General features: G+C 39.6%; 3 protein-coding genes across 3 annotated transcripts in view; 1 reads left to right on the top strand and 2 right to left on the bottom strand.

Annotated features, from left to right (window-relative positions):
- Positions 1 to 1696, bottom strand: part of LOC133636160 (ammonium transporter Rh type A-like) — a 14907-nt gene extending 13211 nt beyond the window's left edge. The window contains exon 1 of the mRNA XM_062029891.1: positions 1386 to 1696. Within this exon, the coding sequence (XP_061885875.1) occupies positions 1386 to 1563 (178 nt within the window). The 5' untranslated portion in view covers positions 1564 to 1696. The remainder of the gene's footprint in view (positions 1 to 1385) is intronic.
- A 51579-nt stretch (positions 1697 to 53275) lies between these two features.
- LOC133635648 (serotriflin-like) lies at positions 53276 to 57003 on the bottom strand. Its single transcript, XM_062028882.1, has 7 exons — positions 56846 to 57003; positions 56575 to 56675; positions 56411 to 56501; positions 56055 to 56197; positions 55895 to 55989; positions 53606 to 53688; positions 53276 to 53465 (listed from the first exon to the last, which is right to left on the bottom strand). The coding sequence occupies exons 1-7, from the start codon at positions 56943 to 56945 to the stop codon at positions 53338 to 53340; spliced, it is 741 nt and encodes a 246-aa protein (XP_061884866.1). The 5' UTR covers positions 56946 to 57003; the 3' UTR covers positions 53276 to 53337.
- Positions 56850 to 63101, top strand: LOC133635649 (multidrug and toxin extrusion protein 1-like). Its single transcript, XM_062028883.1, has 5 exons — positions 56850 to 56982; positions 61052 to 61119; positions 61197 to 61305; positions 61383 to 61458; positions 62352 to 63101. Exons 2-5 carry the CDS (start codon positions 61054 to 61056, stop codon positions 62374 to 62376), a joined length of 276 nt encoding a protein of 91 aa, XP_061884867.1. The 5' UTR covers positions 56850 to 56982; positions 61052 to 61053; the 3' UTR covers positions 62377 to 63101.
- Positions 63102 to 72089: the final 8988 nt, after the last annotated feature.

Raw genomic sequence — 72089 nt, 5'->3', positions numbered from 1 at the left:
TGTAAAAGCGCTTGCAGTTATGGCAGTATGTGTAAAAGGCTGAGGTGAATGAATGAATGAATGAGTGAGTGAATTTATGAGTGTTAATCCTGAGAGGTTCCATTTTCATTTACTGTAGTGCTGTTAAATGTGGTATCGTTCTTTAAAAAACAAACCAAATAGTACGAACGGTATCATTTGCCTTACACCTGCAGTGATGCATTGTGTGTAAAGTATTTGATGCTTTCGCTTCCATTTTGACACCCCATTTTTGTGGTGACTAAAGAACATGGTTTTAAACGGCGCGCTGAATATGAGGAGATAAAATTGGGACGCAGCCACAGTGTCTTCATCATGCCCAGACGTTAGGCAACGCTCACTAGGAGATACCCTTGGGGTGGAAATGTTTATGTGAAGGAGTGATGTTTGAAATAATTTTGCACCATAAAATATCCATAATTTGCCTTATGTACACACTGCACATATACGTAGACTTCCCAGTATCCAGTAACATGCATATTCCAAAACATGTAAATGTATTTAAAGCCTACGACCACAATCCTTAACATCCCTTGAAGGTAACTTTGGAATACCTTACTTTCCTCATTATCTTCATGACATCAATTACTGTCCACTCTGCACCCCTCAGGGGTTTTGATATGGTCATTCTGCAACAATATAGCAAAAAATGGCACTGTGCAAAAAACTATGCCATTTGAAGAAGCGATGAGCTTATCTCTGTAGGCCACACCTGCCACACCCAACTGTGATCAGGCACTTGAACGCAGCAGAAAACTGCAAGAAAGTTGCAGATGCGTATTCTTTATTTATATTAAAAATTTTCCATGATAGGATGCCACCCGACACATACTCTGGGGGTACTTTTTTGGATGATTAGACATGTGGGATGGAGGAGAGCATAACCCCCTTGACTCCTGTTACTGCCTTCAGTAACAACATTAACATTAAACTCACAATATTCCAACTGAAAAAAGAAACGTCTTTTGCCATCATAATTTAACCTAAAAAACTCGACAGCTTGTAAAGTTTGCAAGAGTTATTGTAATCACTTCGAAAGAAAGTTGCATCCATTCATTTAAGTTAGCTGGAAGCCAAACTGGTTAAATTGATGTCATATGAAAGAGATTTGACTCATGCTAAAATAATTTGTGTATCACAGGACCTTTTTTCAACAGCCTGAAAATATGACTCGTTATCATTGCATCTATAACAGCTCTGCAAATTCAACTCATGTTTAGGTACCAAATATGCTTTCAATAAAGGACTAAACATGTTATAATTGGAGCAGAATCAATACAAAAACACCAATCATATGTTTGACCTTTGGACTAATATAGATATCCCACTCAGCGCATCTTTTATACAGCAGCACCAGTCAGACTTACTAGGATAGAGCTCCATAGGCGATTTGTGTTCACTCGTGCCGTTGGAGTGCGTGCCATGGCCGTGACCTTTGCCGTCATCATACACCACAAAGACCGCAAACAGGATGATGGTGATAATCTCCAAAGCCAAGGCCACGATGGGGAACTTGAGCCTCATGTTGGTGGCGTACGCAGGCATCCTGAGACACTATAGTTATCTGTCTGTGGCGCTCGCACACACACACACACACATTCATGCAACAATGTGCGCTCACACACACATACGCACGAACACACACAGTAAGCCTGACTTACTAACAGTAAATTGAGGGAAGAAATTGACATCTGCTTTTAAACTGATGCAGGTTTTTGTTATGGCCAATGACAGAGCAGAAGTCTTGGGCCTGCATAATGAACACCCCCTCTTTTTGACCCCCCCTCCTGCACTTTGCCTTAAAGGGATGGGTTTCCTCTGTGGATGACTGAAGGGACAAAGCCAAACACTTGTTTAGTACACACTTTATACCCAGTTTAACTTCTTAGGCTTGAATTTGTCACTGTCAAAGTTTGTTGACTTATTTAAGAGGCAGGTTTGCATTGCACGAGTGTTCAGTTTCAGTTCAGTTTTTAAACCGTTTAACGCTGCAATGAAATAATGCAAACCTTTTTTTTTTGTAAAAATGTAAAGTAAAATAGCTGATAAAAGTTGCATTGTTGTGCTGAATGGCACCTTTTAGTGTTTTCTTCTTACTTTTGCTTCAACACGTACACCTTTTCAGTAAACATTTTTTTCTTTTCTACTAGGAAATTTTCCAATTTTTTTTTCTTTCTGCAAAATACATTGGCATTTGAAGCTGCAAGACTTTAAAAAAAAAAAAAAAAAGAAAAAAAGAAAGGAAATATATCCATATCATAAATAATACACTTTGGTTATGTAGACCCACAGAGAAAAATAGAACTAAAATGTTCATACATAATTATGCAGTGAATACAAATGGAACAACAAAAAAATTAGTCCACAAGGAACAATTAACTGTATAGCTTTTTTTAAAAAAACAATGTGACACACGACCTCTAAAATTAATAACCCAAGCAAATGTATTTAAATTAAAAGATAACGTAAATCAAGTAATAGACTTTGTTAAAGATGCGTCTTTATTTTACTTTTTTAAGTAGGGTTGGGTGGGCATTGCTATTCAACTGGCGGCCCGGAAATAGGGCCATATACCTGCCCCCGAGTTCAGTTCAAAATTTAAAAACACTGGGGTGCTCATTTTGTATTGAGGAACTTGGACGATTGTAAACAGTTTGGCAGATTCTTGCATTGACATTTTAACCGTACTAGCAAATATAGAACACTGGGGCCAAACTTAACCTTCATTTTTTTTCGTAATATGATTTATGTAACTAATGTGTAGCTGTTGTATGTTTACTTCAGATACAGTCAGTAGTAATTTGTTCAACTTTAGATATACTCATAGTGTTCCTCAAGGTTACATTTTAGGCCCTCTCTTTTTTTCTCGCAGGCTCTTTGACTGGTGACCTGCGAGTTCAGTTAAAAAAACTTGTGAGAAACTCCCATTTTTGCAGTAGATTTTAAAAACATTGGAGTGCTGTCATAAAGACGATCTTTGACTAGGTTTTTTGGAGAATGTCCGTAAACGCACAAAAAAAATTCTAAGTAGAGGATGTTGGTTCTCCAGAACAGTGTTTTTCAACCTTTTTCGAGGCAAGGCACAAAATCCCGATGCACACCACTAGCGGAAAACATAAAAAAATTAAACTCAGCAGCCAATATTGACAATAAAAAGTAGTTCTCGCAATTGTTGGATATAAATTCAAACCATAACCAACCATGCATCACTATAGCCGTCTCAAAGTAGGTGTACTGTCACGACCTGTCACATCACGCTGTGACTTATTTTGAGTTTTTTGGTGTTTTCCTGTGTGTAGTGTTTCCTATGTTGTTGATTGTCATGTACGGATGTACTTTGTGGACGCCGTCTGCTGCTCCACACGCTGTAAGTCTTTGCTGTCGTCCAGCATTCTGTTTCTGTTTACTTTGCAGCTAGTTCAGTTTTAGTTTCTTTTTGCATAGCCTTTCCTAAGCTTCAATGCCTTTTCTTAGCGGCACTCGCCTTTTGTTTATTTTTGGTTTTAGCGTTAGATACCTTTTTACCTGCACACTGCCTCCCGCTGTCGTCTGCATATTGTGATCACGACAAACCGTGTTCCCGACCTCCACAAAGCAATTAGCTACCTGCTGCCACCTACTGATACGGAAGAGTATTACACGGTTACTCTGCCGCGCTCTAGACAGCACAGGCACTCAACAAGGGCACATTATTTGCGGATTATAACTACTGGTTTGCAAAAAATATTTTTAACCCAATTAGGTGAAATGACATCATCTCCCACGGCACACCAAACTGTATCTCACGGCACACTAGTGTGCCGCGGCACAGTGGTTGAAAAACTCTGCTCTAGAATATACAAAATAGGAGTAATAGTGAAGGGAAAATCTGGCGCCCCCGGTCCTTGGCTTTCTGGAAATGTAGTAGTAGTGGAAGTAGGGGGAGTAGTTTATTTCGAAAGTGCTTACTCAAAACTAAAAATGTTTACAGTTCACAGTTCAACATGTCCGAAAGGGGTAAGGGTCGCAGTTTGGCACATATTGACACTCCTTTTTTTTGCACTGAGGTGCTCAAAATCTGCAAGGGCATCTATTTTGCTTTCAGGTCACCACATTGATTTTTAGATTTGGACCATTGCAAAACTGAAATTGTTGTCTAAAGTTGCGATTCTTGTCAATTCATAGTCATCTTCCTTTCCAAAATATAAACTCCCTCTTCATGTTCAGCTTGCTAGCACAGATCTAAGGAGGCTACGATCACACTGTAGGGTCGGATGTCTAATTCAGATCTTTTTAGTGGCCGTTCACATTACAAGAAAACAAATTGCAATTTCTAATGTGAAATGCAATCTGACCCGCATGCGGACATGATGTCATGACCTCACACGCACTGCAGATTTTACTCGATCTCAGCACTGGCGCATTTTTGGCAATTTCAAGGATTTTGTGCAATCAAAGTCAACATTTTCTGAACCAAATTATTGCGTGTAGTAGGGTTGGGCAAAATGGCCTTTTTTTAATATCTTGATATTTTTAGGCCATGTCACGATACACGATATATATCTGGATATTTTGCCTTAGCCTTGAATAAACACTTGATGCATATAATCACAGCAGTATGATGATTCTATGTGTCTACATTAAAACATTTTTCTTCATACTGCATTAATATATGCTCATTTTAAACTTTCATGCAGAGAGGAAAATCAGAACTACCGTAAGTCAATTGACCAAAAGTGTATTTATTAAACAGTGGCAAAACATTCATGTCATTTCAAAACAGAAAGTGTAAGATTGTCAGAGACATTTTAAAACAAGCTATTAGTGCACTTTTGTGCATGATGTCACTAAGATGACATATCAAAACAACACTAAATTAAAGTGCACTTTTTGTACAGAACGCCACTACAATAGTTTAAAACATATAAAGTGCACTTTTGTGCATGATGTCACACAAGATATTTCAATAAGTGTCAAATAAAAATGAGCTGCATAATAGGAAATCAAATAGTGTATGTCCTTCACTATGTGGTAGGTTCCTGCGGACGTTATCTCCTTCTGTTTTTGACTATTTGTTTCATACGGTGTTGATGTGGAAATGGTTGCCTCTGCATTTTGTTGGTGTGGCACCGAACGGAGATGTTGACATGCGGAGTTTCAAACACTCTTCATTCTCTAGCAGGTGACTTTTCAAATGATGCTACATATTATTAGCACTATTGCTACTTTTTGTAGCAATGCTTTTGCCCCACACTTGACATATTACGGTTGTCTGTTCGACATATTCCCGCTTGAAGCCAAACCACCGCCAGACGATGGACCCCCTGCTGTTTTTCTTGGGAATTAATTCTTCCTTCATTTGTGACCAGATTCGCACCTTCTTTCTCTCGTATTACCACTCGCACCACAGCTAACGTTACCCATGCCGCTACCTCTCTGCTCCGCGAGGGCGTATACGTATGTGACGTACAAACCCCGTTTCCATATGAGTTGGGAAATTGTGTTAGATGTAAATATAAACGGAATACAATGATTTGCAAATCATTTTCAACCCATATTCAGTTGAATATGCTACAAAGACAACATATTTGATGTTCAAACTGATAAACTTTTTTTATTTTGCAAATAATCATTAACTTTAGAATTTGATGCCAGCAACACGTGACAAAGAAGTTGGGAAAGGTGGCAATAAATACTTATAAAGTTGAGGAATGCTCATCAAACACTTATTTGGAACATCCCACAGGTGAACAGGCTAATTGGGAACAGGTGGGTGCCATGATTGGGTATAAAAGTAGATTCCATGAAATGCTCAGTCATTCACAAAAAAGGATGGGGCGAGGGTCACCACTTTGTCAACAAATGCGTGAGCATATTGTTGAACAGTTTAAGAAAAACCTTTCTCAAGCAGCTATTGCAAGGAATTTAGGGATTTCACCATCTACGCTCCGTAATATCATCAAAGGGTTCAGAGAATCTGGAGAAATCACTGCACGTAAGCAGCTAAGCCCGTGACCTTCGGTCCCTCAGGCTGTACTGCATCAACAAGCGACATCAGTGTGTAAAGGATATCACCACATGGGCTCAGGAACACTTCAGAAACCCACTGTCAGTAACTACAGTTGGTCGCTACATCTGTAAGTGCAAGTTAAAACTCTCCTATGCAAGGTGAAAACCGTTTATCATCAACACCCAGAAACGCTGTCGGCTTCGCTGGGCCTGAGCTCATCTAAGATGGACTGATGCAAAGTGGAAAAGTGTTCTGTGGTCTGACGAGTCCACATTTCAAATTGTTTTTGGAAACTGTGGACGTCGTGTCCTCCGGACCAAAGAGGAAAAGAACCAATCCGGATTGTTAAAGGCGCAAAGTTGAAAAGCCAGCATGTGTGATGGTATGGGAGTGTATTAGTGCCCAAGACATGGGTAACTTACACATCTGGGAAGGCACCATTAATGCTGAAAGGTACATACAGCTTTTGGAGCAACATATGTTGCCATCCAAGTAACATTACCATGGACGCCCCTGCTTATTTCAGCAAAACAATGCCAAACCACGTGTTACATCAACGTGGCTTCATAGTAAAAGAGTGCGGGTACTAGACTGGCCTGCCTGTAGTCCAGACCTGTCTCCCATTGAAAATGTGTGGTGCATTATGAAGCCTAAAATAGCACAAGGGAGACCCCCGGACTGTTGAACAACTTAAGCTGTACATCAAGCAAGAATGGGAAAGAATTCCACCTGAGAAGCTTCAAAAATGTGTCTCCTCAGTTCCCAAACGTTTACTGAGTGTTGTTAAAAGGAAAGGCAATGTAACACAGTGGTGAACATGCCCTTTCCCAACTACTTTGGCACGTGTTGCAGCCATGAAATTCTAAGTTAATTATTATTTGCAAAAAAAAAAAAAGTTTATGAGTTTGAACATCAAATATGTTGTCTTTGTAGTGCATTCAATTGAATATGGGTTGAAAAGGATTTGCAAATCATTGTATTCCGTTTATATTTACATCTAACACCATTTCCCAACTCATATGGAAACGGGGTTTGTATGTAAGGAAGTGCGCTTGCTTTACGTCTCTGTGAGAAGGAGAGACAACAAATAGTGAGAAACACCTGTAGTGTAATGCCCGCAGCTAAAAGCAACTGCATGAGAACGTATACTCGAATATCACGATATAGTCATTTTCTATATCGCACAGAGACAAACCCGCGATATATCGAGTATATCGATATATCGCCCAGCCCTAGAGTGTAGAAAATTAAGAAGGAAGAGAACAAGTATTTTCGCTCTGGCATTTTTACAGGATATTTTACTTGGATGTCTGGTTGTCTGCTTAAAGAGCATGTCTGTGGGCAAGTAGTCGGAGACAGGAGTAGTGAAACCTTCACTTTAGTTCCTAAAACATATTATTTTTACCTGTTTACTGCTCCGTTGTCAACTATTTATTTTGTAATTGTCTATTTTGGCGAACAATTATTGCTTTTTGATTATGTTCTGGTGAGATGGATGCGACCTGAGCGTGGGAGCGTTCACATTGAGGACGCATCACACATAATGTATATCTCATTTGTATCCACATACGAAAGAGGCCTGGGTCGAATATGAAAAATTCCGATACAGGTCGCATATGGGCAAAAGAAATCTCATTTTGACCTCCAGTTTGAACACGGTCTCAATGTTTCGGGTCAAATGTTGTGCTTGTTCTGATTTGCACATTATAGCCTAACACTTCAAGTGAGCAGCACATGATCTAACAAACTTGCTAATGCCAGCAATGTTTGCTCACATCTTTGAAACAAGCCACCATGCAATGAGGCAATCAATCACTGCAAGGCATGTGAGTAAATAGTTGAACTTCTATTTGTAAGACTGCTGGCACAACAGCCAAGATGCGAAAGCTGAGGTGGAGTCTAAAATAAAAAACATAGTTTGTCGAATAGAGTTGTGTTTTTCTTGTCCTGTTGAAGTGACTGCACATTAGGGCTCCAGTGTTGTTCTTGGGGCATCATTACTACATTACTACATACTATACATGCCTGTGCTTCCTTTCCCACTGTAAACTATCCAGGCTGACAGCTCTGATTGGACCCTCAGGTTCTGATCTGCAGCTCCCCCAATGTGAAAATAGGAGTTCAAATTGGCCTTACTATTAGCCTTTTGGGCTTAGAGACTTTGTGAATGAGCAAGAGTAGTTAATCAATGCCAGCAATACATTCATGTTTGTTTTGGAGCGATTTTCTTGGAGCTTTTGGAAATGGCTTCCAAATGTTGAGAGATAGCATAAACTCATTACGACATCAATGTAGGCCGCATAGTTTTTGCTCTGATATTTGGCAGCGGCCATATGTATTGTTTTGTTTCAAGACATGCTTGAACAGCAGGATTTATGCTCCGCTGAACAGTCATTCATCCTTGACCGCAACAATTATATGCTGCTTTCATCGCAGCTCACTCTATTAATAACTAAGTAAACACTCTCTTTTCTTCTTTTTTGACCACTACGCAACTGACACTGTAGAGCAGGGGTCACCAACGCGGTGCCCGCGGGCACCAGGTCGCCCGTAAGGACCAAATGAGTAGCCCGCTGGCCTGTTCTAAAAATAGCTCAAATAACAGCACTTACCAGTGAGCTGCCTCTATTTTTTAAATTTTATTTATTTACTAGACAGCTTTGCTCGACATTTTTAATTCCAAGGGAGACAAAACTAAAACAGAATTTGAAAATCCAAGAAAATATTTTAAAGACTTGGTCTTCACTAACTGACAAAGAAACCGATAACAGATTTGGTGTCCAGTTCAAAGTGTGACATGATTTATTTAAAAATTGGAGAGTTGACTTTTGTATTTTACATGAGTTATTATTTGTACAAACATGGTGCAAAGTAATTCATGATTTGTTAAAAAATGTTAGTGGCTAGCTAGTTAAAATGGGATATTGTGATTTCACAAGACTGTCTTAGAAGTGATCATTTGAAAATGTTCAATTTGAAAAATGTGCACTTAGAGAAAACATAAAAATAAAGTGTTGCATATTGATATTTATCTGTTTCTATATATATTTATTGTGAGAAATCATTAAGATGATCAGTGTTTCCACAAAGATAAATATAATTAATTATTAATAATAACATAGAGTTAAAGGTAAATTGAGCAAATTGGCTATTTCTGGCAGTTTATTTAAGTGTGTATCAAACTGGTAGCCCTTTGCATTAATCAGTACCCAAGAAGTAGCTCTCGGTTTCAAAAAGGTTGGTGACCCCTGCTGTAGAGCGTCAAATATACCGTGACATTCTTCACAGACTGTAGAATACTTGTTGTTAATGCTGGAGTATTAGTATGTCCGGAAAATCGGTTGTTTAGTAACTTCTTTGTCTCCCACCAGGTTCTTCTACTGTAATTGCACAGAGAAGTCAAAGGAAAAGCAAAATGATTCCATAGTTAATCTTTGGATGCTGGTAAAATAATGCTCCTGTGAGTTACGCTAAAATATTCATATTTTACGTCTTTTTGAATGCATTTTCTGTAGTGTGGGTTTAAATGATAAGACCTCAAGGAATGTTTGACAAAATACATTCTACTCTTATCAGTCAGGGTTTTGAGCCCTTAGTCTCGCACTGAACACAGTTTAAACGAAAGGGGACCTATTATGCAAAACCATCTTTTTTATCGATTGGTAGCTGTTTTTGTTTATTTGAGATCTGCATAAGTTCTGATATTTTGAAATCTACCATTGAGGCATGGCGAACGAGATATTTATAAAAAAATATTTCCTTCCTTCATACTTCCGCCAAACGAGTTGTTTGGAATTTGCCCATTGGGACGTTTTTCCCAAGTGTGATGTCAGCGGATATCTCCATTTATGGTATTGTATCGTAGAGATTTTCCCAAAGAGCTTTGCAAGTCCGCCATTATAGTCTGACGTTGTAGTCAATGAGTTCCCTATTTTCTCTATCCTCTTGTTGTGGAGCAGACTGGTTCGTTCATGCACATGCATCGTTCGCTGTTGCCATTTTTGATACAAATTACCGTATAACTTATAGCCGTCAGTAGACTCAATATGGAAGCGTTAAAAACTACCCCACAGAGAGAAGATTCAGTCGAAGTGGAGGCACGTAAATAAGACAGCCCAAGAAGCGGCGCATTCTGAATAGATGGCCAAAAAGCGGGTTGAAGATGGTCTGTAAAACATAATCTATGCAAAATTTAGACCAAAGAACCACAATTACATGTAATGTAGACCAGTGTTTTTTAACTATAACCATTGTTGAGCCACGATAGAAGGCCGCCAAAAAATATCTGTTCATGTGTGGTCAATATCTGCCGCAGTGGTACTCAGTTGTCATACACTTTTCCAGCACTTGTGACAGTAATAACAATATCAAACAGAAGAAGTCAGAAAGTGATAGAAAAGTTTCTTAAGCACAAAAATTATGACTAAAGTTGTGAATCTGTTTTTTTATTTGCACTTTAATTTATGACAGGTTATTTAGGAAACATAGTCCTTATTAATTTATTTATTTTAGCACAACATAATTGTATGTTGTATTTATGATTGTGCTGAAAATTAAAATTTCCCCTCAGGGATTAATAAAGTACCGTATTTTTCGGAGTATAAATCGCACCGGAGTATAAGTCGCACCGGCCGAAAATGCATAATAAAGAAGGAAAAAAACATAAGTCGCACTGGAGTATAAATCGCATTTTTGGGGGACATTTTTTTGATAAAAGCCAACACCAAGAATAGACATTTGAAAGGTAATTTAAAATAAATAAAGAATAGTGAACAACAGGCTGAATAAGTGTACGTTATATGAGGCATAAATAACCAACTGAGAACGTGCCTGGTATGTTAACGTAACATATTATGGTAAGAGTCATTCAAATAACTATAACATATAGAACATGTTATACGTTTACTAGGGGTGTGGGAAAAAATCGATTCGAATTCGAATCGCGATTCTCACGTTGTGCGATTTTTAAAAAATCGATTTTTTTTTATTTTTAAATTTATAATTTTTTTTTTTTTTTTTTTTTTCAATTAATCAATCCAACAAAACAATACACAGCAATACCATAACAATGCAGTCCAATTCTAAAACCAAACCCGACCCAGCAACACTCAGAACTGCAATAAACAGAGCAGTTGAGAGGAGACACAAACACGACACAGAACAAACCAAAAGTAGTGAAACAAAAATGAATATTATCAACAACATTATCAATATTAGTTACAATTTCAACATAGCAGTGGTTAAAAATCCCTCATTGACATTATCATTTAGACATTTATAAAAAAAAAGAAAAAAAAGAATAGTGTCACAGTGGCTTACACTTGCATCGCTTCTCATAAGCTTGACAACACACTGTGTCCAATATTTTCACAAAGAAAAAATAAGTCATATTTTTGGTTCATTTAATAGTTAAAACAAACTTACATTTTTGCAATCAGTTGATAAAACATTGTCCTTTACAATTATAAAAGCTTTTTACAAAAATCTACTACTCTGCTTGCATGTCAGCAGACTGGGGTAGATCCTGCTGAAATCTATGTATTGAATGAATAGAGAATCCTTTTGAATCTTGGCAAAAATCTTAGCCACACAATTATCAAATGTAATAGGAAAACTAATTCATACTGACCAAACTGGCTTCATAGAAGGTCGACAATCTTCAGACACTATTAAATTAACCTAAAATATGACTTATTATATCATTGTGGAAAATATTGGACACAGTGTGTTGTCAAGTTTATGAGATGTGATGGAAGTGTAAGCCACTCTGACATTATTGTTCTTTTTTTTTTAAATATTTTTTTTTTATTAATGTTTCTAATGATAATATCAATGAGGGATTTTAATCACTGCTATGTTGAAATTGTTACTAATATTGATACTGTTGTTGATAATATTAATTTTTGTCTCACTACTTTTAGATTGTTCCTTGTCATGTTTGTGTCTCCTCAATTGCTCTCAATTGCTCTGTTTATTGCTATTCTGAATGTTGCTGGGTCGGGTTTGGTTTTGAAATTGTATTGCATTATTATGGTATTGTTGTGTATTGTTTTCATAAAACTCCCCCCCAAAAAAATAAATAAATAAATAAATAAATAAATCGTTTTTTAATCAAGAATCGTGTTGAATTGAAAAAAATCGATTTTGAATCGAATTGTGACCCCCAGAATCGATTTTGAATCGAATCGTGGGACACCCAAACATTCACAGCCCTAACGTTTACCAAACAATCTGTCACTCCTAAACGCTAAATCCGATGAAATCTTATACGTCTAGTCTATTACGTGAATGAGCTAAATAATATTATTTGATATTTTATGGTAATGTGTTAATAATTTCACACATAAATCGCTCCTGAGTATAAGTCGCACTATGAAAAAAAACTGCGACTTATAGTCCGAAAAATACTGTGTTTCTGATTCTGATGTACATTTTTTTTCGTCAGTTATTTATGAGTCTTTTCTTATGCAGTATATGTAGTGGAAAAGTTAGGCCCTGAGGTAAAAAAGGTTAAGAACCCCTTATGTATACCACAAAGAAGTGTTTTAAATATAGAACAAAACCCATAATATGATCCCTTCAAGTGAATGCTTGGGTGGGTTTGTTGTAAAAGAACTTGCATTTATGGAATGAACTAGTCTGAACTAGTGTGGTCAGTGTAAAGGCTGACAACACAACTGATCAGTGCATAGCGAGCTTGTTGACACCGCTGCTTGCTGTCCTGCCAGCTGCTCAAACAGTCAAGACCCTTTCAACTGCAGAGGCGGTGCTGTTTCCCACGTGGTACACCAATCTGTTTCTAGTAACTTTCCGCTATACGTGCCATTTAGGAGACCTGCAGCTTAAAGGCCTACTGAAAGCCACTACTAGCGACCACGCAGTCTGATAGTTTATATATCAATGATGAAATCTTAACATTGCAACACATGCCAATACGGCGGGGTTAACTTATAAAGTGCAATTCTCCTTTGGATATGATTTATGCGCGTGACGTCACAAAAGCGACTGAAGTGGTTGGACCCCATGGACCCGATAGAAAAGCCTCTTGTTTTCTTCGACAAAATTCCACAGTATTCTGGACATCTGTGTTGGTGAATCTTTTGCAATTTGTTTAATGAACAATGGAGGCTGCAAAGAAGAACGTTGTAGGTGGGATCGATCGGTGTATTAGCGGCTAAGTACAATACTTACAGCAACACAACAAGGACTACTTACTACGCCTAGCCGATGCTTGCCGCCAAACCCACGGATGAAGTCCTTCGTCGCGCCGTTGATCGCTGGAACGCAGGTGAGCACGGCTGTTGATGGGAAGATGAGGGCTGGCTGGCGTAGGTGGAGCGCTAATGTTTTATCATAGTTCTGTGAGGTCCGGTTGCTAAGTTGCTAAATTAGCCTTAGCGTCGTTAGCAACAGCATTTTTAAGCCTTACCAGGCTGAGAATTTTTAACCGTGTAGTTACATGTACATGGTTTAATAGCATTGTTGGTCTTCTGTCTATCCTTCCAGTCAGGGGTTTATTTATTTTGTTTCTATCTTCATTTGAGAACGATGCTAGCACGATAGCTCAGTAGCTAAGTGTGTCACCGATGTATTGTCTTGGAGATAAAAGTCACTTTAAATGTCCATTTCGTGTGCTCGACTCTCATTTTCAAGAGGATATAGTATCCGAGGTGGTTTAAAATACAAATCCGTGATCCACAATAGAAAAAGGAGAGAGTACGTAGTTCTGTGAGGTCCGGTTGCTAAGTTGCTAAATTAGCCTTAGCGTCGTTAGCAACAGCATAGTTAAGCCTTACCAGGCTGAGAATTTTTAACTGTGTAGTTACATGTACATGGTTTAATAGCATTGTTGGTCTCCTGTCTATCCTTCCAGTCAGGGGTTTATTTATTTTGTTTCTATCTTCATTTGAGAACGATGCTATCACGTTAGCTCAGTAGCTAAGTGTGTCACCGATGTATTGTCTTGGAGATAAAAGTCACTTTAAATGTCCATTTCGCGTGCTCGACTCTCATTTTCAAGAGGATATAGTATCCGAGGTGGTTTAAAATACAAATCCGTGATCCACAATAGAAAAAGGAGAGTGTGGAATCAAATGAGCCAGCTTGTACCTAAGTTACAGTCAGAGCGAAAAAAGATACGTCCATCACTGCCTCTCAAGTCCTTCACTGTAACGTTCCTCATCTACGAATCTTTCATCCTCGCTCAAATTAATGGGGTAATCGTCACTTTCTCGGTCCAAATCTCTCTCGCTCCATTGTAAACAATGGGGAATTGTGAGGAATACTAGCTCCTGTGACGTCACGCTACTTCCGGTACAGGCAAGGCTTTTTTTTATCAGCAAGCAAAAGTTGCGAACTTTATTGTCGATTTTCTCTACTAAATCCTTTCAGCAAAAATATGGCAATATCGCGAAATGATCAAGTATGACACATAGAATGGATCTGCTATTCCCGTTTAAATTTTAAAAAATCATTTCAGTAGGCCTTTAAGAACTGAAAACGGAAGACACCCAACAGACATGCAACAGACGACTGCTTTACATCATTGATTAATGATGAGACCAGACCTGGAATGTGTCTGTCACAACAACAGCCTCTGGTTCTTATCAGGAACATACATTGTATCTATACCATGCCATCCCTTCTAAGTGAAGGAATGCGGTGTTGATCCCTTGAGGATCACTGCTTGGGGCCTTATCAAACAAGGAGGCTCCCCTAATAATGCCTTCCCAGTAGTAGCGAGAGTTTTGCACTTTATGGTTATGGCGGGAATCAATCTGCCTTTGCTATTTTGAGGAAAATATCTGTTTTTTAAAAAGAAACAATTGTTAGACTAACGTATGGCGCCCTAAACCTCTATTTGACCTATACATCTGGTTGTAAAAAGCCTTTGTGGAATGGTCCTGATGAGAAAAAAAAAGTGATCATCCATCATCCGACTTACTCCCTACACTATCACCAGATGGGCAAACAATCACGTGTCCTACTGTATGTTGCGTAATGGCACGTGGTAAATGGAGACAAAGGGATGGGGAGCGCCTTTGGGTCTAATGACTTGTTTATTTTCCACCCATGTAGGCTACATTGTCGAAATTTGGAGTGAGCAGAGATAAATAGTTTAATGGCTTTCTTGGAATGACGAGATTGGAGTATGATAAAACAGTATTTAGGTGTCTTTACTACAGTGTTTTCCATGATATTGCGTCCAAACACATTAAAAAAAATTAGCATTATACTAGATAATTACATACTTTTTGTTCCTTAAAGGCCACTGTGCTCGGATGCCCCAAGTGCTCTGTTAATCTTTCTGGCATACTGGTCTACATGGTCTATATTCAGTGTTTCCCATAAACTGCCAAGATACCTGTGGTGGTGGGGGCGTGGCTATGGGCGTGGTCACCATGACATCATCGAGTAATTTGCATAATTTACTACAATGATATGATTTTCTCTAAAAAGGCTAAAAAAATTTATACTTACTAATTAATAATAACAGTTTTGTTTTAAACATCCATCCATCCATCCATCCATCCATCCATCCATCCATCCATCCATTTTACAATATAATTACAACACTTTATGTACATATTTATATACAGATTTGAACAATAAGTTATTCACTGAAATATATTTATTAATCGTGGTTCTTACAAAAAATATATCTTATAAAATATAAAAGCTAAAATGTCTCTTAAAGCTCTGCCCCTTTAATTAGTGCATACTAAATAATTTAACTTTAGCCTACTACTACAACCATATTATTTACCAGCAACATAAAGTGAAACAGAGGCAGAGGTGTCCTGCCACAGTCAGTAACAAATACACAGAAAACAGTAGTGGTCAAATACAAATAAGGCAACAAGAGAAGTATCCTACACTTCTCTTTTGTAAAGTAAATCTGAACAGCCTATATGGGCATCTACATCAACTATATGACTTGCCTGAGAAGCTGGACAGGACAAAAAATAAAATAAATAAATAAATCAATTTTTTTTATTTCTTTTATTTTTTTATTTGTGGCGGACGTAATTCTTTCGTGGCGGGCCGCCACAAATAAATTAATGTGTGGGAAACACTGATATTGCCCTGGCTGGTATATGATTATGGGTTTATTTTATTTTGAACATGCATACAGTTACAATATAGTACATCACATATTTCCAGTTTTTTAATTACAGTATGTCCGAAAAAGGAGTAGGAAGAAGCGGAGTTTATGTAATCCTACCCCTTTTCCATTTAATAGCAGTTTCTTACACATTTGTTTAACTTCCTGTGCTCAATTTGTAACACATACATATTTACCAAATACATAAATAATCAATAAGATTGTCAAGAATAGATAATGAGATGAAGAAGATTGTTTTATTTTCAACAAGGTTCAGGATTCTTCTTCGTTGTACTTGGTAAACACTTTTGAGTTTGAACAGTTTCTTAAACTTGATCATATTGGTACTTTGGCTTATTTGCTTAATCCTATCTATAATTCAATTCCACACACTAATACACTAAATGTTTTTAAGTGTTGTGTGTACATACAAATGTTTCAAGTTAAGCTCTTTTGTTGAGAAGAATTGTTGTACATTCTTGGGGAGCAGGTTATAAATTGCTTTGTGCATAATTTTAGCACAAATGCATTAAATCATTGAATTTCAACATGTTTGATTCAATAAATAAAGGGTTTGAATGTTCTCTATAGCCAACATTATGTATTATTCTAATTTACCTTTTTTTTTTGGTTGTAAAACGTTTTTCTCCAAGTACAACTTCTGAAAACACTTGGCTCTGCAAGTATCACCATAATGACCAACATTAAAATACAGTAGCGTAGTAGGTCTACGTTTTCATTAAAAACAAGGCAGAAGTTTTATTTAACAAGTATATTTAATATTTTGGACACTATAACGTTACACACAGTACTCACATAATGAATCACTAGATGGAGACGGATTACCACTAGTGGTGCACTTACCACTGTTTGAGAATCACTTCGTTAGTAAATTAAGCATACAACATTAAAATACAGTAGCGTAGTAGGTCTACGTTTTCATTAAAAACAAGGCAGAAGTTTTATTTAACAAGTATATTTAATATTTTGGACACTATAACGTTACACACAGTACTCACATAATGAATCACTAGATGGAGACGGATTACCACTAGTGGTGCACTTACCACTGTTTGAGAATCACTTCGTTAGTAAATTAAGCATACTTTTGTAGTTATTTCCCCATATTTCTACACAATAACTCACATATGGTAACACTAGTAGAGAATATGGAGTGATTTTGCTTTACTCATTACGTAATGAAGTTTTTATTTCCACCTCTTGTTGTATATTTTTATTACATACATATATATGTATGTATGTATGTATGTATGTATGTATGTATGTATGTATGTATGTATGTATGTATGTGTATATATATATATATACACTACCGTTCAAAAGTTTGGGGTCACCCAAACAATTTTGTGGAATAGCCTTCATTTCTAAGAACAAGAATAGACTGTCGAGTTTCAGATGAAAGTTCTCTTTTTCTGGCCATTTTGAGCGTTTAATTGACCCCACAAATGTGATGCTCCAGAAACTCAATCTGCTCAAAGGAAGGTCAGTTTTGTAGCTTCTGTAACGAGCTAAACTGTTTTCAGATGTGTGAACATGATTGCACAAGGGTTTTCTAATCATCAATTAGCCTTCTGAGCCAATGAGCAAACACATTGTACCATTAGAACACTGGAGTAATAGTTGCTGGAAATGGGCCTCTATACACCTATGTAGATATTGCACCAAAAACCAGACATTTGCAGCTAGGATAGTCATTTACCACATTAGCAATGTATAGAGTGTATTTCTTTAAAGTTAAGACTAGTTTAAAGTTATCTTCATTGAAAAGTACAGTGCTTTTCCTTCAAAAATAAGGACATTTCAATGTGACCCCAAACTTTTGAACGGTAGTGTATATATATGTGTATGTATGTTAATTTTATTATTAGATTTCCAGTTCATTTTATCATCTATTATTACACCCAAAAATTGTAATTTATTTAAAAATTTGGTCCTATTGTTTACAAATTACATTATTTTAATTTTACTTACAATACTTGGGATAATCTAGTTTGTCAGGCAACCCGTGCAAACTATTAATTTATTCTGTTATTTGTTTTAGCTGCTGCATATTCTCTCCTGAACAAAATGTGGCCATATCGCTGCAAAAAATACTAACTTTCAGTCCTTTGTAATTTTACAAATGTCGTTTATATAGGGATTGGTCTCAGTATTGATCCACGGGGTATGCCGCAAGATATATTTAGAGCTGTAGACGTGCTTTTTCCTCGATAGATATTGTGATTAATTGTGTCAAATGCTTTTGTTAATTCCATAAACACTGTGTTTACTTGATTGCAAAGTGAACACATCAGCTTTCACACTACACTGTCAATAAATCCATTATTGTACTCGATTCCAGCGTGTGTGGCTAGTTAAAAGGATGACGAAACAGAAGCTCCATAAGTTTTGTTGAGGATTGATGTTCCTTCTTTTGAATTATTTTCCTTACTCAGTTTTATTTCTTTGCACGTTCTTTGTACGATTGAAAATATAAACATAACAAAAGTATAATGTCTATTGTGTATTTTACATATATAATGTTCATTGTGTATTTTTACATAAATATAATAGAAGGTTTGTTGTTAATATATTCACACAATAAATTACAAATGTCTACACATATAGAAGTTACACAACATTTACACACCAAACATTACACACACTGTATGTAAATTACCGCAATTAAACCTAAGGTGTAGCGTTGTCGGCCTCTACTGGTCAAATTTAGCGCCACATGTATAGACAAATGCTCAGACAAATAACAACACGATCACCAGTGTTGGGCCATTATTTTCGGCGGTAACTACTGTAGTAATCTAACGCGTTATTTTTAATTTTTATTATATGTAGTATCGGCTAGAAACAGAAGATCTGAGTGTGTTTTATTGGAGCGCTGCAGTGTCGTCCGTCTGTGTCACAAGGAAAAGAAAAGGCGTGCTGCGGGGGCGGGGGGTGCTCCTAGACCGTAGTCGAGGAACGCAGGGGAGACATTCGTCCAGGGCCTATGTACTTCGGGGCTAACAACCTTCACTTTACCCGGCAGTGGGTCTTTACAGCTCCGGACTCGAGGGTGAATGACGAGGCCGGCGGTTTGTTGCAACTTTGTGAATTTATTGGTGTCTTGCACGCCACTCCCTCACTTCTCTCGCCCACTCACTCACCTCACATGCTGTCATATCTTAAAGGGCCACACACACACACACATACGCTACTCTTATAACAACTAACAAGACATCATGGCGAAGCCAGAAGTCGAGTTTCCTAACATGGAGACATTCTCGCTACTTTTCTTTTGTTGAGCACAAAGAAAAGAACATTTTAGTTATATGTAAGTTGTGTCTTGGATCAAAGATCCCATCTACTTAAAGTTAAAGTGCCAATGATTGTCACACACACACTAGGTGTGGCGGAATGATTCTCTGCATTCGACCCATCACCCTTGATCACCCCCTGGGAGGTGAGGGGAGCAGTGAGCAGCAGCAGTGACCGCGCCCGGGAATACTGCCCAAAACAGCAATTCAAATCTGCTGCAACATTTACAAAAGCAACATGCTTCGACGAAGCTAGTAAAGAGAGACACAGACTCCGATGCCACTTCAGCTCCACTTAAGGATTTTAACGGAGGGACTGCTAGCCAGGACAACATTGATAGAGCCATTGCAGCGTATGTGCTAGAAGACATGCAGGCTATTTCTACAGTGGAGTCACCCGCTTTCAGGCAGCTAATTAGCATGATACCGGCGTCAAACAGCAAATGGCACGGAAAACATGTTCCAAGTACCTACACAGTGAGTACATAAACATGGAAATCGAGCTAAAGAAAACACTCCAAACTCTGCCTCTGCTCATCATTCATCATTGAAGTTACACACTCTGTCAATTCTCTTATATACTCTTTCATTCTAGACTTCTAGAGGGTTTGATTATCACATCACTCTAAATGTATAAACTATAAAGTTCACAAACAGGTCAATCTTTCCTTTTCTCTAAACAAAAACTGAGGAAATGCGTAGTGTTCTGGGCTTCAGTACAGTGTTGACCTCCTGAATACATGATTTTATTTACGAATTCCTTGAGAAAAAAAATGCCTCGTTAGGCTTTGTGTATGTCATGTGTGCCTTCCTTGGGTGAAGCCAGGTTTACAGCTATGTTGTGACATGTTGTTATTATGCGGTTTGTTACTTATGTTGCAGCTATTCAAAATAGTTTAGTCAATTTGTTCTTGCCTGAAATAAATTGGCCCTTTGAAACATATCTTTGTCTTTGTGTGTTGTATGTAGACCACATTGCTTTCTGAGTTCAGTGATGCAAATGCATGTCAAGTTGATCAACAGATTGTATTATTCTCCAGTGCAATAACAGTAAATGATAAATGGGTTATACTTGTATAGCGCTTTTCTACCTTCAAGGTACTCAAAGCGCTTTGACAGTATTTCCACATTCACCCATTCACACACACATTCACACACTGATGGAGGGAGCTGCCATGCAAGGCGCTAACCAGCACCCATCAGGGGCAAGGGTGAAGTGTCTTGCCCAAGGACACAACGGACGTGACTAGGTTGGTAGAAGGTGGGGATTGAACCCCAGTAACCAGCAACCCTCCGATTGCTGGCACAGCCACTCTACCAACTTCGCCACGCCGTCCCAGTACTGAAATGAAGACTAAAAGGGCATTAATGGGAGCCTTAAAGGCCTACTGAAAGCCACTACTACCGACAACGCAGTCTGATAGTTTATATATCAATGATGAAATCTTAACATTGCAACACATGCCAATACGGCCGGGTTAGATTACTAAAGTGCAATTTTAAATTTCCCGCGAAATATTCTGCTGAAAACATCTCGGTATGATGACGTTTGCGCGTGACGTCACGGATTGTAGCGGACATATTAGGACAGCATTGTGGCCAGCTATTAAGTCGTCTGTTTTCATCGCAAAATTCCACAGTATTCTGGACATCTGTGTTGGTGAATCTTTTGCAATTTGTTTAATGAACAATGAAGACAGCAAAAAAGAAAGCTGTAGGTGGGAAGCGGTGTATTAGCGGCCGGCTGGACTCTTACCAGGAGGACTTTGAGTTGGATAGCAGACACGCTACCGTGAGTACGCAGCTTTGGCTTCCAAACATTTGATCGCTTGCCCGTACGTGCGTGCCGCTATGTGCATGTCACGTACGTAACTTTGGGGATATATATGTGCTGTATGAACTTTACGGAGGTAAACGGTACTTTGGGCTGTGGGATTGAGTGTGTTGTGCGGGTGTTTGAGTTGTATTGGTGGGTTATATGGACGGGAGGGGTGAGGTGTTTGTTATGCGGATTAATTTGTGGCATATTAAATTTAAGCCTGGTTGTGTTGTGGCTAATAGAGTATATACTGTAAATGTCTTGTGTTTATTTACTGTTTTAGTCATTCCCAGCTGAATATCAGGGGCCGTACTTATCAAGCTTCTTAGAGTGCCATTTTACACTTAAGTCCTGAGAATTTGCGAAATTTAGTCCTACTCTCAAACTTAAGAATAAAAGCTTTTTATCAACGTTCTTAAGTCTAAGAATCACTCCTACTCTCCACGATATTTAAGAGACCTTCAGAGGTGTCTTAAGTGGTTAGGAGTTGCCAGCAGGGGATGGCACTGAGGCGAGAGAGACGTGCGTGAACGTTCAGGGAACGGAACAATGTTTTTTTTTTTTTGATGACGAGCAGCTGATCAAACGGTATCGTTTAGACAGAGCGGATATTATTTTTGTCACAGATTTAATACTTTTCGATTCCTTGTTGATTTCTGCATGTGTCTGCAGTGGGCTAGTATATATAGAGCCACCCACACCAGTTTCAAATTAGTTGCCTAATTAATGAATTGGAAAGAAAATGTTATGACAGTAGCGTATGTGTGTGGCCGTGAGGTGAGTGACGTCAGTGAGTGTGTGGGCGATAGAAGAGAGGGAGCGGTAGCGTGAGTGCCGGCGGGGACTAGTTTGTTTTGTATTATTTTGTAGTTTATTGTCAAAATATACACTCCCATTGTCCACTTAAATATTTCCAAGATATTTCTTTATTCTTAGACAACGGATTCCCTTCCGTGATTGGTCATTTCTATGGACACAGAAATGACGTCACCTAAAATTCCGATTACGGCACATAGTAATGTCGTAATTCAGCTCTGAGTGTGACACTTAAGATTCAGTCCTACACTTCGCTGAAAGTGTGAGTAAGACGCTTGATAACTAACTTTTAAGTGCAGCTTTCAGCGAATAATTTATTTACTCTTAAGTCAACTCTTAGCAGACTTCTTAGGAGTATTTCTAAGAAGCTTGATAAGTACGGCCCCAGGTCCCACCAGCCTCTCACAGCATCTTTCCTATCTGAATCGCTTCCACTGCCCTCTAATCCTTCACTCTCACTTTCCTCATCCACGAATCTTTCATCCTCGCTCAAATTAATGGGGTGATCGTCGCTTTCTCGGTCCGAATCGCTCTCGCTGCTGGTGGCCATGTTTGTAAACGATGTGCAGATGTGAGGAGCTCCACAACCTGTGACGTCACGCTACTTCTGGTACAGGCAAGGCTTTTTTATCAGCGACCAAAAGTTGCGAACTTTATCGTCAATGTTCTCTACTAAATCCTTTCGGCAAAAATATGGCAATATCGCGAAATGGTCAAGTATGACACATAGAATGGACCTGCTATCCCCGTTTAAATAAGAACATTTCATTTAAGTAGGCCATTAAAAAAAAGAAGTAACTAAATAGTTACCTTTCACAGTAACGCATTACTTTTTGGTGTTAGTAACTGAGTTACTTTTGAAATAAAGTAACTAGTAACTGTAACTAGTTACTGGTTTTCAGTAACTAACCCAACACTGACGATCACACATACAAAATACATCACAAAGTCAATAATTTCAATACAAAACATACTTAATATATTTATAGACAATACTTACAAATGTTTGACCAAGTTTTGTGATGAAGCTTACATGCTGGGATTTCTACCTTTGTTGCTGCTTGTCTGGATCAATGTGTCCGTAGCTTAAAGGCCTACTGAAATGAAATGTTCTTATTTAAACGGGGATAGCAGATCCATTCTATGTGTCATACTTGATCATTTCGCGATATTGCCATATTTTTGCTGAAAGGATTTAGTAGAGAACATCGACGATAAAGTTTTGGTCGCTGATAAAAAAGCCTTGCCTGTACCGGAAGTAGCGTGACGTCACAGGTTGAAGAGCGCCTCACATCTGCACATTGTTTACACCAGCAGCGAGAGCGATTCGGACCGAGAAAGCGACGATTACCCCATTAATTTGAGCCAGGATGAAAGATTTGTGGATGAGGAACGTGAGAGTGAAGGATTAGAGTGCAGTGCAGGACGTATCTTTTTACGCTCTGACCGTAACTTAGGTACAAGCTGGCTCATTGGATTCCACACTCTCTCCTTTTTCTATTGTGGATCACAGATTTATATTTTAAACCACCTCGGATACTATATCCTCTTGAAAATGAGAGTCGAGAACGCGAAATGGACATTCACAGTGACTTTTATCTCCACGACAATACATCGGCGAAGCACTTTAGCTACGGAGCTAACGTGATAGCACCGTGCTTAACTGCATATAGAAACAGAAGAAATAAGCCCCTGACTGGAAGGATAGACAGAAGATCAACATTCCTACCAAAACCTGGACCTGTAACCACACGGTTAATGCTTTCCAGCCTGGCGAAGCCTAGCAATGCTGTTGCTAACGGCGCCATTGAAGCTAACTTAGCTACGGGACCTCGACAGAGCTATGTTAAAAACATTAGCTCTCCACCTACGCCAGCTCTCATCTGCTCATCACGACCCGTGCTCACCTGCGTTCCAGCGATCGATGGTGCGACGAAGGACTTCACCGCGATGATCGGTGCGGTCGGCGGCCCGGAGACGGAAGAAGTCAAGGTGAGGACAGTGGCGCGGCGGCGGGCGTTGTAGCTTTCGACGACACCCCGGCCGCCATCAGAGTTGGCAAGAAACATATATTCCCCCAAAGTTACGTACGTGACATGCACATAGCGCCACGCACGTACGGGCAAGCGATCAAATGTTTGGAAGCCAAAGCTGTACTCACGGTAGCGCGTCTGCTATCCAACTCAAAGTCCTCCTGGTTGTGTTGCTGTAGCCAGCCGCTAATACCGATCCCACCTACAGCTTTCTTCTTTGCAGTCTCCATTGTTAATTGAACAAATTGCAAAAGATTCACCAACACAGATGTCCAGAATACTGTGGAATTTTGCGATGAAAACAGAGCTGTTTGTATTGGAATACAATGGTGTCCCAATACTTCCGCTTCAACCCTTGACGTCACGTGCAAACGTCATCATACCTAGAGGTTTTCAGCTGGAAGTTTCCCGGGAAATTTAAAATTGCACTTTATAAGTTAACCCGGCCGTATTGGCATGTGTTGCAATGTTAAGATTTCATCATTGATATATAAACTATCAGACTGCGTGGTCGCTAGTAGTGGCTTTCAGTAGGCCACGAGAAAACAGTGACTCAAGCACTTGCTCAGGGCAGAACATTCATACTTTGTTGTTCAAAGTCCCATTTTTGCAATTTATTAAAAACATTTTTTAAGGGCGAATGAGTAGTCTTCTTCTAGTCACCCTACTGCTGAGTCATTGTGACACAAATGCCACGCTGTTTCCCCCCACGGGGTGGCAGAGGTACTGCATACATGATCAACCCTAGTTTGAATGGTTTCATCAAGACTATTTGGGTGATGTTTGGCGGGCAAAATGAAAAGCTTTGGCGGGCCGAATGTGGCCCACAAGCTGCCAGTTGAATATACCTGGTATAGGCTGTCCACGAGCATTCCACTTTTATTTATAAATTTGGCCAATATACTGTATATGTTACCAATGCTTGTTGAATATAATATATTCAACAAATAAATGTATATACTGTATTTGTCACAATTATAAGTTAAACTTTGTAAAAATTGTTGTTACGCCCTAGTAAGAAAGTTTGTGTTTAGGCTGTTAGTCAGGACTTTCTCGTGTGAATGTGTGTGCCCGTCAAACGTATACATACACAAAAGAGCTCTTCACAAACAAAAGGATTTAAAAACAGATGCTATGGTTGTTGCTATATTCATGTTGAACCGATAAATAAAATCATATGCATTTCCAAACACTGCTTTTATAACATAACGTTATCCTTTTGTTACGCGCGTGTGTATTAGTTGGGAGCAGGTCGTACCTGGAAGAGGGCGGGATTCAATGGCAGCCACCGAACTGCTTAAACCAGCCTTTTTACTTTATTAAAATAAGTTAATGAGCAAGTAAGTGACTGTAACGCCAATCAGATTGCTAAAGTTATTAGGATAGGATAGGGTAGACTATATTCATCCCACAATGTGGAAATTACAGTATGTGGTTGCATTGCAGATACAAAAAGTCCACGAAAAATAAGGTAACACATAACAAGAATGAAACATCAAAAAATACAAAGGACATACAAGACATTAAAAGAGCACAGCGCTGATACAACCAGCTGCCACTTCATCCATCCATCCATCCATCCATCCATCCATCTTCTTCCACTTATCTGAGGTTGGGTCGCGGCAGCAGCAGCCTAAGCAGAGAAGACCAGACTTCCCTGTCCCCAGTCACTTTGTCCAGCTCCTCCAGGGGGGATCCCGAGGCGTTCCCAGGCCAGCCGGGAGACATAGTCTTCCCAACGTGTCCTGGGTTTTCCCTGTGGCCTCTTACCGGTTGGACGAGCCTTAAACACCTCCCCAGATGCCCGAACCACCTCATCTGGCTCCTCTCGATGTGGAGGAGCAGGAAACTAATTTTGGCCGCTTGTACCGTGATCTTGTCCTTTCGGTCATAACCTAAAGCTCATGACCATAGGTGAGGATGGGAACATAGGTTGATCGGTAAATTGAGAGCTTTGCCTTCCAGCTCAGCTTTTTTTACTACAACGGATCAATACAGCGTCCGCATTACTGAAGACGCTGCACCGATCCGCCTGTCAATCTCACAATCCACTCTTCCCTCACTCGTGAACAAGACGCCGAGGTACCCAAACTCCTCCACTTGGGGAAAGATCTTTTCCCCAACCCGGAGATGGCACTCCACCCTTTTACGGGCGAGAACCATGGACTCTGACTTGGATGTGCTGATTTTCATACCAGTGGCTTCCTACTCGGCAGCGAACCAATCCAGAGAGAGTTGAAGATCCTGGCCAGATGAAGTCATCAGGACTACATTATCTGCAAAAAGCAGAGACCCAATCCTGCAGCCACCAAACCGCCCTGACTGTGCATAGAAAATTCTGTCCATAAAAGTTGTGAACAGAATCGGTGACAAAGGGCAGCCCTGGCGGATTCCAACCCTCACTGAAAACGGATCCGACTTACTGCCGGCAATGCGGACCAAGCTCTAAAACCGGTCAGACAGGGAGCGAACCGCCACAATCGGACGGTCCGATACCCCATACTCTTTGAGCACCCCCCACAGGACTTCACGAGGGTCGAATGCCTTCTCCAAGTCCACTTCAGCTGCGCCATATAGCTCGGTTGGTAGAGTGGCCGTGCCAGCAACTAGAGGGTTCCAGGTTCAATCCCCGCTTCCGTCATCCTAGTCACTGCCGTTGTGTCCTTGGGCAAGACACTTTACCCACCTGCTCCCAGTGCCACCCACACTGGTTTAAATGTAACTTAGATATTGGGTTTCACTATGTAAAGCGCTTTGAGTCACTAGAGAAAAAGCGCTATATAAATATAATTCACTTCACTTCACATTACTACACACAGCTACAAAGTAAAACACAACAAAAAAACTAAAAAATAGCAATAAATTATACATATTGCGCACATAAGATTGCATCATGCATAGACAAACAAAACAAAATAAAAACACCACTTCACTACCCACATACACTGTGGTGGCTTCTGCAGTGCTCCACGTCATTGTCTGCTGGAGTGGGGGGGCCACACAGCCAGAGATAGGAATAGATCCCACAAAGCAACAAAGAGAGCTGACTCCGTCCTCGGCTGTTCACCAGCCCTCGACCAATGTCCAGGTCTGCACGGATGAGCAAGAATCCGTCTAGGGAGACCAAAGTGTCCGATAGATGCTCATTTAGCTCCGTGAAGCTCAATGCTCGCTCTGCTACCCCGTCTCTTCCTCAGCATCTCCTCCGGTCTCTCCATGCGGTCTCCAGTGTGGCAGAGAGCCAGCAACTAGTCTTTGGTACATCCATTGGCCATGGCCAAAAGGCTCCCCCAGGTTTATCCAAAAATTTGCAAAAAAGCACCGCAGAAGTCACAAAAGCGCCACCTCTTGTTGCGTAGTCCCGACAGTGCCCGAGCCACAATCCAAAAAAACCACATGAAAACAAGAAGGAAACATCAAGAACACAAAAAGATGATACACAATTTATTTAATTCATCCATTCTTTCACTCTCATAATAATCTTACTTATCTCATCATATGAAATGTAACTTACTTCACCAATTATTATTTATTTATTTATTTTTATTGTGATTACTTATGGAGTATATTGTGAATAAATTGAGTAGAGGAAGTGAACAAAAGTTTTAGCAACTGTTATGTAAAAGAAAAGGGGTAGGATTAAATAAGCTCTGCTTCTTCCTACTCCTTTTCGAACATGTTGAAAAGAGAAACTGGAAATTGTGATGTATCATGTTGTATGCTTACATGTTCAAAATAAACTCAAACTCAAACAAGAGCGCAACCAGCAGCCACGACAGCGGCGACATCTTGGGAAAAAAAAAAATCATCATTACAATTTGGAACCATGTCGATAGAACAAATATGCCCTATCAAACATGATGTCTGTATATTATAGCTGGTGAAAAGTGGTGGTACTGTTTAAGATACTTCCTAAATAACGGGGTTAGAGTTAGAACTGACTTAATAAAAACACATTTATTTAGATGATAAAATGCTGCTTACAGTGAAGGCATGACCATGTCCATGTGTGACACACTGCATAGCAATTTGAAAGGTCACCACTAGAGATGTCAGATAATGGCTTTTTTGCCGATATTCCGATACTGTCCAACTCTTAATTACCGATTCCGATATCCACCGATATATACAGTCTTGGAATTATTATGCCTAATTTTGTTGTGATGCCCCGCTGGATGCATTAAACAATTTAACTTTACCATGAATTGATTCACGTGGACCCCAACTTAAACAAGTTGAAAAACTTAAACTTATTCGGGTGTTACCATTTAGTGGTCAATTGTACGGAATATGTACTGCACTGTGCAATCTACTAATACAAGTTTCAATCAATCAATCAATCAAAAACAAGGTTTTCCAAAATAAGAGAACAACTTCAACTCCAGTTATGGAAAAAAATGCCAACATGGCACTGCCATATTTATTATTGAAGTCACAAAGTGCATTATTTTTTTTAACATGCCTCATAACAGCAACTTGGAATTTGGGACATGCTCTCCCTGAGATAATCCTGATACCCACTACAACTATGGGAAATACTATACTTTGACTTTCACAAAGTGAATTATTTTTCTTTTTTTTTAAACATGCCCCAAAACAACAGCTACAAAAACAATGAAGGCACACAGCTTCAGTTCATAGTATACTAGAGCATACTTGCCAACCTTGAGACCTTCCGAATTCGGGAGGGGGGTGTTGGGGGGGGGGCGGGGCTTGGTGGTAGTGGGGGGTGTATATTGTAGCGTCCCGGAAGAGTTAGTGCTGCAAGGGGTTCTGGGTATTTGTTCTGTTGTGTTTATGTTGTGTTACGGTGCAGATGTTCTCCCGAAATGTGTTTGTCATTCTTGTTTGGTGTGGGTTCACAGTGTGGCGCATATTTGTAACAGTGTTAAAGTTGTTTATACGGTCACCCTCAGTGTGACCTGTATGTCTGTTGATCAATTATGCCTTGCATTCACTTATGTATGTGTATAAGCCGCATATATTCTGTGACTGGGCCGGCACGCTGTTTGTATGGAGGAAAAGCGGACGTGACGACAGGTTGTAGAGGACACTAAAGGCAGTGCCTTTTAGGCACGCCCCCAATAGTGTTGTCCGTGTGAAAATCGGGAGAAATTCGGGGGAATGGTTGCCCCGGGAGATTTTCGTGAGGGGCACTGAAATTCGGGAGTCTCCTGGGAAAATCGGTAGGGTTGGCAATTATGCCCTACGTCCGTGTTTTACCGGATATCTACCGCACAGTACAGGGGTGTTTTAAAAAGTCGTTAATTTTACTTCTCGAAACAGATACCGATAATTTCCGATATTACATTTTAAAGCATTTATCGGCCGATATTATCGGACATCTCTAGTCACCACCCATCCTTTAAATGTCACCAGAAAGGTCATCGGGGCCAGCTTGGATCGAAGTGCAGTATTCCACCCCATTGACTCCAACCTGCTAAAGAACGCTGAAAGTGTTGTAGTGTGCATGCTACACCAGTAGTTGGCAAAGTCACATCACACATACGTTTGTTCTCCAAAATGTCTGTTGAGTAGGGATGTATATTGAGTACCTAACGGGGGTCGACCCAGGAAGACCGTTACGATTCTGGACAAATGATATTGGTATCGGTATTTTTTTAAATCCAGCTGACCGTCGTAAGTATGAAACGCTGTCACATTAGGTTCAAGTGCTGCTTCTACGCATCAAAAAAAGACGGGGGTCGATGATATCAGCTTGATATTAATCACAAATAAGGAAGCAACACCACACTTAAGTTTGTAACACAACACTATTTCTTCCTCAAAAGTCCCTCAAAGTCACGCACGCTAATAAGAATATCAGTTAAGTGATGCGCTTTACTCACGACCGCCGCTACTGCGCTTCTTCAACCGTATTACTAGCAATCCAGTAATGCGCTGGCCAATAGATATACATCCCTGCTGTTGTGTACACTACAACTGGAATGCAGAGGATGTACATGACACTCCTCCTTTCCTTTCCCCCCCGAGTTGAACGCTCAATACTACTCCATGCTACCCTCCCTTCATGAACATACGCCATCCCTTGTTTCCTGTGTCGGGCGATTAGGGGAACAGTTGCCCATCTTGATAAGCGAGGTCGGAGCTCAGAGGAAAACCTCCACTGGTGGCTAATCAGCGCGTTAGATGCTGGTAATCAAGAACAATCGCAAGCTCTCATCACGTAATAGTTGTCTGTCATCAGAACACTATTAAAGTCCATAAAAAGGAGTTTTTATTAGTAATGTTGGCCATCATCATTTAAAACATTATCTGTATAGAAAAGGTGTGTAGATACATTATACTGTCATATCTTCTTTGAAAGTAGTTATTTGTTAAAAATATAAAACTTCCTACAGTCTTAAATCCAGCATAAAAGGAATACTATTCACATGTACCACTGCACGCTTTGAACCTTCAGAGCTTCGCACGCAACACCAGAAGCAGTCTTAGACTTATAATGTTTAACAGGTACAATGGGGTCGGGAAAGGGTCGAGTGGCTCGGCCTATCGTGTTGCGGCATAACGTAAGTCTAACATACCGACAGAGGGACATGTCTACAATATCAATGCTGTGGGAGCAAAACCACGTGCGCAAAACGTAATGCATAGAAATGGCAACTATGTGCGAACTGTGAAGGTTTTGAAGCTGTAAACAATTTTCCCTTCCTGGGGTTGACTTCCCATGTATCCTCAAAGCCAGCCCTGGTACCTTTCTGTGGTGGCATTTTGAATTAATATTACAACACAAGTAATGAAGAAATGCTTGAATTTTGTACAGCTTTAAAGCAGTATTTTTCTCTAAGTAGTGGTGTTCCTAATTGAGTTTGGAGTTTAGCAGTTCTGCTGTGCACAGCTTTAGAGGGGAGATTGTTGCTGTTTTTTCCATGCATTCAATATTTTGATAAATTTTGCTTCTATTAGCAATTTAGCATCTATGAAACTCGAAAATGTTTACAATTTGGTCCAAAAAATGTGGTTGAGGTTAGAACCACACAACATTTTTTGAAGAACACTTGCCATAAATGTTACACAAAAAATGACCGCATGCAAACTTCTGCTCTGTGAGTATCTAAAGCATAGGTGTCTAAAGCGCGGCTCTAGGGCCATTCTCGGCCCACAACTAGTTTTTCATTGGCCCTCGACATAATCTGAAAGTGTAATTGATTCATTGTTAATGAGGTATGTTAGGTATAACACTATTTTCCTTGTGACCTATAACACAAAAGCTTTTTTACATATAACTTAGTATATACCAGTGCTATTCAACTGGTGGCCTGGAAATTACATCATACCGCCGGCCCCTGAGTTCAGTTCAAAACTTCAAAGAAAAACATCTCCGCTGAAAATTCCTAAAAACCGTAAAATGCTCCTGTTGTATAGAATAACTTGGACCACTGTAAAATTGCTAGCAAACATAAAACACTGTGGCAAAACTTGTGATTTACATAACTGAGGTGTTCCTTAAGGCACCCCTTTAAGTCCTCTCCTTTTTGGAAGTTAGCCCTTTTTGGTAATTTGATTTATGTAACTAAGCTGTTGCTGTTGCTTGTTTACTTCAGTAGTCTTTTGTTCACCTTCTTTAGTTACACTAGTGGTGTTCCTCAAGGTTCCTCTCTTTTTCACCTTTTAGGACATTAAACCGGTGGCCAGCAAGTTCAGTTCGAAAAACTTGTGAGAGACTAAGCTTTCTGGAAATGTGGCCCCCTAAAACAATCTATTTAAATATCCCTGTCATATACCAATGTACATTGAATTGGTTTCAGCATCTTTAACGTACAACTGTATCGAAGCATTCTTTCATTTTTCAGTATGCCGCCTTCCATGTAAAAAGTTTGGACACCCTTAATTTAAAGAATTAGTAAACAACAGTTAAATTATTTTTACACTTGTCATGTTGTTTCAGACAGGATTAACAAGTTACATTAAGGAACGTCCGAAAAGGAGTAGGACAAAAAGAGCTTGCTGTATTTAATCCTATTCCTACCCCCTCTTCATCCATCCATCCATCCATTTTCTACTGCTTGTCCCTTCTTCATGTCACAGCAAATACGGTCAGTTTGTTCACTTCCTGTGTTCGATATGTTACATTTTTTTAGGTGTCACCATTTTCCAATAGGGAAAGACAGGAATAGGGAATGTGTAGCAATTGACATAGCTGTTGGAGTGATAAAGGAAAAGGGGAAACAAAATAAAATGTTAAAAACATAGATTAAGTATATCAATACAAACACAAAGTACAAACAAATACAAAAAATAAATAAAGTTGAAAGTTACTTTCCACTTCCATCAATACTATGTCACATATCAAAAAGGTAAGTAGTTTTATTTTAGTTTTTATTAGAGATGTCTAATAATGGCTTTTTTGCAGATATTCCGATATTGTCCAACTCTTAATTATCGATTCCAATATCAACCGATACCGATATATACAGTCGTGGAATTAACACATTATTATGCCTAATTTTGTTGTGATGCCCCGCTGGATGCATTAAACAATGTTTTCCAAATTAAATCAACTCAAGTTATGGAAAAAATGCCAACATGGCACTGCCATATTTATTATTGAAGTCACAAAGTGCATTATTTTTTTTAACATGCCTCAAAACAGCATCTTGGAATTTGGGACATGCTCTCCCAGAGAGAGCATGAGGAGGTTGAGGTGGGCGGGGTTGAGGTGGGGGTTAGGGGGTAGCGGGGGTGTATATTGTAGCGTCCCGGAAGAGTTAGTGCTGCAAGGGGTTCTGGGTATTTGTTCTGTTGTGTTTATGTTGTGTTACGGTGCGGATGTTCTCCCGAAATGTGTTTGTCATTCTTGTTTGGTGTGGGTTCACAGTGTGGCGCATATTTGTAACAGTGTTAAAGTTGTTTATACGGTCACCCTCAGTGTGACCTGTATGGCTGTTGACCAAGTATGCCTTGCATTCACTTGTGTGTGTGAAAAGCCGTAGATATTATGTGACTGGGCCGGCACGCAAAGGCAGTGCCTTTAAGGTTTATTGGCGCTCTGTACTTCTCCCTACGTCCGTGTACACAGCGTGTTTTAAAAAGTCATGAATTGTACTTTTTGAAACCGATACCGATAATTTTGAAACCGATACCGATAATTTCCCATATTACATTTTAAAGCATTTATCGGCAGATAATATCGGCAGTCCGATATTATCAGACATCCCTAGTTTTTCATTATTTATATTTATAGACTTGAATGTAATGACAACTGTTTGACAGCTTTTTAGCCTGATTATTTATATTTCCTGTGGAGAAAAATAATTTTGAAATCAAATCGCCATTGGTCAGCGTCCTGAAACGGATTGTTATTAGACCTTTTTTAAAGTCCCGCCATGCTGTGCTTTGATTAGAATTACACAACACCTTGATTACAACAGCCAGTTCCTGCCTGTTGTGTCTACAACTCCACGTCAACCCTTGCATACGGTTTGTGGCACAGTGGAGTTGTGGAAGGGTTGGGATGGGGAGGTCTTAATTTGCAGCAACGTGGGACTTCTTGTTTGCCCGCGCACACAGATAAGTGGTTGCTTGACTTTCTAGTTTCCTCAATTAGGAAGATAAAACAACCTACTTCTGGTCTCAGGCCATTGCAAGTCCGAAATGTACGATAAGATCCTTTTGTGTTTTAAGGCCGACATTTTTTTTTCCGTGCGTGAAGTGACAAAATACAGCTGTGGAGGGTATTTGACACATTGTAGGGGAATTGAAATGTCATCTGCAAATGGCATTTTGATCACTTTTGAATGTTACATTAACTGGAAGCATCAAGCCTTTAAAGGACACCTGTTGTTGTTTTTTTCCAACATAAGCTTCCTCTGCAGTCCGTCCTGACATTTAGCGCAGAGCCTCCTCGTCGCAGCGAGATGTAATTGCTTTATCGTGCGTAAGATTCTTTAAACAGCCCCTAATTGAGGCCCCCTCGCCGCACCCTTTCCTCATTTGGCTCCATGTGGCAATCAACCTGCCATGTTATCACTTGCATCATATTAAAAACTCAAAATGATTGGGTCCCAACCCAAAACTTCCCATAGAAATAGGAAAATGAAGGCGAGGGTGAAAGGGGGAAGAAAAAAACATCCTGACTCGAGCAGCGTGGGGAGTGGGCTTTCAAATGCACAGGATATGGAGTGATTGGTGGTGTGAGGCATGTCGGCAAAGTAGAAAAGGGAGGAAAAAAAGGAGTAAATGATTTGTCACGCAAACGTCAAAGCAAGCGTACCATTTGGAGAAGCCTTGTACAGTATATATGGTATGATTAATGACCCCTGTCAAACATACACTGTATGTAAAACACAACAAACGGCCTGCACGACTTTCAACTCTTTGATAACATCTTCATTAATGCAATTGTTTTATCAAAAATAATTGTATTATATTTTCATGACTACTGTTTAACATTACTCTTTTGTGTTTGTTGTAATAAGTGAATTACAGTATAGTAGAAGTTGTGCGTCATATAGAGCTCCCCATTTGTTTGTTCATGCTTTTCTCATGAAATGGAGCCAAGTAAGTGATCCAAATATATTTTGACAGACATGGTTGATTTCAAACTTAACAATGATTACATACAAACATTTTCACATAGTGGTAATGGTTGACAATCTTCTCAGAGGGATGGAGTTTCATTGTTATTGCCAGCAATGTGAACTGATCACTTGCAGACATGCTCAGCTCATTGCTTTTTACAAAGGATTGGATAATATTAAAGTTTAAAATATATCAAATAGCATGCAGTGCATCCATTTTTTTATGTCAAAATGGAAAAAACAAATACATTTATAAAAAAATAGTGAAGTACTTTATTGACATAAAATGATGTGGCGGGCCAGATCTGAGGTGAGTTTGAAAAGTGTGGACTAAATGCTTTGGATCTGTATACGTGTATCTGATCTTGGGCATGACAAAAAATACACATTTCGTACAGTTCTAAATTTCTCCTAATAGAGGAGAACGTGTCACGGTGGTGCATGTCGGCTGATGGTGTCATCACTCGATGCAGAGACAGAAGACGGCGTGCATTTCAAAGCATTTGTGAATTGTGAAGTGAAGTGAATTATATTTATACTGCGCTTTTTCTCTAGTGACTCAAAGCGCTTTACATAGTGAAACCCAATATCTAAGTTACATTTAAACCAGTGTGGCCCTGGGAGCAGGTGGGTAAAGTGTCTTGCCCAAGGACACAACGGCAATGACGAGGATGGCGGAAGCGGGGATCGAACCTGGAACCCTCAAGTTGCTGGCACAGCCACTCTACCAACCAAGCTATACCGCCCCAATTGAATTCTTTACTTGGTGAGCAAAACACGGACAGAAACAAAAGGGTAGGGCCTACAGAGATACACATGCACACTGACAAAAGACACTAACCCAGCGTTGGCAAGGAACAACAAGTAAACCTAAATGGACTTGATTAGAAATAGAAAACAGGTGTGCCGGCAGGAAACTAAACAGAAAGTGAAGGTGCAGCAAAACAAGGAGTTCAACAGAAAGTAGAACCGAAATAAGAGCACCAGGACAGGAAAAGATACAGAACACAGGGAAGTTTAGGAAACCTTATATTAACTGTACAGGCAATGTTTTACTAACATTTTACCAATAATTAATTGTTGTACAAGAATAAACCTCTGCAGAATGATACAAAGTGTTGTAAAATTACTAATCATTGTGTTCTTTTGTTTCTACAAAAGTCAGTAGCCATTAAACTTTCAGCCAATTGGTATTTACGGTTGGTAAAACACAATTTGGGTGTGCAGTTGTTGAATTGAATTCATTGTATAGACTTAGCTGCCAGACTATCCAAAACCACATTTCTATGGTTATTATCGCACTTTTCCAATTTGCCATCCTTGGTATTCTGTGGTTTAACTCCAAATTACACAACTTTCTTGGTGTTTGACTTTGGAGGGGATAGTATGCGTTCAAAAATATATTGATTGATGAGTGTGCATAGCTGCCAGACTATCCAAAACCACATTTCTATGGTTATTATCGCTCTTTTCCAATCTGCCATCCCTGGTATTCTGTGGTTTAACTCCAAATTACACAACTTTCTTGGTGTTTGACTTTGGAGGGGATAGTATGCGTTCAAAAGTATATTGATTGATGAGTGTGCATTATTCTGATTTACAGCCAGCTGACTGCTAATGAAGGATGCTTTGTGACCTTTTTGGCAATAATGCCTTGAAACATGTTGCCGTGCAAACACTTGAAAATGGCATGACTGAGCATTCAGGCACCATAGAGAGAGGGCAAGACACGTGTTTTAGCAGTTGAGTTAGTGGAATCATTTCAGACAAACTCAAATGATTTATGGTGTCAAATTCTGGTAATAAATATGTGTACTATTTGTAGTATGTAATAGTTGTACCTCAACTTAACAGTCTCAAAATCATGTTGATGTTACAGGATCAATAGCAATTACCCGGTACGTTTTTCTATCTTGTTGTCAAACGGCCAATATCTTGTTTGTGTGCAAATGCATCAGTTGAAGTTATACATCTCCAAGAAAGATCCACTTTCTCACGTCACAAATCTGCTAGCGAGCAAGGAATGCGTCTGAAATAATGAACCCTGAAGGATTGACCCTCTCATGACCAGGTTGCTTCGGAGTGAAGCTGAAAAATGTGGTCCCTATATACCATACCAGCTAATGGCTAACAGATTCGCCAAGATCAGAAGATGGAATGTTCTCCTCCACCACTACTACTACCACTACCAAACATCCCCTTTGTGTAGAATGTCTGTGTCAGGTTTCCATGCAGCAGTTGGAGCGATAAGCAGATGTAAAGAATACCTGTGGGCTTTATTTGCTATTAAAGTAAAGAGTTATAAATATGAAATATCCAGTAAAGCATAGTGAGTAGATGGGAAAGGAACCACACTTCACATGCAATATTTATATTCTAAGGCGTCCCATGTGTGATAAATGTGCACTTCATGACGTTTTCCCGGACAACAAAGTGGAACCTCTAAACTCAAATCATTTGTGGGATACTGGTCTGATATGAAATAATGGAAATACAGTAGAAAGATATACCTCTAGGATTATAAAAGTTAGATCCAAGCATAATAAAACATCCCCAACTTCAATGATAAAGGATAAAAGCATGTTTTTATTTAACGTTCTTAACTTTCACACAAATGTAAAAAGAACCCACATATACTACTACAATCTCATCCGCCTCAATAAAAACGATCCTAAATATTTGTTCAATACAGTCACATTGCTAACCCAACAAGGGACTCCTCCCAATAGCTCCAACCACTCGGCTGATGACTTTATGAAATTCTTAACTAAGAAAATGTAACTCATTAGAAAGGAGATTAAAGATTAAAGCGTCCCAGCTCCAATTGGGTTCTATTAATGCAGATACGAATGTATGTACGACGGATATTGCCCTCCAAAATAATCTCTCTCTTTTTGAAGAAATAACATTGGAGGAACTCCTGCGACTTGTAAATGGGACAAAACAAACAACTTGACCCACTTCCTGGGAAACTTATCAAGGAGCTGTTTGTAATATTAGGACTAGAGATGTCCGATATCGGATTGCCGATATTATCAGCCGATAAATGCTTTAAAATGTAATATCGGAAATTATCGGTATCGGTTTCAAAATTATCAGTATCGGTTTCAAAAAGTAAAATGTATGTTGTTTTTTTTAAAACGCCGCTGTGTACACGGCCGTAGGGAAAAGTACAGAGCGCCAATAAACCTTAAAGGCACTGCCTTTGCGTGCCGGCCCAGTCACATAATACCTACGGCTTTTCACACACACAAGTGAATGCCTCGCATACTTGGTCAACAGCCATACAGGTCACAGTAAGGGTGACCGTATAAACAACTTTAACACTGTTACAAATATGCGCCACACTGTGAACCCACACCAAACAAGAATGACAAACACATATCGGGAGAACATCCGCACCGTAACACAACATAAACACAACAGAACAAATACCCAGAACCCCTTGCAGCACTAACTCTTCCGGGACGCTACAATATACACCCCCCGCCCCCAACCCCGCCCACCTCAACGTCCTCATGCTCTCTCAGGGAGAGCATGTCCCAAAATCGAAGCTGCTGTTTTGAGGCATGTTAAATAAAATAATGCACTTTGTGACTTCAATAATAAATATGGCAGTGCCATGTTGGCATTTTTTTCCATAACTTGAGTTGATTTATTTTGGAAAACCTTGTTACATTGTTTAATGCATCCAGCGGGGCATCACAACAAAATTAGGCATAGTAATGTGTTAATTCCACGACTGTATATATCGGTATCGGTTGATATCGGAATCGGTAATTAAGAGTTGGACAATATCGGATATCGGCAAAAAAGCCATTATCGGACATCTCTAATCTCTACCATACATGGAGATACCCGCTGACATCACACTTTAAAATTTGCCCAATTTGTGACGTTTTTTCCCAACGGCTCGTTTGGAGGATTTATGAAGGAAAGCAAGATTGTTTTATAAATATCTCCGCTATGCCTGTACGGTTTGATTTCAAATTTTAGGGACTTATGCAGATCTCAAATGTACAAAAACAGATACCAATAGGTAACAAAAGTTTGTTTTGCATAATGGGTCCCTTTTTAAGGAATACATTTACAATGCGTTATTATATATATTTTTGTTAATTTACCAAACTACCGTAGTATCATATTACTACTGTACCATACACATTCTGTTTTTAAAAAGCATGATGTTATATTTCAGAGAGTGCTAATGCATGTGATCTGTATCACTGTGTAAAGTGACAAGAGTCATGTTGGTGTATTTTAACACTCAATTTCACTCTTTTTTTGTTTGTTTTGTTTTGTTTCCCATTTGTGTCATAAGTGCTGTAATCAATGTTCCACTGTACATCACCTCTTATATGGGAACAATTGCTGTTACTGTAAGAATCGTATATTAAACGAAATCCTCATTTTAGTTATGGTTCCTACCTTAACTATCCTTGCAACAAAAGCTATTGGTCCTTTGCATTCCTGTGCTTTTTTAAAAATTATTTTATTTATGTTTGGGTGCATCTTGATTAGACAACTTTTTTAAATTGTGTTTTTCCATACATTGTGTTAGGGATACACCCACTTCAACCATTTCCTGTGCTTATTGCTTTGGGCCCCTTTGGCACTTTTGTTTGTTTGAAAATGTACATTTGCAGTTTGGCGTGCAGAAAAAACAACACAGACTTGTTGATTGCTGACATGAAGCAGGCCTGTTGTTAAGCCCAGCATGCTGGGAGAGCTCCGTCATTGGCGAGTGGTCAGACTCTGAGTTGTGCCGCTTTTCTCATAAAACAATAACATGGCCGGAACTTTAGGAAGCGCTGCGCACACATAGGGCCCATACTGCGCCTGTTGTGTGATTGTCAGGACAATATAGGGAAGTAGTCTACTTTCCATTTAGATTAGAAAATAAGGCGTCTGACGTCTTTATCAATGAACTTGATCTGTCAATGCTTCTGCGTGTGACCGAGCTGTGGTGTTTGCGTCGGGGCTTTTGCCTCACACATGTGCGTGGTGAAAGCTTAAAGGCCTACTGAAAGCCACTACTAGCGACCACGCAGTCTGATAGTTTATATATTAATGATGAAATCTTAACATTGCAACACATGCCAATACGGCCGGGTTAACTTATAAAGTGCAATTTGAAATTTCCCAGGAAACTTCCGCTTGAAAACGTCGCGGCTTTGCTGTCTTCATTGTCCATTAAACAAATTGCAAAATATTCATATGCGCGTGACGTCACGAAGTCAAGGGAAGTGTTTGGACCCAATTCAAATACCTCTGTTTTCTTCGACAAAATTCCACAGTATTCTGGACATCTGTGTTGGTGAATCTTTTGCAATTTGTTTAATGGACAATGGAGACTGCAAATAAGAAAGTTGTAGGTGCGATCGGTGGAGCGGCGGACTACAGCAACACCAACACCAGGAGGTTGTGTTGTGTTTTGAGCAGGATAGCAGACGCACTACAGTGAGTAAGCCCGCCGCCGCATCTAAGTTAGCTTCTGTTTTTTTAGCTTCGCCAAGCTGAATATTATTAATCGTGTATTTACATGTTCATTGTTTAATAGTATTTTTGATCATCTGTCTATCCATCCAGTCAGGGTTTTTTTTAAATTTAGTTTCTATCTGCATTTGAGACTGCTATGTTATCACGTTGGCTACGTAGCTAGGTTAGCTTCTATTTTTTTTTAGCTTCGCCAAGCTGAATATTATTAATCGTGTATTTACATGTTCATGGTTTAATAGTATTTTTGATCTTCTGTCTATCCATCCAGTCAGGGTTTTTTTAAATTTAGTTTCTATCTGCATTTGAGACTGCTATGCTATCACGTTGGCTACGTAGCTAGGTTAGTTTCTATTTTTTTAGCTTCGAAAAGCTGAATATTATTAATCGTGTATTTACATGTTCATGGTTTAATAGTATTTTTGATCTTCTGTCTATCCATCCAGTCAGGGTTTTTTTTAATTTAGTTTCTATCTGCATTTGAGACTGATGCTATCACGTTGGCTACGTTGCTAGGTTAGCTTCTATTTTTTTAGCTTCGCAAAGCTGAATATTATTAATCGTGTATTTACATGTTCATGGTTTAATAGTATTTTGATCTTCTGTCTATCCATCCAGTCAGGTTTTTTTTAAATTTAGTTTCTATCTGCATTTGAGACTGCTATGCTATCACGTTGGCTACGTTGCTAGGTTAGCTTCTATTTTTTTAGCTTCGCAAAGCTGAATATTATTAATTGTGTATTTACATGTTCAGTCACTGTGAATGTCCATTTCGCGTTCTCGACTCTCATTTTCAAGAGGATATAGTATCTGAGGTTGTTTAAAATACAAATCTGTGATCCACAATAGAAAAAGGAGAGAGTGTGGAATCCAATGAGCCAGCTTGTACCTAAGTTACGGTCAGAGCGAAAAAAGATACGTCCATCACTGCCTCTCAAGTCCTTCACTGTAACGTTCCTCATCTACGAATCTTTCATCCTCGCTCAAATTAATGGGGTAATCGTCACTTTCTCGGTCCGAATCTCTCTCGCTCCATTGTAAACAACGGGGAATTGTGAGGAATATTACCTCCTGTGACGTCACGCTACTTCCGGTACAGGCAAGGCTTTTTTTATCAGCGAGCAAAAGTTGCGAACTTTATCGTCGATTTTCTCTACTAAATCCTTTCAGCAAAAATATGGCAATATCGCGAAATGATCAAGTATGACACATAGAATGGATCTGCTATTCCCGTTTAAATAAAAAAAAATTCATTTCAGTAGGCCTTTAAGAGGCGAGTCGGCAACCTTTTTTTCAGCAAATGTTGTTGTTGCTGCATCTTGCAGCACTCAAGCCAGGGGGAAGAAGTTGCACGCCCGTCAGAATCTACTTTCATCACAGGCGCATTTTCCTTTGCCTCTTTGGCGGCTGAGGATGGCGAGAAGCAGGTGCTGGATAGTCTCAGTTGTTTTTCGGCAGACATTATAAGACAATTTGAAGTACCTGTCAGATGAGCCTTATTACATTGAACACGTTTACTCACCAAACAGCAGCTCAGAGTACCCACCCTTTTTGGATTCACTCGAGGGAGTACTTAAGAGTGCTTCCCCGGGTGATTCCCTCGTTCTACTGGGGGACTTCAACGCTCATGTTGGCAGCGACAGTGAAACCTGGAGAGGCGTGATTGGGAAGAATGGCCGCCCGGATCTGAACCAGAGTGGTGTTTTGTTATTGGACTTTTGTGCCCGTCACAGATTGTCTATAACGAACACCATGTTCAAGCATATGGGTGTCCATATGTGCACTTGCCACCAGGACACCCTAGGCCGCAGTTCCATGATCGACTTTGTAGTTGTGTCATCGGATTTGCGGCCTCATGTTTTGGACACTCGGGTGAAGAGAGGGGCACAGTTTTCTACCGATCATCACCTGGTGGTGAGTTGGCTGCGATGGTGGGCGAGGATGCCGGACAGACCTGGCAGGCCCAAATGCATTGTGAGGGTTTGCCGGGAACGTCTGGCAGAGTCTCCTGTCAGAGAGTTTCAATTCCCACCTCCGGAAGAACTTTGAACATGTCACGAGGGAGGTGCTGGACATTGAGTCCGAGTGGACCATGTTCTGCACCTCTATTGTCGAGGCAGCTAATTGGAGCTGTGGCCGCAAGGTAGTTGGTGCCTGTCGTGGCGGTAATCCTAGAACCCGTTGGTGGACACCGGCGGTGAGGGATGCCGTCAAGCTGAAGAAGGAGTCCTATCGGGTTCTTTTGGCTCATAGGACTCCTGAGGCAGCGGACAGGTACCGACAGGCCAAGCGGTGTGCGGCTTCAGTGGTCGCGGAGGCAAAAACTCGGACATGGGAGGAGTTCGGGGAAGCCATGGAAAACGACTTCCGGACGGCTTCGAAGCGATTCTGGACCACCATCCGCTGCCTCAGGAAGGGGAAGCAGTGCACTATCAACACCGTGTATGGTGAGGATGGTGTTCTGCTGACCTCGACTGCGGATGTTGTGGATCGGTGGAGGGAATACTTTGAAGACCTCCTCAATCCCACCAACACGTCTTCCTATGAGGAAGCAGTGCCTGGGGAATCTGTGGTGGGCGCTCCTATTTCTGGGGCTGAGGTTGCTGAGGTAGTTAAAAAGCTCCTCGGTGGCAAGGCCATGGGGGTAGATGAGATCCGCCCGGAGTTCCTTAAGGCTCTGGATGCTGTGGGGCTGTCTTGGTTGACAAGACTCTGCAGCATCGCGTGGACATCGGGGGCGGTATCTCTGGATTGGCAGACCGGGGTGGTGGTTCCTCTCTTTAAAAAGGGGAACCGGAGGGTGTGTTCTAACTATTGTGGGCTCACACTCCTCAGCCTTCCCGGTGAGGTCTATTCAGGTGTATTGGAGAGGAGGCTACGCCGGATAGTCGAACCTCGGATTCAGGAGGAACAGTGTGGTTTTCGTCCTGGTTGTGGAACTGTGGACCAGCTCTATACTCCCGGCAGGGTCCTTGAGGGTGCATGGGAGTTTGCCCAACCAGTCTACATGTGCTTTGTGGACTTGGAGAAGGCATTCGACCGTGTCCCTGGGGAAGTCCTGTGGGGAGTGCTCAGAGAGTATGGGGTATCGGACTGTCTGATTGTGGCGGTCCGCTCCCTTTATGATCAGTGTCAGAGCTTGGTCCGCATTGCCTGCAGTAAGTCGGACACGTTTCCAGTGAGGGTTGGACTCCGCCAAGGCTGCCCTTTGTCACCGATTCTGCTCATAACTTTTATGGACAGAATTTCTAGATCCGGTTTGGTGGCTGCAGGATTAGGTCTCTGCCTTTTGCAGATGATGTGGTCCTGGTGGCTTCATCTGGCCAGGACCTTCAGCTCTCACTGGATCGGTTCGCAGCTGAGTGTGAAGCGACTGGGATGAGAATCAGCACCTCCAAGTCAGAGTCCATGGTTCTCGCCCGGAAAAGGGTGGAGTGCCATCTCCGGGTTGGGGAGGTGATCTTGCCCCAAGTGGAGGAGTTCAAGTACCTCAGAGTCTTGTTCACGAGTGAGGGAAGAGTGGATCGTGAGATCGACAGGCGGATCGGTGCGGCGTCTTCATTAATGCGGACGCTGTATTGATCCGTTGTGGTGAAGAAGGAGCTGAGCCGGAAGGCAAAGCTCTCATTTTACCGGTCGATCTACGTTCCCATCCTCACCTATGGTCATGAGCTTTGGGTCATGACCGAAAGGACAAGATCACGGGTACAAGCGGCCGAAATGAGTTTCCTCCGCCGGGTGGCGGGGCTCTCCCTTAGAGATAGGGTGAGAAGCTCTGTCATCCGGGAGGAGCTCAAAGTAAAGCCGCTGCTCCTCCACATTGACAGGAGCCAGATGAGGTGGTTCGGACCCGAACGCCTCCCTAAGGAGGTGTTTAGGGCACGTCCGACCGGTAGGAGGCCACGGGGAAGACTCAGGACACGTTGGGAAGACTATCTCTTTCGGCTGGCCTGGGAACGCCTCTGGATCCCCCGGGAAGAGCTGGACGAAGTGGCTGGGGAGAGGGAAGTCTGGGCTTCCCTGCTTAGGCTGCTGCCACCGCGACCCGACCTCGGATAAGCAGAAGAAGATGGATGGATGGACGTTTCATAATGTCTGATTCGACACTGAATACGCGGTAATGTGCATGTTGTGCCAGTAGTTGGAAATGCCCCTTTTTTACCATGGCATTTTGGTTATTCTGCATTTAAACACTTGTGTGATGTCTAATTAATTGTGTCCCCACACCGTAGAAATCTTTTCTGACCCAAAGAAGCATTTTTCAGTGTTTTTTTGTTTGGAGTCCATAGCTATGTTTACATGCACAAAATTTCCTCAATCAATCTAAACACTGATTGATCGGAATTCCAAATCTACCCTTCACATGGACACTAACTATAATTATCTGATCATTATGTGCTTATACATGGGCCAAAAATTTAATCAGAATAAACCATCTGGGTTGTCCATTTTTCGGAATTAGAGGAGGAAAATACTTTCCACCAATGTGTTGTCTGCTCATTCGCTCTTTATGCCCCCCAATTTTCCTACTATCTGGTACCATGTCTGTTTGTGATTTTTTTTCAAATCATTATTTTCATGAACTTGTTTTTAGGACTTGGTATTTCTAACATTATCAATGTCTTCAACAATCCTGAGTTCACGCTGACGTAGCAAAAATGTGCACTGAAGGTGATCCGAATGGGTGTGCACATTGACGCTATTCGGAATAATGATCAGCATAAATCACCTCTCTTGTTCGGAATGACATTTTTTCAGAATAAACCGTATCGGATTAGAATTTTCCGATTACCGTATTTTTCTGACTATAAATTGCAGTTTTTTTCATAGTTTGGCCGGGGGTGCGACTCATACTCAGGAGCGACTTATGTGTGAAATTTTTAACACATTACCGTAAAATATCAAATAATATTATTTATCTCATTCTTGTAAGAGACTAGACGTATAAGATTTCATGGGATTTAGCGATTAGGAGTGACAGATTGTTTGGTAAACGTATAGCATGTTCTATATGTTATAGTTATTTGAATGACTCTTACCATAATATGTTACGTTAACATACCAGGCACGCTCTCAGTTGGTTATTTATGCCTCATATAACGTACACTTATTCAGCCTGTTGTTCACTATTCTTTATTTATTTTAAATTGCCTTTCAAATGTCTATTCTTGGTGTTGGCTTTTATCAAATAAATTTCCCCCAAAAAATGCGACTTATACTCCAGTGCGACTTATGTTTTTTTCCTTCTTTATTATGCATTTTTGGCCGGTGCGACTTATACTCCGGAGCGACTTATAGTCCGAAAAATACGGTATGTTTTATCCATCCATCCATTTTCTACCGCTTGTCCTTTTTGGAGTCGCGGGGGGTGCTGGAGCCTATCTCAGCTGCATTCGGGCGGAAGGCAGGGTACACCCTGGACAAGTCGCCACCTCATCACAGGGCCAACACAGATAGACAGACAACATTCACACTCACATGTATGTTTTATATGTAGCATTTTTAATTTGACTGAGCCTTTCCTCCTATTATTTGTGTTGATGTAAACCTGGCTCATAACTTTATTCACTAATCAAGTAGAGATGACTGCACTCATCTTTAAACGGACAGAGTTTTTTGTTTTTCCCCCCACTATCCGACATCCTGTTTCTGATCCAGAGTGAGATAACACGTCAGATAAATGAAAATGTCTTCAGTCTGGACACACTGATGGAACTGATCTGCAGCTACCGTCTTCCCTTCCTTTTTATTTGAGTTGAAAAACTTTGTCTTTTTATATTTTCCTCCTTTGCCACATATATATAATATAATATAATAATTTTAATAGAATTACCTTCTTTTAAATGTGAGATGATAGCGATTATTTACACTACTTAGCAAAAATTGCAGGCCATCATTGTATATGTATATGCAATACAAACAATAGAATCTTTAGTATGTCCAATGTAATATACTGCACATGTGAAAGTTACGAAATATAACCGTCAAAAAGATCACTCGACTTTTGCACAGTACTGAAGATGACTTATAAGACTCACAAACATTTCATTGGCACCAACAGTTACAGCATGTTGCTGGCAGCGATAAGGCCCACAGGATGGCACGACTAGCCTTATCGCGCTCCACCAAGCTGGAGGACGTCCGCTATCACTGGCAGAGGAAAGACTCACCCCCTTATCTTTCCTCTAAGTCCTCCCACTTCAGGTGGTCCCCTCGTCTTTCAACTCCGTAATTTTTAAAAAAAATCCAAATTGTACATGTGATGATGAATGTTGTTTGCTTAAAAAGAAAACCTTAGGTGTTTATTTTCAGTGAGAGCAGGCTTGTTATTACACGGAAAGGCAGTTAATTTTAACACAATAGTAGTGTGTGAAAAAGGAAGCCTTAGGATGTACTGTACTCCAAATACTGTATGTATTTTTCTTTCAACATGCCGCTTTTAAGCAACAATAAGAACCAATGGTAAATAACAGAGGCAGCACGATGGAGGAGGGGTTAGTGTGTCTGCCTCACAATATGAAAGTCCTAGGTTCAATCCTGGTCTCGGGATCTTTCTGTGTGGAGTTTGCATGTTCTCCCCGTGACTGCGTGGGTTCCCTCCGGGTACTCCGGCTTCCTCCCGCCTCCAAAAACATGCACCTGGGGATAGGTTGATTGGCAACACTAGATAGACCCTAGTGTGTGAATGTGAGTGTGAATGTTGTCTGTCTATCTGTGTTGGCCCTGCGATGAGGTGGCGACTTGTCCAGGGTGTACCCCGCCTTCCGCCCGAATGTAGCTGAGATAGGCTCCAGCACCCCCCACGACCCCAAAAGGGACAAGCGGTAGAAAATGGATGGATGGATGGATGGGTTAAATAACAGTTTGGAAGGTTTTGGACAATGGCATCTGCAATTGCCTTGGCAACCTCAGGTGACTTATCGTACAATTGGGAACCTGCACTTAACCCTTTATGAAATAGTTGGAAAGTCAAAATTATAACCCCAGAAAATTTAATAAAACAAGTTTCAATTATTCAGAAGGGTATTTTTGTCATTGCCATGGCAACCCCATACCGCTTAAATGTGAATATCAGTGGAGACTTCACACTTGACCCTTTTTTGGAATTTTGCCCATAATTCACAATCATTATGTAAAACAAGCACACATTTTTCTCTTTTCAATGCATTTTTGTAAATAAACGATAGCAAAAGTCAGCTAACAATAGAAACAATGGGATTCGCTGTATTCCACCTACAAAACCCTCTAAAACAGCGCGCTGTATGTCTGTAATGTCGTAACAGGCACATTCATAATAACATGTAATATTCATGTTTTTTGTCATTTTTAAGCATACAGCGGCGTATTAATTTCACAGATGCATTACAAGGTTTGCTTTTCCCTTTAACAGCAACACTACTACTCATGACAGACTTCATGAGAGCCATCAAAGACTACTTTGGGACTGATGATCCAGAACCTTACATTTTTTAGCCTGAATATAAGTAGGATGATCTACAAGTTTTAGAAGCTGCGTGCTAAACACATCTATCTTTAGTGAAACACTAAGCATCATGTAGCAGTATGGCCAAGTGCTAAATAAGAAATATAAACTACGAACATAATAAAACAATCACTTACTGTACAATGTCTGCTCTCACTAAGCTGCTGACTAATGGGATGTTCATATTTTACCATATAGATGAAGAATTAATCTTAATCCTCATGCAGGTTAAAAAAAAAATTGTCGTAAACAAGTGTCTTTTTGAGTGTTTCTCGCCATCTCCGGGTATAAGTTGAAATTCAAAGTTTACCAACCTGTTGTTTTATGGCAACATCCTTCTACTATCCATATCAGAGGCATGATTGATAATCTAGAATTTACTTTCACCGGTTTATGATGCAGCAGCTCACCGGCTCAGTATGTCAACACTGTAGCAGCGTGAGCTTGTTGGCCGACTGTGATCACGGTGCTACTGAAAGTTGTTTATCTGCACTATAGCGCTTATAACAACAATATTGCTAATACTTGGTTAATAAGGTCATTAAATGTAAATGGAGTATGTCTGGCATTTTTAGATGGCTTTATGGGCACTGCATTGTTAGCCACCTCATATATTAGAAAATTATAATACATTAAAAACCAGAAAAACGTATATGTTCTTGTTAGGGATGTCCGATAATATCGGACTGCCGAAATTATCGGCTGATAAATGCTTTAAAATGTAATATCGGAATTTATCGGTATCTGTTTCAAAATTATTGGTATCGATTTCAAAAAGCAAAATGTATGACTTTTTAAAACGCCGCTGTGTACACGGACGTAGGGAGAAATACAGAGCGTCAATAAACCTTAAAGGCACTGCCTTTGCGTGCCGGCCCAGTCACATAACATCTATGGCTTTTCACACACACAGGGGAATGCAAGGCATTCTTGGTCAACAGTCACACTGAGGGTAGCCGTATAAACAACTTTAACACTGTTACAAATATGCGCCACACTGTGAACCCACACCAAACAAGAATGACAAACACATTTCGGGAGAACACCCGCACATTAACACAACAGAACAAATACCTAGAACCCCTTGCAGCACTAACTCTTCCAGGACGCTACAATATACCCCAAAACCCCGCACCCCCCAACCCCGCCCACCTCAACGTCCTCATGCTCTCTCAGGGAGAGCCTGTCCCAAATTCCAAGCTGCTGTTTTGAGGCATGTTAAAAAAAATAATGCACTTTGTGACTTTAATAATAAATATGGCAGTGCCATGTTGGCATTTTTTCCCATAACTGGAGTTTATTTATTTTGGAAAACCTTGTTACATTGTTTGATGCATCCAGTGGGGCACCACAACAAAATTTGGCATAATAATGTGTTAATTCCACGACTGTATATATCGTATCGGTTGATATCGTATCGGTAATTAAGAGTTGGACAATATCGGAATATCGGATATAGGCAAAAAAGCCATTATCGAACATCTCTAGTTCTTGTCTTACATAGAGATTGTGAATGATAGGCTAATGCATGCCTTTGTCTACAGCAGGTTAGACTATTGTAATGGCCTTCTCACTGGGCTCTCTAAATGAGCTGTGAAGCAGCTGCAGTACATCCAGTATGCTGCTGCTCGAGTCCTAACTAGAAGCAGGAAATATGACCATATTAGTCTAGTGCTTCGATCACTGCCCTGGCGTCCTTTTGCTCAGAAAATAGACTTTAAAACAGCTCTCCTTGTGTATATGTCTTTTCATGATCTTGTACCAAAGTTCATCGCTGACATGTTAGCGCAGACCTGGGCAAATTAAGGCCCGGGGGTCGCATGCGGCCCGTTAAGCATTTTAATCTGGCCCGCCGGACATTTCCCAAATAATTTTTTTAGATCTTTAAGATGTAAAGTGTAGCTGCCATTATGATGTGCAGTGATGTTTTCAAATTACCGTAAGTCTTTAACTATACAAAGTATTTCAATGGTTGGAATCTGCGCTTTTGCATGATATACTAGTTACTATGGTCATCTAATTAGTTACTATGGTCATCTAATTAGTTACTATGGTAATCTAATTAGTTACTATGGTAATCTATGTCACAGCAGCGCAGACGAGGCACCAAGCAGTGTGGATGGGGAGCGTTTCCACAGAGTGTTTCCAGAGCGGCCAGCCTGAAATGCGGGTGTCAGGGACAGACGCGGAAGGAGGTTTTTACAACAAAGTTCAAAAGCTTAGTGATATATCAGATCATAGGTGGGGTTTTTTTACCCTTCGGGTTCACATTTTGCTGTGTTTGTTGCATTTTTGTTGCGTTTCGCTTGATTGTAAAATATGTCGATGGAGAGGGGGTGTGACGTTCATATGTTGTCAATATTCAGTGTTTTATAGTTCATACTGTAAATCCCACAGTCTTTATTTTCATGTACATTCTGGGTGTCTCATTCAGTAAAAACAATTTCAAATTCCATTTCGTTTTTTAAAGCAGTCTTTCATAACGTTTTTAGCATTCAATCAGACATTATTGTGAGGTTTTGTATTAGTGTTCCTAAAAATAGATATCCGGCCCCCAGACACATTTTTTTCTCTTAATTTGGCCCGGCGAGGCAAAATAATTGCCCTTGGCCTGTGTTAGAGCCACATGGACCATCTCGAGCTCTGAGAACCTCAGAGTGGTCTCCTGCTGGCGCCTACAGTCAGGACCAAACGTGGTGAAACTGCGTTGCAGTTGTATGTTCGTAAAATCTGGAATAGTCTTCCTGAAGTTGTGAGACGGGCCTCAACGTTGGCAATGTTCAAATTCAGGCTGAAAACACTTTTATGTATTTGTGCATATGAAAACTTAAAGTATTTATCTACACTTTGATTGATTTAAATTGTAATTAATCCTTATTGTTTTTATGAATATATTTTCTGATTTAATTTACAGTGAGGGTTGGACTCCGCCAAGGCTGCCCTTTGTCTCCGATTCTGTTCATAACTTTTGTGGACAGAATTTCTAGGCGCAGTCAGGGCGTTGAGGGTATCCAGTTTGGTGGCTGCAGGATTAGGTCTCTGCTTTTTGCAGATGATGTGGTCCTGATGGCTTCATCTGGCCAGGATCTTCAGCTCTCACTGGATCGGTTCGCAGCCGAGTGTGAAGCGACTGGGATGGGAATCAGCACCTCCAAGTCAGAGTCCATGGTTCTCGCCCGGAAAAGGGTGGAATGCCATTTCCGGGTTGGGGAGGAGACCCTGCCCCAAGTGGAGGAGTTCAAGTACCTTGGAGTCTTGTTCACGAGTGAGGGAAGAGTGGATCGTGAGATCGACAGGCGGATCGGTGCGGCGTCTGCAGTAATGCGGACGCTGTATCGATCCGTTTTGGTGAAGAAGGAGCTGGGCCGGAAGGCAAAGCTCTCAATTTACCGGTCGATCTACGTTCCCATCCTCACCTATGGTCATGAGCTTTGGGTTATGATCGAAAGGACAAGATCACGGGTACAAGCGGCCGAAATGAGTTTCCTCCACCGGGTGGCGGGGCTCTTCCTTAGAGATAGGGTGAGAAGCTCTGTCACCCGGGAGGAACTCAGAGTAAAGCCGCTGCTCCTCCACATCGAGAGGAGCCAGATGAGGTGGTTCGGGCATCTTGTCAGGATGCCACCCGAACGCCTCCCTAGGGAGGTGTTTTGGGCACGTCCGACCGGTAGGAGGCCACGGCGAAGACCCAGGACACGTTGGGAAGACTACCTCTCCCGGCTGGCCTGGGAATGCCTCAAAATCCCCCGGGAGGAGCTGGACGAAGTGGCTGGGGAGAGGGAAGTCTGGGCTTCCCTGCTTAGACTGCTGCCCCCGCGACCCGACCTCGGATAAGCGGAAGAAGATGGATGGATGGATGGAATTAGATGTTTTTTAAATTGTTGCCATATTTTAATTTTCTGTAAAGCACTTTGAATTGCCTTGTGTACGAATTGTGCTCTATAGCGATGGTCCCCAACCACCGGGCCGCGGCCTGGTACTGGTCCGTGGATCGATTGGTACCGGGCCGCACAAGAAATTAAAAAAAACATTTATTTTTTTATTAAATCAACATAAAAACCACAAGATACACTTACAATTAGTGCACCAACACAAAAAACCTCCCTCCCCCATTTACACTCATTCACAGTCATTCGCACAAAAGGGTTGTTTCTTTCTGTTATTAATATTTCTGGTTCCTACATTATATATCGGTCCGTGGGACAAATTTTCAAGCGTTGACCGGTCCGCAGTTACAAAAAGGTTGGGGACCACTGCTCTATAGGGCAACAATCCAAAAAAGTGCAGTTCCCCTACTGAAACCCACTACTACCGACCACGCAGTCTGATAGTTTATATATCAATGATGAAATCTTAACATTGCAACACATGCCAATACGGCCGGGTTAACTTATAAAGTGCAATTTTAAATTTCCCGCTAAACTTCCGTTTGAAAACGTCTATGTATGATGACGTTTGCGCGTGACGTCAATCGTTGAAACGGAAGTATCCGGACGCCATTGAATCCAATACAAAAAGCTCAATGAACAATGAAGACTGCAAAGAAGAAAGTTGTAGGTGGGATCGGTGTATTAGCGGCTGGCTGCAGCAACACAAACAGGAGGACGCGCTATCCGACGCTAGCCGCCGACCGCATCGGTGATCGGGTGAAGTCCTTCGTCGCGCCGTCGATCGCTGGAACGCAGGTGAGCACGGGTGTTGATGAGCAGATGAGGGCTGGCTGGCGTAGGTGGATAGCTAATGTTTTTAGCATAGCTCTGTGAGGTCCGGTTGCTAAGTTAGCTTCAATGGTGTCGTTAGCAACAGCATTGTTAACCTTCGCCAGGCTGGAAAGCATTAACCGTGTATTTACAGGTCCATGGTTTAATAGTATTGTTGATTTTCTGTCTATCCTTCCAGTCAGGGGCTTATTTCTTTTGTTTTTATATGAAGTTTAGCCCGATGCTATCACATTAGCTCCCTAGCTAAAGTGTTTCGCCGATGTATTGTCGTGGAGATAAAAGTCACTGTGAATGTCCATTTCGCGTTCTCCGCTCTCATTTTCAAGAGGATATAGTATCCGAGGTGGTTTAAAATACAAATCCGTGATCCACAATAGAAAAAGGAGAAAGTGTGGAATCCAATGAGCCAGCTTGTACCTATGTTACGGTCAGAGTGAAAAAAGATGCGTCCTGCACTGCACTCTAGTCCTTAACTCTCACGTTCCTCATCCACAAATCTTTCATCCTGGCTCAAATTAATGGGGTAATCGTCGCTTTCTCGGTCCGAATCGCTCTCGCTGCTGGTGTAAACAATGGGGAAATGTGAGGAGCCTTTCAACCTGTGACGTCACGCTACTTCCGGTACAGGCAAGGCTTTTTTTATCAGCGACCAAAAGTTGCGAACTTTATCGTCGATGTTCTCTACTAAATGCTTTCAGCAAAAATATGGCAATATCACGAAATGATCAAGTATGACACATAGAATGGATCTGCTATCCCCGTTTAAATTAAAAAAAATCATTTCAGTAGGCCTTTAATATGGAAACTCACACATATGTTGATTTCCAATTTGTGGTATTATGACACATATCATGACATTCAATAATAATGTTCTTCGACAGTAGGAGCCCTTGAGCAAACTGCTTGGACGGTGACTAAAAAGAATACACACAACAGTAAGTGACTTCACATGCAAAGTTGCAAGACTTTATTAATTCAATGCAACGTTTCTGAGTGAGTCATTTAGCCAATCTGAGAGCTGCACTTGCAAGAGGCGGGACACCAAGAGGCGACGTTGCTGTTGTTGCAGCCCCACTGCTCCTTCAGCTCAGGACAGTTGCTGTACTGGTCACTGTAAGGGCAGGGGTTTGCTAAGGGGGCGATACAGAAATTGACGGATATGTTAATTGAATAGCAGGAAGAAAACAAGATAAAATGTGGAGTTTACTGTAAGAGCACAATGGATACATTTTGTGTTTATCATTTTAGAGCGCAGGCTGCTGCTACTTACTGCACAATTTATTCTCACAGGCGTTGGGGCAGTCGGCGCAGGAGGGTCCTGACTTGTAGGGACGAGCCAACTGGTAATTTCCACTAAAATGTAGGTCAGGACATCAAATATTTACTGCATATCGCTATCAGCCCAAACATGTAACAGATATGCAGCAGTCGCTATTTCATGACTACATTGCAAAAACTGAAATCTAAGTAAGATGAAATATCTCAAATAAGGGTGATATTTGCTTATTTTCTGTCTGATAAAATAATTCTTCTCACTAAGCAGATTTTATGTTAGTGTTTTACTTGTTTTAAGTGTTTTGGTCCTAAATGATCTCAGTAAGATATTACAGCTTGTAGCTGAGATTTGATGACTTATATTGAGTTAAACATGCTTGAAACTAGAATATCAACTGATGCAAAGCTGTGTCATCAACACTCACAAGTATAAAACTGCTTTTTTTAAAGTAATAATTTCTTACTTCAAGCATGACAAAAAAAAATCATGATGCCGAGCGCATATCATTATGTCAAGATAATGGCACTAGTATTTACTTAAAGGCCTACTGAAAGCCACTACTACCGACCACACAGTCTGATAGTTTATATATCAATGATGAAATCTTAACATTGCAACACATGCCAATATGGCCGGGTTAACTTATAAAGTGCAATTTTAAATTTCCCGGGAAACTTCCGCTTGAAAACGTCTATGTATGATGACGTATGCGCGTGACGTCACGACGGCAACGGAAGTGTTCGTACCCAATGTGTAACCATACAAACTGCTCTGTTTTCATCGAAAAATTCCACAGTATTCTGGACATCTGTGTTGGTGAATCTTTTGCAATTTGTTTAATGGACAATGGAGACTGCAAAGAAGAAAGTTGTAGGTGCGATTGGTGTATTAGCGGCGGACTACTGCAACACAACCAGGAGGTTGTGTTGTGTTTGAGCTGGATAGCAGACGCGCTACCGTGAGTACAGCTTTGGCTTCCAAACATTTGATCGCTTGCCCGTACGTGCGTGTCGCTATGTGCATGTCACGTACGTAACTTTGGGGAAATATATGTTTCTTGCCGACTCTGATGGCGGCCGGGGTGTCGTCGAAAGCTACAACGCCCGCCGCCGCTCCGTAGCTAAGTTAACTTTAATTGTTAAGCTTCGCCAAGCTGGAAATTATTAACCGTGTATTTACATGTTCATGGTTTAATAGTATTTTTGATCTTCTGTCTATCCTTCCTGTCAGGGTTTTTTTTAATCTTGTTTCTATCTGCATTTAAGCCTGATGCTATCACGTTAGCTCAGTAGCTAAAGAGCTTCACCGATGTATTGTCGTGGAGATAAAAGTCACTGTGAATGTCCATTTCGCGTTCTCGACTCTCATTTTCAAGAGGATATAGTATCCGAGGTGGTTTAAAATACAAATCCGTGATCCACGATAGAAAAAGGAGAGAGTGTGGAATCCAATGAGCCCTTGTACCTAAGTTACGGTCAGAGCGAAAAAAGATACAACCTGCACTACACTCTAGTCCTTCAATCTAACGTACCTCATCCACGAAAATTTCATCCTCGCTCAAATTAATGGGGTAATCGTCGCTTTCTCGGTCCGAATCTCTCTCGCTCCATTGTAAACAACGGGGAATTGTGAGGAATCCTTCCTCCTGTGACGTCACGCTACTTCTGGTATAGGCAAGGCTTTTTTTTTTATCAGCGACCAAAAGTTGCGAACTTTATCGTCGATGTTCTCTACTAAATCCTTTCAGCAAAAATATGGCAATATCGCGAAATGATCAAGTATGACACATAGAATGGATCTGCTATTCCTGTTTAAATAAGAAAAATTTCATTTCAGTAGGCCTTTAATTTAAGAATATTTTTCAACATATTGAGGAAAAAGGTCTCCTTTTTTTTTCTACCAAGAAAAGTGCACTTGTTATTAGTGAGAATATACTTATTTTACGGTATTTTTGGGTTCATTGAGGTTAGCTAATTTTACTTGTTTTGGAAAGTCTTGACAAGCCAAATTTTCTTGTTCTATTGGCAGATAATTTTGCTTAGTTCAAATAAAATACCCCTAATTTTTGTATTTTTTTTCCTTGTTTTTGAACACTGACTTTTTGCAGTGTATAAGCAGACAGTTTTGTACTTGTATTGTTTATTTTAGGACTTGATGGTTCTGATGCATATAAAGTATTGCATACAAAGGAAATGGTCTCAAAAATATTTGGGTTTTACTACATGATCTTTCATGATATTACATAATACTTATTGGAATCTAATCATATTTTGTTGTACTTACGGTGGGCAATAGTGGCAGACGTAGAAGTACTTGTAGCGGGAGTTGGGGCAGTAGGCCATAGCACAGCCAATCAGGTTAGACCTGTACCAAACAATCTGGGTATGGGGGAAATATAACGTTTGATTTTGAATGATGATAGTTGATATGAATATTATCATACCTGCGTGAAGTGTCCAACAACTCCTCCGTTGACCGATCCCATTCCATAGCGCCAATCCTTCACCTCATCATACCATGACTGGATAGCGTTGCTCCAGCTGTTCTTGTAGCTGGCCATGTACAGGTTCTCCCCACAGCCGCTAGCTACAGCACAAAACATTTTTTTTACTTCTTTTTTCCACCTGCATGACAGCTGTTAAAATGCCTGTACAGTTACTATAGCTTTTTTTGCAGGTAGTAGTTTGACCCTGGAACTGAACATTGGGAGAATTAGTTTCCAAAGGTGCGACTAATGCATTTTTTTTTTACCGTTAAGAGCTTCAACTTTTTAGGTTTTTACTAAAAAAAGGGACTTACTGCTGATCTCTCTTGCGCTGGGCGGGCTGTGCTTCATGGAGCAGGTGTTGGCCCACTTCTGAGCGTTGGCTCCAGCTTCTCTGCTCCAACTCTGTGGACGAGCCACAGATTCACTTTACAGTTCAAACAATTCTAAAGCATTTCTTAATCATAATTTTTAGTACCATTTTGAGCATGTTGCTGGCAGAGGGCTTCACACTTCTCCTCAGGGCGTTGTGCTTGTTCACAATCTCAGTCTGTTCCGAGGACGAGGCCAGGACACTTTCTGACATTACAGCAGAACAAAGTTATTTAAGTTGGGAGTGTGTGAATGAAGTTATGGAAGATCAGTGATAACTGTACTCACCCTCCTTCAGGCCGGTCAATCATGGGAGAGGAAACACACATTTTCAAAAATTTGCTGACATTGATTTTTTGAACCATGTTTAATTGTACTTACAGCCAACAACTCCACATCATTCTCCGAGTTGGCCGACACCTGCAGGGCGGCACAAAGGCCCAAAGCGCACAGGAAGGCGAAGAGGAACGAGTTCATCGCTAGATTCTGGACTCACACCTTCTAGGGAACACAGGTAGGTTTTTATATACACGGAACTATGTTGCTGCGTGGGATTTAACACATAGACTCAAGGGCGTCTCTAACACATTAAAGATAACATTTTTCCCAGTGGAGCACCTGTGTAAAGACCTTGATACGGTTTGTGAACTCTTTTTATTTCTCACGGTGGTGCTAAAAATAGCTCCAAGACTAGGACATTTTCAGCACTTCCAGGTAAAAAAAAAAGTTAATTCTAGAAAAATTCAAAAAATCCACAAGGGAAATTTGGAACAATTTCCCTTTTGATTCATAATAATAATAATAATAATAGGTTTTATTTGTAAAAAGCACTTTATATTGAGTAAACAATCTCAAAGTGCTACAGTGTATTAAAAAATAAATAAAAATAAAAAGATAATAAAGAAATAAATAAAAATAAAAACTAGAACAGCCAAATAGCTATAACTAGTATGCATAAAGTTTGTCTAAGTGTGTCTAAGTCTAAAAAGCACACTGCAAAAACTGAAATCTAAGTAAGATTAAATATCTCAAATAAGGGTGATATTTGCTTATTTTCTGTCTGATAAGATAATTCTTCTCACTAAGCAGATATTATGTTAGTGTTTTATTGGTTTTAAGGGTTTTGGTCCTAAATTATCTCAGTAAGATATTACAGCTTGTTGCTGAGATTTGATTACCTATATTGCTTGAAACTAGAATATCAACTGTTGCAAAGCTGTGTCATTAACACTCACAAGTATAAAACTACTTTTTTAAAGTAATAATTTCTTACTTCAAGCATGGAAAAAAAAATCATGATGCCAAGATAATGGCACTAGCATTTACTTAATTTAAGAATATTTTTCCACATATTGAGCAAAAAGGTCTCTTCTTTTTTTTCCACCAAGAAAAGTGCACTTGTTATTAGTGAGAATATACTTATTTTAAGGTATTTTTGGGTTCATTCAGGTTAGCTAGTTTTACTTGTTTTGAAAAGTCTTGACAAGCCGAATTTTCTTGTTCTATTGGCAGATAATTTTGCTTAATTCAAATAAAATACCCCTCATTTTTGTAATTTTTTTTTCTTGTTTTTGAACACTGACTTTTTGCAGTGCAGTTAGCACTGACATGGACAAAATGCAGTGGACCATGGGTGAATAAAAACTAATAACAATGCCCAGATGCAAACAGCTGGCTTATGAACCCTCCTGATTGACAATCAGCGCCCTCAGCTGAGATAAAATTGTGCCTGCCATCCCAAACAGGAAGGGGAGCTTCAGAAAATAAAAAGTGCCGAACAAAGACCCGACAACAAGTCAAACTGTTATGGAGAATCATGACACGGGTATAATAAATGTTAAAACTCAGTCATGCTATCTTTTATTGTTGCTAAACTAAAAGCAAAAGAGGCATGATAGATTTCACCAGCAGGGGGTGCAAGTGTTGAAGGCCCAACTGCCTAAACTGGTTGCTGAAGGAATCTAAACAGCAACTTAACTAATTATGGCTCTGGAATTTTAGAAATATTAAGTTATGTTATGTGTCCAACATAGTCCTTCTCAAATAGTAGGGCGGGAGGTATAGTTATAACAATTTTATAGACAAACTTTACTATTTATTATTATATATCATACCAAAGACTATAAAAATGGGACCCATTACCTCCCTGCATAATTCCGCCACACCTGGTGTGTGTGTGACAATAATTGGCACTTTAACTTTAACTTTATATTATTACCTGCAACAAGCACTAGTGAAAAGGGACTGGGAGGTGTTTCCCATGGCTGGAGAAGTTAGCTGGTCACTATGTGTGCATTAACATCTAAGTAAGCTCAGAATGCTTTTGCGCGTTGATGTTCTCACATTTCATGACAGAGGTCATATTTTTCCAACCTTTTAATCCTACTTCTTCAAATGCACATCTCTGTTGTCACTGTATTAAAACACCGTTAGACATAGTTACATATTGTGTCTTTAAAAAAATAAAAAAAAAATAAAAATACAAACCGGTGTTCTGCAGCTACTCAGCCGCCCTTCCTGGATTTTCCCTGTTGTAGTTTTTACCTGCCCTGTTAAAAAGCACCTGGAGCGTGAGCCAAAAGAGGCAGGTAGGGGCTTCCTTCATCCATTGTTCTCCAAAGCAGGATGTTCTAAATTCTCAATAAGTGAAGGGAAGCTTCTGTTCCCTTTCCTCATCCGTTGCGTTCCCATTCGCCATGGCTGTGTCACGTAGTTTCAAAGATGATTTGATCTACTTTCCACACTATTGCAACTGTCAAAGCAATTGTTCCATATGCTCCACGATGCTGATTTAAGGCGGGTTAGTTCTAGGGTTTGTTGATTATTGGTATGAATTTAAAACTTACTGTACAGTATATGTGGCTCTTTTAACATTAAAATGTGTCACTTTTTTGTTGCTACTGTGAAAAGGCTATTATCTATACAAAACGTGTCTTAAGTGCGGCTCACAGCTAATTTTTTAACTGGCCTACAGAACGTTCTAAAAATACTCTTACTTAAAAAACATTAAAAGTGTAAAAAAGAGCAGCTGTAATGTAAAGACAAAACTTTTTTTTTTAAATTTGTTTTTAAAAATTAAACTGTCAAAATAGACACCTTTCAGAATGCATCCTTCAGTGGAAAAAGTTATTCTATATTCTCCTATAAATTTACTTCCACTAATTTGAAAACATAATAATGAAAAAACACACACATCATGCAGCACTACAACCGAAAATGTAACTAGAACAGTTAAAGGCTCGAAAGTTGTGTTTAGTTTGTTATAATTATTTGTTCTATGTTCTATGATGGTCACTTGCAGTCTCTTTCAAAAGTGTCACCTGTGTGTCACTTAACAGGTGTACTTACAGCTCTGCCATCCCGACAGACCTGACAAATTCAGTTTGGTGGATGATTATTGTGAATTATTAAAATTATTATTATGAATAATATGATCAATTACGGCAGGGGTCACCAACGCGGTGCCCGCGGGCACCAGGTAGCCCGTAAGGACCAGATGAGTAGCCCGCTGGCCTGTTCTAAAAATAGCTCAAATAGCAGCACTTACCAGTGAGCTGCCTCTATTTTTTAAATTTTATTTATTTACTAGCAAGCTGGTCTCGCTTTGCCCGACATTTTTAATTCTAAGAGAGATAAAACTCAAATAGAATTTGAAAATCCAAGAAAATATTTTAAAGACTTGGTTTTCACTTGTTTAAATAAATTCATACATTTTTTTACTTTGCTTCTTATAACTTTCAGAAAGACAATTTTAGAGAAAAAATACAACCTTTTTTAAACACATATACCTTTTTACCTTTTAAATTCCTTCCTCTTCTTTCCTGACAATTTAAATCAATGTTCAAGTAAATGTATTTTTTTTATTGTAAAGAATAATAAATAAATTTTAATTTAATTCTTCATTTTAGCTTCTGTTTTTTCGACGAAGAATATTTGTGAAATATTTCTTCAAACTTATGATTAAAATTCAAAACAATTATTCTGGCAAATCTAGAAAATCTGTAGAATCAAATTTAAATCTTATTTCAAAGTCTTTTGAATTTCTTTTAAAATTTTTATTCTGGAAAATATAGAAGAAATAATGATTTGTCTTTGTTAGAAATATAGCTTGGTCCAATTTGTTATATATCCTAACAAAGTGCAGATCGGATTTTAACCTATTTAAAACATGTCATCAAAATTCTAAAATTAATCTTAATCAGGAAAAATTACTAATAATGTTCTATAAATTATTTTATTTTTTTCAAAAAGATTCGAATTAGCTAGTTTTTCTCTTCTTTTTTTCGGTTGAATTTTGAATTTTAAAGAGTCGAAGTAAACTATGTTTCAAAATTTAATTGTCATTTTTTTGTGTGTTTTCTCCTCTTTTAAACCGTTCAATTAAGTGTAAATATCATTAATTATTAATAATAACATAGAGTTAAAGGTAAATTGAGCAAATTGGCTATTTCTGGCAATTTATTTAAGTGTGTATCAAACTGGTAGCCCTTCGCATTAATCAGTACCCAAGAAGTAGCTCTTGGTTTCAAAAAGGTTGGTGACCCCTGATCTAGTGATTGCTTTGGTGATTGGTTTGTGTCCAGGGATGCTGGGTAAAGATGAGCCGGCAGCCCAGCATGTGTTGATATCAGTGGCAAACATGATCTACATGGTATTGTAATGGTTCTTGGATTCTGGCAACATTGTCATTTTTGGATTAGTGTGACTTCCATTTGTCCAAAACAACAGATCCCGCCTGGCATCCAGGCCGCAGCCTGCGCTCGAGTAGGCAACGCTCTGGGTGCAGGAGACACAGCAGGGGCGCTTCTCACCTGTAAGGTGTCGCTCTCGCTTACAGGTCAGTGTACCGTTGCTTGTAGCTCAAGTTCAAATGTGCATGTACATTTAGCAATGTGTGATGTTTCTGTTTTGAAGCTGCCTTTGCTGTTGTTGGAGGTATAGCGCTCAACTCTGCCAAATCCGTGATTGGCTTCATCTTCACTTCTGACCAGTGAGTCTCTTTAACTGCCCTGGCAAGGGATTAAAAAGTCTGATTTGAGAAAACTGTTTTGGAAAAAGACAATCAGAAAAACTCAAATGTAAAGGTGTGAAGTGCAGTGGAACTTTTAAGCCTAAACATAGCATTCTTAAAGGGGAACTCTACTTTTTGGAGAATTTTGCCCATCATCCACAACAGTGGTGGCTGCTGGTCTGAAACTTGAAAAATGTTCTGGCAGTGGTGTATATTTCATGATCGCTGATTGGCCCATTTTCCTTTCAATCAAAAAGAGTTTCCTCTGTAGACAGCTCATCCAATCATCATGCAGTAGCCAACGAGCCAGCTGAGGCTCACTTTTAGAGATGCTCAGCGTCCATGGGCAGGACAAATCTGATCATTTATCCAGTGGCTGCCTAGTTTGGCTGCGGTGGAACGACCCAATCTATGCTCCCCAATTAAAGTCAATGGATGCTCAGCTTTAACAGTGTTTAATTCACTGTGACGCTACCACAATGAATGAGAAGAGAGTTGCTTCAGCTGCTGCGAAAGTGGCTGATTTTAAACAAATGTTGTCTAGTGCAGTGGTCCCCAACCACCGATTGGTACCGGGCCGTGCAATAAATTAAATTTTTTTTATTTTATTTAAAAAAAATAAATTAAATCAACATAAAAAACACAATATATACATTACATATCAATATAGATCAATACAGTCTGCAGGGATACAGTCCGTAAGCACACATGATTGTATTTCTTTATGAAAAAAACCCAAAAACAAACACCCCCCTCGGTCCGTGGGACAAATGTATCTTTCCATTTAGATTGTACAGGTAGTGTAGGGATGTGAAAGTGTCTGGTAATGGTACCATTTAATTAATAACAACATTGTTCCACTTCCTCCAAAGTCAGCGGATGGCTACATGCAAGTGACGACCGAGTGCCCCGATGGGAACCCAAAGAGCCAATATGTCATTAAGGAGAGCGTGGACCATCTCTCCGTTTCCCAGCTGATCATCCGAAGAGGCATCGCCATATTTATTGTGGTGGGTCTCCTGGTTGTGGGAGTTTGTGTGCACTTCCTGCTGCCTTTGCCAGAGAGCCCGATCTGGAAGGCCAACTTCACAATGGAGGTGCTCAATGCCATTTACAGTCCTTTGCAAACCTCTGTTACTCTGCTTGACTCTTCCTGAGGAGACGCAGATGTTAATCAAACAATTATTTGATTCAAGGTTGCATTATTCATCAGACTGTGAGTGCAGGAGTTGATCACACACAATTTATCGCTTAGTTTCTGTCTTCACAATAAAAGTGCCGCTCCATCGCGCCTGCGCTAACAAAATAAGAGTCTCCGAAAGCCAGCGCAAACAAGCTAGCAAGCTACGGAGTTTGCCGCCAACGTATTTCTTGTAAAGTGTATAAAAACGAATATGGAAGCTGGACAAATAAGATGCCAAAAATGTGGTATTAGACAGAAAGGAGGAACTTTTTTTGTCTTCCATTTGAAAACGTGGACGTTAGCAGCACTGCTGTCTGATTCCTATCAATGCAAGTCATCACTATCATACCAACTTATATTCTTGTCTTCATGAAAGAAAGGAATCTATATGTTAAACATGCATGTATATTCATTAAAACACCTTTAACGTGAACAAAAACGGCAAAATAAATAAATATAAATTATTTACTGTATATATAAATGTCTATGTATGTATGTATGTATGTATGTATGTATGTATATATATATGTATGTATGTATGTATGTATATGTATATATAATATGTGTGTGTATATATATATATGATATGTGTGTGTATGGATATGTATACACTACCGTTCAAAAGTTTGGGGTCACCCAAACAATTTTGTGGAATAGCCTTGATTTCTAAGAACAAGAATAGACTGTCGAGTTTCAGATGAAAGTTCTCTTTTTCTGGCCATTTTGAGCGTTTAATTGACCCCCCAAATGTGATGCTCCAGAAACTCAATCTACTCAAAGGAAGGTCAGTTTTGTAGCTTCTGTAACGAGCTAAACTGTTTTTAGATGTGTGAACATGATTGCACAAGGGTTTTCTGCCTTCTGAGCCAATGAGCAAACACATTGTACCATTAGAACACTGGAGTGATAGTTGCTGGAGATGGGCCTCTATACACTTATGTAGATATTGCACCAAAAACCAGACATTTGCAGCTAGAATAGTCATTTACCACATTAGCAATGTATAGAGTGTATTTCTTTAAAGTTAAGACTAGTTTAAAGTTATCTTTATTGAAAATAAGGACATTTCAATGTGACCCCAAACTTTTGAACGGTAGTGTATATGAGGTAGATCACCTCGACTTGGTCATTTAAAAAGTAGCTCGCCTGCTGAAAAAGTGTGGGCACCCCTGAACTCAACGTCAAATTTGAGGAAGCACATGGCGGTAAGTAACGTTAGTAGATATTTTGGCTGTCGCCGTAGGCTGATGTTAGCTTCCCTGCTATGAATCACTGTCAAATGTACATCGTATGGGGACATTTATTAACGCACTGCAGCCTCGTAGACAGACAGACACACACGCACGCACGCACGCATACAAACACCAATCAGAAGTGCACAGTGTGTTCTCAGGTGCAGCCCACACCTATCAGTTTATGGTTTGCGTAAAGGCTAACTTGTTATTTTCCTTTGTAATTTCTGCCTACTGAGCCTTAGGTGCTGTTAAGTTATTGTGGCTCAATTTGCCTTAATTTTTTTAATGTTAATATATTATTATTTAATATATATTATTGTTTTAGTTGCTTAAGAGATATTCCTGGCTCTGAATTTGCTCATTGCTATTTTTATGTTTTTGTGCATTATTTGTTAAACGAGCAGGTTACTCATCAGTTACTCAGTACTTGAGTAGTTTGTTCACAACATACTTTTTACTTTTACTCAAGTAAATATTTGGGTGACTACTCCTTATTTTTACTTGAGTAATAATTCTCTAGAGTAACAGTACTCTTACTTGAGTACAATTTCTGGCTACTCTACCCACCTCTGTCCCTTAGACGCCACCACTTGCTGGATCGGATCCAATGCCCTGCGACTTGGATTAGGGGCCGGATCTGGACAAAGATCTGTATTTTTTTTTTATGCTTTCAAGTAAATACAATTATTTGTGATTAATTAATTAAGATCTGTGATAGATTAATTAATGAATCTCTTTTTTTTTCAAGATTGTTTTATAAATACTTAAGCAGATCCCAAATACACAGAAAATAGGTTAAGTGGATGTTGCTTAATAGATCAACATTAATAATAATAATAATACATTTTACTTATAAGGCACCTTTCTGGGCTCTCAAGGACACCATACAAAATCAAAACAATAAAATCAATTGGATAAAAACAACAAAGATAAGATTGACAATGAATCAGGAATAGGTGTGTTTTGAGTCTTGAAGTTACAAAGGTCTGGTGGTAAAGAGTTCCAAAGCTCGGACACCCACGGTGGACAGTTCAAATAAGGGGACAGTGAGATGAATGGTTGAAGAAGATCTTAGGGAGTGTGAGGGCGTGGTGACATGGAGCAGGTCAGAGAGTGTCAAGAAGACCAAGGATAGCTGAATGGTTAAAGCAGCTGATGCCCACTCAGAGGTACTGGGTTCAAATCCCAGTCAGATCAACTGGTAACAAAGAAATCTCTGGCGGGAAGAGTTTACATTTTATATTATAGTTTATTGAGACAGATTCCCAAATAAATATGTCATTGGGTCAAGAAAACATGCTTTTAGAAGCCCAAGGATAGCTGAGTGGTTAAAGCAGCTAGCTCCCAATCAAAGGGGACTGGGTTCAAATCCCAGTCAGGTCACTCTGAAACTACTAAAGCTCTAGTCAGAGGAATACAACTTTTGTACTATAGTTTAAATGTTCTCAATTGTATATGTTATTGGGGCCCGAAATCTGGGAATAAGAAGACAGGATAGCTGGATGGTTAAACAGCTAGCTCCCAATCAAAGGGGACTGGGTTCAAATCCCAGTCAGGTCACTCTAAAGCTCTAGTCAGAGGAATACAACTTTTGTACTATAGTTTAAATGTTCTCAATTGTATATGTCATTGGGGCCCGAAATCTGGGAATAAGAAGACAGGATAGCTGGATGGTTAAACAGCTAGCTCCCAATCAAAGGGTTCTGGGTTCAATCCCAGTCAGGTCGATCGGCTTGCCAAGCCAAAGTATGCAGGAGTGGGGACGCCGGACAATGTGTATCACATCCCCCACACAGGGAAAAGTTAAGTGGTAACTTATAGTTAAAAAAGGTAAGTATGGGTAATAATAATAACACAAGTCAAGGGTAACCTCGGGGGTTAGCTCCTCCTGTGTGCCGAGGCTAAAGTTGCTAAGTGGACCAGCAGTAATTCCTAGGCTGGGATGGGCGGGACTAGGAAGGTAGATAATTAATCATTGTGAGTGTCGACCAATCAGCTCTCCTGCTCTGACTAATTGCAATGAAAGATGAAACAATTCTAATTGGATAATAAATCAACCAAATAGAAAAAACATCATTGGGGAAAAAATGGAGGAAATAAAACTAGTGGAATAATTTAATTTAATTAAAAGATAATTGTATTGATAATTAATTATTATGATCATTAATTATACAATTTTTGTTTTTTATTATCTAAACTTTTTTTTTTTTATCTCAATTGCAATTAGACATGTTTTTATTCATCTTATTTTTTTATTATCCAATTATTTATATTTTTTTATTATCTCAATTGCAGTTTTTTTTAAATTGTATTATCTCAATTGCAATTAATCAGACCAGGAGCTCCCATCAAGATCTTTGATTAGTGTTTTGTAACATGTATTTAAATACAGCAGAGTGCTCCTGTCAAAGAAACGATCTTTTGTATCTTTGATTTTTCCACATTTAAGTGCTCCCGTCAAGCACGATCTTTGATTTGTGTTTTGTAACATGTATTTTAAAACAGCAGAGTGCTCCTGTCACATAAAGGATCTTTGATTTTTCCACATTTAAGTGCTCCCGTCAAGCACGATCTTTGATTTGTGTTTTGTAACATGTATTTTAAAACAGCAGAGTGCTCCTGTCAAAGAAAGGATCTTTGATTTTTCCACATTTAAGTGCTCCCGTCAAGCACGATCTTTGATTTGTGTTTTGTAACATGTATTTTAAAACAGCAGAGTGCTCCTGTCACATAAAGGATCTTTGATTTTTCCACATTTAAGTGCTCCCGTCAAGCACGATCTTTGATTTGTGTTTTGTAACATGTATTTTAAAACAGCAGAGTGCTCCTGTCAAAGAAACGATCTTTTGTATCTTTGATTTTTCCACATTTAAGTGCTCCCGTCAAGCACGATCTTTGATTTGTGTTTTGTAACATGTATTTTAAAACAGCAGGGTGCTCCTGTCACATAAAGGATCTTTGATTTTTCCACATTTAAGTGCTCCCGTCAAGCACGATCTTTGATTTGTGTTTTGTAACATGTATTTTAAAACAGCAGAGTGATCCTGTCACATAAAGGATCTTTGATTTTTCCACATTTAAGTGCTCCCGTCAAGCACGATCTTTGATTTGTGTTTTGTAACATGTATTTTAAAACAGCAGAGTGCTCCTGTCAAAGAAAGGATCTTTGATTTTTCCACATTTAAGTGCTCCCGTCAAGCACGATCTTTGATTTGTGTTTTGTAACATGTATTTTAAAACAGCAGAGTGCTCCTGTCAAAGAAAGGATCTTTGATTTTTCCACATTTAAGTGCTCCCGTCAAGCACGATCTTTGATTTGTGTTTTGTAACATGTATTTTAAAACAGCAGAGTGTTCCTGTCACATAAAGGATCTTTGATTTTTCCACATTTAAGTGCTCCCGTCAAGCACGATCTTTGATTTGTGTTTTGTAACATGTATTTTAAAACAGCAGAGTGCTCCTGTCACATAAAGGATCTTTGATTTTTCCACATTTAAGTGCTCCCGTCAAGCACGATCTTTGATTTGTGTTTTGTAACATGTATTTTAAAACAGCAGAGTGCTCCTGTCACATAAAGGATCTTTGATTTTTCCACATTTAAGTGCTCCCGTCAAGCACGATCTTTGATTTGTGTTTTGTAACATGTATTTTAAAACAGCAGGGTGCTCCTGTCACATAAAGGATCTTTGATTTTTCCACATTTAAGTGCTCCCGTCAAGCACGATCTTTGATTTGTGTTTTGTAACATGTATTTTAATACAGCAGAGTGCTCCTGTCAAAGAAACGATTTTTTGTATCTTTGATTTTTCCACATTTAAGCGCTCCCGTCAAGCACGATCTTTGATTTGTGTTTTGTAACATGTATTTTAAAACAGCAGAGTGCTCCTGTCAAAGAAAGGATCTTTGATTTTTCCACATTTAAGTGCTCCCGTCAAGCACGATCTTTGATTTGTGTTTTGTAACATGTATTTTAAAACAGCAGAGTGCTCCTGTCAAAGAAAGGATCTTTGATTTTTCCACATTTAAGTGCTCCCGTCAAGCACGATCTTTGATTTGTGTTTTGTAACATGTATTTTAAAACAGCAGAGTGCTCCTGTCACATAAAGGATCTTTGATTTTTCCACAGTAAAGTGCTCCCGTCAAGCACGATCTTTGATTTGTGTTTTGTAACATGTATTTTAAAACAGCAGAGTGCTCCTGTCACATAAAGGATCTTTGATTTTTCCACATTTAAGTGCTCCCGTCAAGCACGATCTTTGATTTGTGTTTTGTAACATGTATTTTAAAACAGCAGAGTGCTCCTGTCACATAAAGGATCTTTGATTTTTCCACATTTAAGTGCTCCCGTCAAGCACGATCTTTGATTTGTGTTTTGTAACATGTATTTTAAAACAGCAGAGTGCTCCTGTCACATAAAGGATCTTTGATTTTTCCACATTTAAGTGCTCCCGTCAAGCACGATCTTTGATTTGTGTTTTGTAACATGTATTTTAAAACAGCAGAGTGCTCCTGTCACATAAAGGATCTTTGATTTTTCCACATTTAAGTGCTCCCGTCAAGCACGATCTTTGATTTGTGTTTTGTAACATGTATTTTAAAACAGCAGAGTGCTCCTGTCACATAAAGGATCTTTGATTTTTCCACAGTAAAGTGCTCCCGTCAAGCACGATCTTTGATTTGTGTTTTGTAACATGTATTTTAAAACAGCAGAGTGCTCCTGTCACTCTGCTGTATTAAAATACATGTTACAAAACACAAATCAAAGATCCTTTCTTTGACAGGAGCACTCCGCTGTTTTAAAATACATGTTACAAAACACAAATCAAAGATCGTGCTTGACGGGAGCACTTAAATGTGGAAAAATCAAAGATCCTTTATGTGACAGGAGCACTCTGCTGTTTTAAAATACATGTTACAAAACACAAATCAAAGATCGTGCTTGACGGGAGCACTTAAATGTGGAAAAATCAAAGATCCTTTATGTGACAGGAGCACTCTGCTGTTTTAAAATACATGTTACAAAACACAAATCAAAGATCGTGCTTGACGGGAGCACTTAAATGTGGAAAAATCAAAGATCCTTTCTTTGACAGGAGCACTCTGCTGTTTTAAAATACATGTTACAAAACACAAATCAAAGATTGTGCTTGACGGGAGCACTTAAATGTGGAAAAATCAAAGATCCTTTCTTTGACAGGAGCACTCTGCTGTTTTAAAATACATGTTACAAAACACAAATCAAAGATCGTGCTTGACGGGAGCACTTAAATGTGGAAAAATCAAAGATCCTTTATGTGACAGGAGCACTCTGCTGTTTTAAAATACATGTTACAAAACACAAATCAAAGATCGTGCTTGACGGGAGCACTTAAATGTGGAAAAATCAAAGATACAAAAGATCGTTTCTTTGACAGGAGCACTCTGCTGTATTAAAATACATGTTACAAAACACAAATCAAAGATCGTGCTTGACGGGAGCACTTAAATGTGGAAAAATAAAGGATCCTTTATGTGACAGGAGCACTCTGCTGTTTTAAAATACATGTTACAAAACACAAATCAAAGATCGTGCTTGACGGGAGCACTTAAATGTGGAAAAATCAAAGATCCTTTATGTGACAGGAGCACTCTGCTGTTTTAGAATACACGTTACAAAACACAAATCAAAGATCGTGCTTGACGGGAGCACTTAAATGTGGAAAAATCAAAGATACAAAAGATCGTTTCTTTGACAGGATCACTCTGCTGTTTTAAAATACATGTTACAAAACACAAATCAAAGATCGTGCTTGACGGGAGCACTTAAATGTGGAAAAATCAAAGATCCTTTATGTGACAGGAGCACTCTGCTGTTTTAAAATACATGTTACAAAACACAAATCAAAGATCGTGCTTGACGGGAGCACTTAAATGTGGAAAAATCAAAGATCCTTTATGTGACAGGAGCACTCTGCTGTTTTAAAATACATGTTACAAAACACAAATCAAAGATCGTGCTTGACGGGAGCACTTAAATGTGGAAAAATCAAAGATCCTTTATGTGACAGGAGCACTCTGCTGTTTTAAAATACATGTTACAAAACACAAATCAAAGATCGTGCTTGACGGGAGCACTTAAATGTGGAAAAATCAAAGATACAAAAGATCGTTTCTTTGACAGGAGCACTCTGCTGTATTAAAATACATGTTACAAAACACAAATCAAAGATCGTGCTTGACGGGAGCACTTAAATGTGGAAAAATCAAAGATCCTTTATGTGACAGGAGCACTCTGCTGTTTTAAAATACATGTTACAAAACACAAATCAAAGATCGTGCTTGACGGGAGCACTTAAATGTGGAAAAATCAAAGATCCTTTATGTGACAGGAGCACTCTGCTGTTTTAAAATACATGTTACAAAACACAAATCAAAGATCGTGCTTGACGGGAGCACTTAAATGTGGAAAAATCAAAGATCCTTTATGTGACAGGAGCACTCTGCTGTTTTAGAATACATGTTACAAAACACAAATCAAAGATCGTGCTTGACGGGAGCACTTAAATGTGGAAAAATCAAAGATACAAAAGATCGTTTCTTTGACAGGATCACTCTGCTGTTTTAAAATACATGTTACAAAACACAAATCAAAGATCGTGCTTGACGGGAGCACTTAAATGTGGAAAAATCAAAGATCCTTTATGTGACAGGAGCACTCTGCTGTTTTAAAATACATGTTACAAAACACAAATCAAAGATCGTGCTTGACGGGAGCACTTAAATGTGGAAAAATCAAAGATCCTTTATGTGACAGGAGCACTCTGCTGTTTTAAAATACATGTTACAAAACACAAATCAAAGATCGTGCTTGACGGGAGCACTTAAATGTGGAAAAATCAAAGATCCTTTCTTTGACAGGAGCACTCTGCTGTTTTAAAATACATGTTACAAAACACAAATCAAAGATCGTGCTTGACGGGAGCACTTAAATGTGGAAAAATCAAAGATCCTTTATGTGACAGGAGCACTCTGCTGTTTTAAAATACATGTTACAAAACACAAATCAAAGATCGTGCTTGACGGGAGCACTTAAATGTGGAAAAATCAAAGATCCTTTATGTGACAGGAGCACTCTGCTGTTTTAAAATACATGTTACAAAACACAAATCAAAGATCGTGCTTGACGGGAGCACTTAAATGTGGAAAAATCAAAGATCCTTTATGTGACAGGACCACTCTGCTGTTTTAAAATACATGTTACAAAACACAAATCAAAGATCGTGCTTGACGGGAGCGCTTAAATGTGGAAAAATCAAAGATACAAAAAATCGTTTCTTTGACAGGAGCACTCTGCTGTATTAAAATACATGTTACAAAACACAAATCAAAGATCGTGCTTGACGGGAGCACTTAAATGTGGAAAAATCAAAGATCCTTTATGTGACAGGACCACTCTGCTGTTTTTAAATACATGTTACAAAACACAAATCAAAGATCGTGCTTGACGGGAGCGCTTAAATGTGGAAAAATCAAAGATACAAAAAATCGTTTCTTTGACAGGAGCACTCTGCTGTATTAAAATACATGTTACAAAACACAAATCAAAGATCGTGCTTGACGGGAGCACTTAAATGTGGAAAAATCAAAGATCCTTTATGTGACAGGACCACTCTGCTGTTTTTAAATACATGTTACAAAACACAAATCAAAGATCGTGCTTGACGGGAGCGCTTAAATGTGGAAAAATCAAAGATACAAAAGATCGTTTCTTTGACAGGAGCACTCTGCTGTATTAAAATACATGTTACAAAACACAAATCAAAGATCGTGCTTGACGGGAGCACTTAAATGTGGAAAAATCAAAGATCCTTTATGTGACAGGACCACTCTGCTGTTTTTAAATACATGTTACAAAACACAAATCAAAGATCGTGCTTGACGGGAGCACTTAAATGTGGAAAAATCAAAGATACAAAAGATCGTTTCTTTGACAGGAGCACTCTGCTGTATTTAAATACATGTTACAAAACACAAATCAAAGATCGTGCTTGACGGGAGCACTTAAATGTGGAAAAATCAAAGATCCTTTATGTGACAGGACCACTCTGCTGTTTTTAAATACATGTTACAAAACACAAATCAAAGATCGTGCTTGACGGGAGCACTTAAATGTGGAAAAATCAAAGATACAAAAGATCGTTTCTTTGACAGGA

The sequence above is a fragment of the Entelurus aequoreus genome, linkage group LG20 (assembly GCF_033978785.1).
Source record: "Entelurus aequoreus isolate RoL-2023_Sb linkage group LG20, RoL_Eaeq_v1.1, whole genome shotgun sequence".
Taxonomy (NCBI): domain Eukaryota; kingdom Metazoa; phylum Chordata; class Actinopteri; order Syngnathiformes; family Syngnathidae; genus Entelurus; species Entelurus aequoreus.
This window is presented reverse-complemented; position numbering and strand designations above follow the sequence as displayed.

Coding starts and splice junctions, on each gene's coding strand:
- LOC133635648 (XM_062028882.1), bottom strand. CDS start 56,945: ATGAACTCGTTCCTCTTCGCCTTCCTGTGCGCTTTGGGCCTTTGTGCC. Junction 56,502..56,574: donor CCAGCAACATGCTCAAAATG/GTACTAAAAATT, acceptor GCTCGTCCACAG/AGTTGGAGCAGAGAAGCTGG. Junction 53,689..55,894: donor GTCTGCCACTATTGCCCACC/GTAAGTACAACA, acceptor CCTACATTTTAG/TGGAAATTACCAGTTGGCTC.
- LOC133635649 (XM_062028883.1), top strand. CDS start 61,054: ATGCTGGGTAAAGATGAGCCGGCAGCCCAGCATGTGTTGATATCAGTG. Junction 61,120..61,196: donor TGGCAAACATGATCTACATG/GTATTGTAATGG, acceptor CCAAAACAACAG/ATCCCGCCTGGCATCCAGGC. Junction 61,459..62,351: donor TTCATCTTCACTTCTGACCA/GTGAGTCTCTTT, acceptor CTTCCTCCAAAG/TCAGCGGATGGCTACATGCA.